This window comes from Trachurus japonicus, chromosome 21 (genome assembly GCF_045865225.1).
Source record: "Trachurus japonicus isolate A0001 chromosome 21, Traja_1.0".
NCBI lineage: Eukaryota > Metazoa > Chordata > Actinopteri > Carangiformes > Carangidae > Trachurus > Trachurus japonicus.
In genome coordinates this window covers 36,555,671-36,627,759 of record NC_140927.1, presented here as the reverse complement: position 1 = coordinate 36,627,759, position 72,089 = coordinate 36,555,671, and the positions used below count along the sequence as shown (strand labels likewise).

The 72,089-nt window shown below is 43.1% G+C and overlaps 3 protein-coding genes, 2 long non-coding RNA genes and 1 pseudogene across 6 annotated transcripts; 3 read left to right on the top strand and 3 right to left on the bottom strand.

Moving 5' to 3' along the window:
- The first annotated feature begins 9,825 nt into the window (after window positions 1-9,825).
- On the top strand, window positions 9,826-11,200 carry LOC146965748 (uncharacterized). Its single transcript, XR_015034672.1, has 3 exons — window positions 9,826-9,917; window positions 10,806-10,882; window positions 10,992-11,200. It is a non-coding gene; the product is annotated as an uncharacterized LOC146965748 (long non-coding RNA).
- Window positions 11,201-17,506: 6,306 nt separating this feature from the next.
- Window positions 17,507-20,885, bottom strand: LOC146965747 (uncharacterized). 2 transcript variants are annotated; one of them, XR_015034642.1, is made up of 4 exons: window positions 20,768-20,885; window positions 19,791-19,879; window positions 19,603-19,688; window positions 17,507-17,722 (listed from the first exon to the last, which is right to left on the bottom strand). It is a non-coding gene; the product is annotated as an uncharacterized LOC146965747 (long non-coding RNA). The 2 variants fall into 2 exon arrangements; XR_015034643.1 differs by having other exon boundaries at window positions 19,603-19,693; window positions 19,803-19,879.
- Window positions 20,886-40,214: 19,329 nt separating this feature from the next.
- Window positions 40,215-41,051, bottom strand: LOC146965746 (GTPase IMAP family member 4-like). The gene has a single exon (XM_085766399.1). The coding sequence runs from the start codon at window positions 41,049-41,051 to the stop codon at window positions 40,215-40,217; it is 837 nt and encodes a 278-aa protein (XP_085622525.1).
- A 7,198-nt stretch (window positions 41,052-48,249) lies between these two features.
- On the top strand, window positions 48,250-49,086 carry LOC146965745 (GTPase IMAP family member 9-like). Its single transcript, XM_085766398.1, has one exon. The coding sequence runs from the start codon at window positions 48,250-48,252 to the stop codon at window positions 49,084-49,086; it is 837 nt and encodes a 278-aa protein (XP_085622524.1).
- A 13,489-nt stretch (window positions 49,087-62,575) lies between these two features.
- LOC146965744 (GTPase IMAP family member 8-like) lies at window positions 62,576-65,764 on the bottom strand. Its single transcript, XM_085765117.1, has 3 exons — window positions 65,758-65,764; window positions 63,478-63,915; window positions 62,576-63,162 (listed from the first exon to the last, which is right to left on the bottom strand). The coding sequence occupies exons 1-3, from the start codon at window positions 65,762-65,764 to the stop codon at window positions 62,576-62,578; spliced, it is 1,032 nt and encodes a 343-aa protein (XP_085621243.1).
- Window positions 65,765-71,002: 5,238 nt separating this feature from the next.
- Window positions 71,003-71,838, top strand: LOC146965743 (GTPase IMAP family member 9-like; annotated as a pseudogene).
- Window positions 71,839-72,089: the final 251 nt, after the last annotated feature.

Here is a 72,089-nt window from a genome sequence, read left to right as displayed (position 1 = left end):
TCTGGAGATGGGGAAAGGGCCAATGAAGCGAGGTGCCAGCTTGCGGGATTCAACCCGAAGAGGCAGGTCCTTGGTCGATAGCCAGACTCTCTGGCCCGGCTGGTAGGCAGGAGCTGGTCTGCGATGGCGGTTGGCTTGGCGCTGGTAGAGTGTGGACGTCCGGAGAAGAACCGCTCTGGCCCTCCTCCACGCCAGATGACAGCGCCGAACGAGAGCGTGAGCCGAAGGGACTGCAACCTCGTGCTCCAACTCAGGAAAAATGGGAGGCTGGAAACCATACACACACTGGAACGGGGACAACCCTGTAGCAGAAACAGGCAGAGAATTATGGGCATATTCAATCCATAAGAGCTGCTTACTCCAGGAAGTCGGATGTTGAGAAGCCAGGCAGCGCAGTCCCGTCTCCATCTCCTGGTTGTATCGCTCCGTTTGACCATTGGACTGTGGGTGGTACCCTGAGGACAGACTGACTGTGGCACCAATGAGGGAACAGAACTCCTTCCAAAAACGGGACGTGAATTGCGGGCCTCTGTCTGACACCACATCCTGGGGAAGACCATGGAGACGAAAAACATTCGACAACACCACCTCTGCCATTTCCCTGGCAGAGGGTAACTTGGGCAAGGGAATATAGTGAGCCATCTTAGAGAAGCGATCGATGACTGTCAGAACAACAGAGTTACCTTCGGATACTGGTAATCCTGTGACAAAGTCCAGGGAGATATGGGACCAGGGGCGTTTGGGAACAGGCAGGGGCTGGAGAAGTCCTGCAGGCACCGCACGGGAGGGTTTCTTCTGTGAACAGACTGGACAGGCAGCAATAAACTCACTCACCTCCCTTCTCATAGTGGGCCACCAGAACCGCTGAGTGAGGAAGCTGATGGTCCTGCTCACTCCTGGGTGACAGGCAAGTTTGGAGGTGTGGGCCCACTGGACGACACGACCTCGGAGATGAGGCGGAACAAACAACCTTCCAACAGGACAATCCTCCGGGACCTCAACCCCATCCAGGGCCTGCCGCACCTCACTCTCCATCTCCCATGTGAGGGCACCCAGAAAACAGGCAGAAGGAAGGATGGTAGCTGGTGTCTGTGGAGCAGACTCGGGCTCAAACTGACGAGACAGGGAATCCGGCTTTGCATTCTTGGAACCTGGGCGGTAAGAGAGAGAAAAATTAAAGCGGTTGAAAAAGAGAGACCACCTCGCCTGTCTTGGGTTCAGCCGCTTGGCCGTCCGGATGTACTCGAGATTCTTGTGATCAGTCCACACAAGAAAAGGCTGTGGGGTCCCCTCCAGCCACTGTCTCCACTCCTCTAGCGCCAGTCTTATAGCCAACAGTTCACGATCCCCAATATTATAATTCCTCTCCGCCGGAGAGAGACGTCTGGAAAAGAAGGCACAAGGGTGAATCTTGTTGTCGACAGTGGAGCGTTGCGAAAGGACAGCCCCCACACCCACATCCGATGCATCGACCTCCACAACAAACTGCTGGTTAGGATCAGGGAGAGTCAGAATGGGAGCTGAACAAAACCTCTGTTTCAGGTGCTGGAAGGCCTCTTCAGCAGCAGGAGTCCAGCGGAAAGAGGTTCCTGGAGACGTGAGAACATGTAAAGGAGCGGCAACAGAACTGTAACTTCTTATAAAACGTCTATAGAAGTTTGCAAAACCCAAAAAACGTTGAAGTTGTTTCCTTGTCTCCAGCCTGGGCCACTCAGACACAGCTCTGACCTTAGAGGGATCCATCTGAAGACTACCCTCAGCCACAATGGACCCCAGGAAGGAAACCTTGGAGACGTGGAACTCGCACTTCTCCGCCTTCACGAAAAGCTGGTTCTCCAGAAGTCTCCGTAGAACCTGGCGTACATGTTTAACATGCTCCTGCTTAGACCTGGAGAAGATGAGGATATCATCGAGATACACAAAAACAAACGATCGAGCATGTCCCTTAGCACATCATTCACCAGAGCTTGAAAGACAGCAGGGGCATTGGTTAAACCAAAAGGCATCACCAAGTATTCATAGTGGCCACTTGGGGTGTTAAAAGCCGTCTTCCACTCGTCGCCCTCCCGTATCCTGACCAGGTGGTAGGCATTGCGCAGGTCCAGCTTGGAAAAGATGGTAGCCCCCTGTAATGATTCAAAGGCAGACGTGAGGAGAGGAAGGGGGTACCTGTTCTTAACAGTAATGTCGTTAAGGCCTCGATAGTCGATACAGGGGCGCAAGGTCTTATCCTTCTTCTGCACAAAAAAAAAACCCAGCACCAGCAGGAGAAGAAGATGGTCGAACGAGCCCAGCAGCTAAAGACTTCTGAATGTATTCATTCCTGACCTCCTTCTCAGGGGCAGAGAGGGAGTATAACCGACCCCTGGGAGGCGAGGATCCAGGAAGGAGCTCAATGGCGCAGTCATAGGGTCGGTGCGGCGGCAGGGAGGAGGCTCTGGCTTTATTAAAAACCTCCTTGAGATCCAAATACTCTGGGGGAACAGCAGAGAGGTCCGGGAACACAGAAGGCTTGGGAGAGTCAGTGAAAGGAACAGCAGCAGTTAAACATGAGACAGAACACTGCTCCCCCCAGCTAGAGATGAGACCCGTTTGCCAATCTACCAGGGGATTGTGCTTCTTCAACCACGGATAGCCCAGAATAAGTGCCATGTGAGGAGAATTGATCAGGTTGAAAAAAAGTGTCTCAGAGTGGTTACCTGACACTTGAAGCTTCACTGGTTGAGTACGGTGAGTGACTCGGCTTAGCAGATGTCCGTCCAGAGCATGAGCGACTAATGGTTGAGGCAACAGCTCTGTATCCAGCATGAGCTGTTTGGCCAGGTCAATGTCCATAAAATTGTCATCAGCTCCTGAATCAATGAGTACAGACAACTCAAGAGACACAGAAGGAGTAAACAGTTTAGCCATGGTAAGAGGTCGGTTAGGAGGACCAGCTAAGGTTCGGCTCACCAGTACCCTCCTTTCTACTGCTGAGCCCTGTCTTTTACTGGACAGCGGGCGAGAAAGTGTCCATGTTGCCCACAATAGATTGAATTTTTTAATTCAATTTTGTTTTTTTTGTTCTGTTTGTTTGTTTTATGTTTTTTAATTAATGTGACTATGTGTTGAAACTCTGCTGTCATTCTTGGCCAGGTCTCTCTTGCAAAAGAGATCTTGGATCTCAATGGGACAAACCTGGTTAAATAAAGGTTATAATAATAATAATAATAGATGCACCGCCCCTCAGACATCCTCTTCTGTCGTTCCTCAGGAGATAGACGAGTGCGTCCCAGCTGCATGGGTTCCTCCGGGGCAACAGGGGAACTGGAGGAACCAGAAACAGACAGTTCAGGAGATCTCTCACCCGCCCGTTGCTGCCTACTGTAGGTTGGGAGATGCGTAGCACGCTGGGATCTCTCCCTCTTCCTCTCCACCAGCCGGTTATCAATCTTGACAGCAAGGGAAATGAGAGCATTCAGGTCTGTAGGGATATCAAGGGGAGCCAGTAGATCCTTAATCTCCTCAGACAATCCACTCAGAAAGGCATCACAGAGGGAGGAGTTATTCCAATCACTATCAGCAGCCATTGTCCGAAATTCTATAGCATACTCAGAGACTCTGGATCTTCCCTGACGGATCTGTAGCAGTCCTCGGGCTGCCTCACGACCAGGTGTACAGTGCTCAAAAACCTGACGAAGTGCCATGGAAAACTCAGAAAAACTTTGACAAACCTCTGACTGCCTTGCCCACTCTGCCGTTGCCCACTCTCTAGCCTTGCCTGTGAGGTGAGTGATCACAGTGGCAACCTTAGCTCTCTCTGAGGAGTAGGAGGAAGCATTTAACTCAAAAAGAAGAGAGCAGTTTACCAGAAATGAGCGACAGGTGGCAGGATTACCCTCGTACTTCTCGATCTGAATCCCTCGTGGTTCAGGAGTATGAGGGCCCACGTGAGGAGGTGGGATTCCAGGGTTGGCCTCCACCACAGGAACCGGGAGTGTTGTCATGCTCTCCTGCATCACCTGCATCTGGTTAGCTAATGCACTCACCATTGATTCCAGGGAAGATTGCATGCCTCCTTGTTGTGTTTGGAGACGCTGCATGCTTACGGAGAGGGATTCCAAAACTTCCTCATGCTGGTGAAGACGCTGACCCTGGTTGCGTATGGCAGCGCTTATGGGGTCTGATCCTGCTGAGTAAGTCATTGGCCAGATTGTACTGTAAAGAACAGGCTTGGAGACTCAAGTGCAGAGATCAAACACACACTTTATTACAGGACGAGCAGAGGTCATTCACAAATAGGCAGTCCACGGGGTGAAAGTACAAGCAAGGGCTAGACAAAGGCAGAGTCAAAAAACTGTCAAAAAGGTCCAAAAACCACAGGCAAAAGTATCAAACAGGGCAAGGCAAGAGCAGGGTTAAAAATACTGGCAAGAGGTCAAACACGAGTATACATACACTTGAAGAACGTGCGAGAGCTGGGAACCGAGGAACCTTGACAATCTGGCAAGGTAGGTATGGAACACTAGGTGTATAAGTACTGAGTGGATGATTAGTGATGGCAAACAGGTGTGGCTGAAAACTGGCGGGAAACTTGACAGGAAGTGGGAGTGAAACAAGGATGAAACAGAGCTTAACAAAATAAAACAGGAAGTGAATAAAGTCCAGAACACATCTATACTCAGTGAGCATGACAATTTTAATCCATGGGTTTGTGTCTTTTAGTCAAGTAATCAACCCACTATCCCCAATAATTGCTTGTAATGGAATATCACTAGATATCTGACATACAGTCTTTTTTTTTTTTTTTTTTTTATTTAAGGAGGACAATGCACATTAATGAACATAATAAAATGTAAAGGTGCTAGTGTTAGCCAACGGCTAGTTTCAGACTGTCTTTCCACTTTGCTTTATAGGAAGGGTTGCAAATGTTAACCAAAATGTTTATCTGCACCGCTTGGTGATAATCTTTAATATTTGGAAGAGCAAGGCCTCCTTTGTCTTTTGCTAGTTGGAGAGTTTTATAGCGAATTCTTGGCCTCTTCCCCTGCCAAATGCAACGTGATATTAATGTGTCTAATTTCCCTTGGTCAGATAGAGTATGATATCCGGCTTCTGGTTAAAGTGCTTCTCCCCCCTGCGGCACCACAGCATCTCCTTAGTTCTCAAATAAAAGCCACGTCTCAAACAGACTCTGGTCTCCTGGACCGGGTGTGGTTCAGATAATCTGATCAGAGATGCTTTCATCCTGCATTATTTATTATTTATTTATTTGCCAACTGCATTATTGCATTTTGTCATCATGAGTCTTCTTAATGGGGATGAGAGCTTCCTCTGGCCTTTTAGAGACAGAGGTCTTTCACTTTCACATTTACAAACTGGGTTTCTGGGAAATGGTCTCATTTCTTGTGAAGGCATTCTCCTGATTGGACTCCTGTTTTTCAGCATTTTATTTCTCATCTGTATTTTTTTTATTAATGTTTTTATTCATTTGACAGGCAAAAGTACATACAATGAAAAATCAGGATTTTTCTTTTTTCAAAAACAACAACTTAGGCCCCGTCCAGACGAATACGCGGCTTCACCGAATCCGATCTTTTTCTTAATCGTTTTGAAAAAAATCTCCGTAAACACGGCATCGTTTTCAGAAATATCTGCGTCCACATGGATCACCTGAAAACGACCCAAAACGCTGTAGTACCTACATACTGCAGGCGTGTGTGTGGAGTGTGTGCGGCGCTGCAGCGCTGCCACACAACACTTAAGACAGAGAAGAAGACGGAAAGTCCCCGCTGTAATTCAATAGAAGAAGTCCCCCGTAGTGATGGGAATTCCGGCTCTTTTTGGAGAGCCAGTTCTTTCGGCTCGGCTCACTAAAAAGAGCCGGCTCTTTCGGCTCCCAAGTGGCTCCTCAGATTTTATGTTGCTATCACCAAAATAATGCAAAACTATGTGTAAAATTAATTACTAATGTAAAAAAACAAACATTATATCAAATATTTTCATTTATGCCTTTATTTACTGAACACACTCAACCTTGAATAGAGTGTTACAAAAATAAATTATAAAGTAGGCCTATAAAAAACAAAGTCCAGGGCTCCAGACTAACGTTTCTTTTGCACTTATGGATGAAAACTTCTCATGTCAAAAAAAAAAAATCAAAATCAAAATAAGCAATCAAAATTGTCAATGCTGTACATCCTGCATACAGATGTGCCTGTGCATGTGTTTGTGGAGCCTGCTCCATATGAGATTTTCACCTTGCACAATCTACACTCTGCCTTTGAACTGCTTACTGCTTATTTAAATGCCCAAATGCCCCCCCCCCCCTCCGTCGGACGGTCAGACTGTCAGATGGGGGGAGGATAGCAATTTGAACGCATTAGCGCGATTTAGCGCATTTGTTTATTACTGTCACTACCCTACCTGTCCATGTGCCTGCGTGAGTGCCCGCACCAGCTAGAGAGAGGGAGAGCCGGATCGTTCGCGACCGACACATCACTAGTCCCCCGCTGTATTCAAACTCAAACATGGATTAAATGTTGACAGGGAGTCGTGTCAGAGTAAATACGATGATCAGTGATGATTAAACAGGCGCAATACAGCTGCAGCGTCTGAGCGACCCGACGGTAGTCGGCCGAGACTGTCAGTGTGCAGCAGCTGCTGCAGCGGTGTGTGTGTGTGTGTGTGTGTGTGTGTGTGTGTGTCTCAGGTTACAGGTAGAGAGGCGGGGGGCATGACATCATCGTTTCTGAAAAAAGCCGTATTGGCCGTCCAGACGGATACGCTGGGGCGCCGTTTTCAAATTTTCCCACTCTGGGACCCGTTTTCAAAAAATACCATTTTCACCCCTGAAAACGGCGGATTCGTGTGGACGCGAGGCCGATCTGATAAAGTATTTATCCGGATTCGAAAAAAACGGATTAATCTGGTAGGGCTGGGTATTGTTGAGAATCTCACGATTCGATTCGATTTCGATTCATTAGGTCATGATTCGATTCGATATCGATTCGATTCGATATTGATTGAAATGCTTCGATATCGATTCAGTATCAAGCAGAAATACACAAATAAGAGTACCAGATTTTTTTTTTTTTAATAATTATTTGTTTAGTTTCATGCCTTATGAACAGCCATAGTATAACTCATAGCATAACAAAATATGACACTGCTTTAACACTGAACTACAGTGCAGCTAAATTTAAATTAGGCTATGTGATACTTTCCTCGAAAATAACTCATAACATTTTGAGTAATAAAACAATACAAAACAATGTTATTAATAATAGTTGACTGCACAACTGAAATAGCGACCCCGCAGTAATGTTCTTGTTATGATGTTTAAGTTCTGTGATTTCTGACTGACTGTCAATGTGTATGGTACGGGCAGGTGGGATGAGAAACTGAGGGGCTGGGGTGAGTGTGAGGAAGACAGAGTCCTATCTGTGTGTAGGTGAGTGAGTGAGGAGGAGCAGAGGAAGAAGTGAGAGCAGCTGTCAGATAAGTTTGTGTTATGTTGTTGACTTGTCGTCGGGTCTGACGCTACAATATCAATAACAACGTGTGCTTATCACAAGGGGGCAGTTGTCGGTCTGAGAAGTGAAGCTCACTTCCCCGTTCAAAAAACTGCAATCCCCTCAGCTGTCGCTGGTGGCTGGTACCAGAAAGCAGCATTCTTCATAGACCCCCATGTTAAAATCGCCGACTTTACGTCCTCAATAAACCGATAGTTTCTACCCCCGCACACAATTGCAATTGCGTCAGCTTTAGCTTTTTCGCGGCACGGAGAAATACGCATCTGGTGGCTCAACCTGGTCAGTGGGTGCTTGAGCACCGGAGCACCCACGGAATCGGCGCCTATAAATACAAAATGAATCCACACATCTGCTTTCAGGTTTGAAGGTGCTGGCTTAACGCTGCTGCTGCTACTCACTCCCATATTGTTATGGTTTGGTCTAGTGCGGCCCCCGTCTGTACAGCGCGAATCACACGAGGGTGTTGCTCGCAGCGCCCCCACTGGCCAGGGGCTTGAATCGATTCAGAAGATTGCTGAATCGATATTGAATTGCAGAGAAAAGAATTGCAATGCATTGCTGAATCGATATTTTTACCCAGCCCTATAATCTGGACGGGGCCTTATTCCCTCCCACCCCCAACTCCTCCCAGTCCTACATGATTTTGTTGCAGATTAGTAATATCACACATTCTTCCTTCTTAGTGTACACAGACATGCAAACATAAAAGTACACAGACAATTAACTCTTTCACTGCCAAAGACGAGTTATCTCGTCTTAGCGAATCCAAGCGTAGTCTGCCAAAGACGAGATAACTCGTCTTAGCGTTTTTTTAATGGCAACGCCATGTTGAATGTCTTGCCCTACTCCTCTGTGAAGATCAGACTTGTATCATCAAAATAAAGTGCAGAAAAACACATTTGGATTGAGAGATATAAAAAATATAGCGTGTTTTTCCCCCTCACGGAGCGGAGCGGGTGTCTGACTGCAGCGGGGGCCGCTCCGTGACACTCTGGCCGTCGGTGAGCAACACAGTCTCACTCCCAAGGCGTAATAAACGGACGTTTGGTCAGGGCCCTTTCGCGTTGTTTCCAGACGCTCAAGGTACCCCTCAGCGTGGGACCTGAACGCACAGGGATTTCAATTGATTTTAATGCAATCCCCTCCGCGGCGATATGTGACGCTCAGTGCAAGTGCTCCAGCCATCCATTCACTCCTATTCCGATCCGGCCGCGGTGCTGAAAGACGCCGTGAGCTCCCCTCCCATTGGATAACTGAACCTCGTACCATTTGCAGCTGAATTCGTATTCATACGAATAATACAATATTTATACAGTAATTTGGCCGCAAAAATAACATTTCAACATATTTTTTATGACATTTCTAACGAAAAATGTGTGTTTTACTTTCAAAATCTATGTTGAACGAATTCAAATTATGTTTTGTTTGGCAAATTGAACCTGTTAATATGTGTACAAAATTTTCATTCAGCTTTCTGGCCATAAAAACAACATTTCGGGATATATCTGGCATTGTTTGAGGACATTTCTAGCGAGAAATGTATGTTTTACTCTCTAAATATATGTTGAATGAAAGCAGATGTCGTGGTTGTTTTAAACGCTATTTTATGAATGTTTTTTTTTTTTTTCATTATTGTGTAGGCCAACGTTTGGTGCATTATTTTAATCATTAACGTTATATTTATTCAGTTAATGTGTATTTCGTTTGTTAGTTATTACGAAGATTGCTCAGATTTCCATCGTTGCTATGGTTACAGTGAACGATCAGCTGATTTCATTGTGACTGACGTAGCTTCCGGCAAGTCCGTCATCGTCTCACCGACAGGCAGCCCCCGTTCAGGTAACGTAAACAAACAACATGGAAAATTGTGATAAAATAATTAACAGTTAAAGCTATTTTACCTCCAAAAACCAGCCAGTGTCGTCAACCACAAACAAAGTTTGACAGATGTGGTTGATCAAAGTTGTTAAACTGGCTGACTTTACTAGCTGCACTGTTTGATGTAGATTTTAATGATTAGGCTAACGTTAACATAGCTAGGCTAACATTAATGCTACATGCCAGCCCTCACTGTACTTTTCTCACTGTTTTACAGGTAACAGATAATACCTACAATGGCTACAGCTGAAGCTGAGTTCAATGAGATGCTCAGTAAAACGAAGAGCCTGACATAAAGGTAATTTAAATATCTTATTCCATGCATGGGGATCAGATATTATGATGCATTTGTGCAGGAAGTCTGTGTGGTTAACTGCATTACTTTGATTATATTGTGGGGTTTTTTTAGGTCAAAAAAGAGGACAAAGGCATTAGACCTGCCACGATGGAGAAAACGTGATGATCATCTCTGTGTCCTTGAGGAGACCGGTGTGGAGATGCTTGATGAACAAGAGCCAGGATTTGGTATGTGATCATGATAATTTGTGCATCATTATTCTTATTTTGGTAGAAAAACATCATGTTAGGATTTCTATGCGGATGTACCAGTCCAAGAAGCTTTCTGAAGTCTGTAGTAGTTGTAGTCGTAGGCCTGCACACCTCAACATCACCATAATACTTCATTTAGAATGTGATTTTCACAGGGCCTGATTTAAGCCACAGTACCACCTTAAATTAGCTCAGTGCAGCATCACACCGGTGCTCTTACCAATCATATTTCCAACACACGCAACATAACACCACCTGAGAACTCTCGCCTAAACTTCATATGGATGCTGGCAGAAAATGGAGTATGCCAGGGTGGGCTGGCTTATGCAATATTTACAATTGCCACCTTTAATTCTACATATAAGTGTATTTTCAATTATTCTGTCAACAGACTGGCAAAGTGTGTTTGAACACCGTTTTACCAGAGTTTTATGGAGTGGGTGATAAGCTCTTTCAAGGTGGACAAGCTGTGCGCAGAATAGAGGATGATACTTGTTGGAAATTCCCACGGGTCACGTGATTCTCGCGGGATGGGAGTCAAAGTTTTATTAATCCTGTGATTGGGACGGGACGGGAATAAAAATCAACGGGAGCGGGCAGGAGCGGAAACTCCATTAATAGATGATGATTTTCAGCCGTGTTAAACAACCAAAAGGACAGATGCGTCCATTTTTGCCGTCATCTTTCAGTGAGCCAAAACTATTTTGGCTTGCGTTAGTTAGTTAAATGGGGAGTGGGTGCAGGAGACACACAATAATGACAAAATGCAACATTTTTGCAACATGTTTGGGTTCATTCAACTGAGATGGACATAAATGGACATGGTGTGACCAATGTACTGTTTTTATTTTTTATTTTCTCCAGCTCTGAGGAAGGGGGCTACTTTGACGGGTGCTTCTCTGCAATGATGATGACTTCCAAATGAGGGCCAAGCATGTACAGTAAGTGCTTTTGTGTATTTTCCACATAGATTCTCATTGAACTTCTTGTACTACTTGAAAGTTTATTTTTAAAATAACATTAGAAACTTTTTGTCTTTGTATGCACCAGGAAAGGGCATCTGTGGTCGGTCTCAGCTGAATGCAGCAAAGGCGAGGACAACGAGGAGGACTAGGGGAGTAGCTCCAGCCTTGATGAGCAGGTGTGTATCATATAAGAGTTATGCCATCATGGCATTATTCTTTGTGCTCTAAATATGTATGTATATCCACACATCAGCTGACCCACACTATAGGCCCAGTTCCAATCCGCCCCCTAAAGACTCAAGCCCTGAATGCTCACTGACTTAAGTGACGTCAGATCTAAGACAGAGTGTGAGAGTCTGTGAGGGTCCAGATGCTGTAAACATGACTGGAACAGCACTCTCACGACACGTTACCTTGACAACAAAATGTTGTTGACTCCGGTCATGAAATGATAATTCAATTTGCCTTGATGAGCAGGTGTGTATCATACAAGAGTTATGCCATCATGGCATTATTCTTTGTGCTCTAAATATGTACAGGCAAGTACCGTATAATAACATTCTTATTCTTGTTGATAGTCCTAACTATATTCTCCTAAATCTATGCAACCAACATGTTTCACTGTTTAAGCTGACACACTATACTCTTCTCTACAAGTCATTTTGCACTTCATCTATTCACAACCGTACTACACTTGAATAATTGATTAAGGTTTCACTAACTCACTTTCACAGACTAACAAAAACCCAGCAGTTGAATGAATCTATCTATTGGGCTCTTTTGGTTTTGTTTTGTTTGTTTGTTTTTTGAAAGAAGACAATAAGAGTTTAATTGCAATTTTACTTACTACTTTATGTGTGACTGTTAATATATTTTCACCATCAGTACAACAATTACTGCTATTAATGCTGTATGCAATCCTACAGGGGAGAGATCTTCGCATATCCCATGTTCTCAAGTCCTCCAGTCTTCTGTATGGACGTAGTTGGCAAGTACTGGTCCTACATAAGTGAAGCCTGCCCTGAATACAGCCACCTGACCACCATGACGTCCTTGTTGTCTGTGCTTTATGCCAAGGCATATGGCATCAAGTGAGAGGTAACTGTAACTGTTTCAGCACGTTCAGCTGACTGACACTATACTCTTCTCTCCAAGTTATTTAGTACTTTATCTGTTAACAACTGTACTACACTTGAATGAAAATCAGTGTTGATCAAGGGTCAAGATCTTGTATACAGGGATGCACATGTACAGGCAGGTGTATATGCATTCACACACATCCATTATGTAGATAGCATCACTAACATTAAGAATTGCTCAAATTATTAGTATTATAAGTATTAATATTTGTATTCATGTCATTCATGGATGTCTCTATCAAAACAAGTGTTTTAGTCATTTCAGTAATTTAGCTTTTTGTGCTTTTATGCTAAACTTACAAACTTTCACTCATTTCCAGACTGTGACGTCCACATAAACCTGTAGAGCTTCCCTTATTCCAAGATTGTGGGGCAAAGGATTACCAAAGTAAGTTGTTTCTGTTGTTTTTAGTTGAATACTGTTTACTAGTGTGCAGATATTACAAGGGCTTCTACCAACACTTCTCATCTTTTCAGGGTTTTATGTAGGCTACATGAACCATTTAATATACACATTCACCATGCAGAGGAGGATTGGGCAAGTTGAGCATAGGAGCATCTAAGTTGAGTCCCCCCCGACCCCCACCAGCTCCCACCTCCCCCTTTACTTCATATTCCACCTGTCCAGGTGGCAGGTGAACACAAACTGCAGTGACCTGCTGCTGAGCCACCAACTCACTGAGCTTTGGGGAGTTTTGTGATTACATTGCATCTTGGGAAGAATCCTTCATCTTTCTCTTTTAAAGTAATACATGGCTCACCATTAACAGCAGCTTGTTTTCAGCAGCGTACTTACTGTAATCATAAACATCCAGAATCCTGATTTAGTAATCAGGACAAGTAAAGACAAAGTACATTCATTTAGGAGCATCAAGTGAGCATATGTAGAGGCTACAGTCCTCACTGCAGGCGGCCCCGGTTCGAATCCTGCATCGGGCAGTCCTTTCCTGCATGTCACCCCCCCCCCCCCCCACTCTCTCTCTCTCTCCCCATTTCCTGTCTCTCTCAACTGAACTAAAAAAAGGAAAAATATAAAAATACATTCATGTAGTGTATGGGGCAGGTGGCACAACGTACCCCGCAGTTACCATATTGACTTTAATACTTCCCACAGCTAAAAAGGTTCAACTGATGCATACTACACATTTATAATAATCTCTTTTGGTCTAAACACAATTCTCATGAAACTTGTGATTGACAAAAATTCACTTTCGAGAGTAAAAATGTTTTTTCGGACATAGATGTTTAACTGTTTAACCCATGTGGTTCTTACGTCACAAATTCCATGAAATGATGCCTTCCTCTGTCCTCCTAAATATCTGGTCACATGCTCTATTTTTCTTAATGGTTCCCTAGCAACAAGGGGTGGCTCAGCTTGCCCAATGCTGCGTACCACAGTCTCCCCTACAGATTTACTGCAAACTTTCTATAATCACCATTTCACCACACACAGTTTAAAGTTAAGATCTTGTGTTATAATAGCCTGACAAGCCTGACAAGCCAGACTATATCATTAAAATGTCTAGTCTGGCAACGACCGGTAGACCTCGGCTCAATCCAGGGGGCGGGATGAAGGCTGTCTTTCAAACTGCCTCTGCACGTAATGGGGTAGTGCTTGAGCCTTACGACTAATCAGAGCAAAGAGCAGGATGACGTCAGCCTGACAAGCCAATTAAAATGTATGTCGTCATGGCGTTAAGCCCGCCCAACGACTCTCTAAACAGATAGAGCGCTTTGATTGGTGAACACAATATTTTTGCTGCCGCTAGGGTGCGTCTAGATTTCTAGGCTAATGTTATAATAGATATTATTATAGATTATTATTTCTGCTTATTTTTTGTATTAATTTTCAGTCATTTTGGTTATTGCTTGTTTTTCAGGGGTTTAAGGGAGGTGAAGGTGAAATGGCTACCCTGCTCGAAGAGGTACAGTATGTATGTTGTGTCATCATAGATGCATTACCACAAATGCAACATCTCAAATTCTGTGCACAACTTTGCCATGAAGCGTAGCTGTATGAGAGGCTTCTGGGTTACAGGGTGAACATTCATGCTGGAGTAACAGATATAGTTCAGGACACTGTAGTTACCAATCAACATTGAATGCAAGTAACACCATACAGTATTTCTAAAAGAAGTGTGTATGTCATGTTCAACATCATGTTTAATTCATGATTCATTGATACTAAAGCAACTGTTACTAAAAAGAATTTCTCTTTTTTCCATTTCTTCTTTCTCGTAGCAACATGATGGAGAGATTCCTGGGTGCCACACAAACAGCTTAAAACAATGTACAATTATGTGGTTAATGATTATAGTTATATTGTTATGAATGATTGAGTGGTGGATTAGTTGATAGATTGGTTAGTTATGCTTATCCAATTGTACAGTTTTTGTGTGTTTTTGTCCTTTTAATCATTTTTTAAACGGTAGTCCATGAGTTCATCAGTTGTATACTGTATTCATGTTTGAAAATCTCTTCCCACAGATAACAAAATAAAAGTATCTGCATTCATCAACCCGAATGGAAAATATGCATGCCTGTTAATTGAAGAAATGTAGTACATTTGAAACACTATGTTCTCCAGAGTACAGTTTACCTTGTAGTATGTGTTAAATAAAGGTTGCCTTAGACTGTCATCTTTCAGATTACGTTTTTATGAGCATTTGCATATAAGCCCATCTTGACAAGTCCATCAGTGGAAGAAGAGAAGACCAAGAAGGAACGGCTGATCTCACTCAACCAACACGATTGACTGCTTCATGGCCAGAGGATATTTCAACAGTGATCCAACTTCCCAAACACAGCCACTGCAATACTGACAATAACTATAGACAAAAACAATGGTTTCTGTGTGTGTGTGTGTGTGTGTGTGTGTGTGTGTGTGTGTGTGTGTGTGTGTGTGTTTTGTACAAATGAAACCGCAATCACTAATACCTTTCACTAATGCCTTGGAGAAAAGGAAGGTGGGCTTTCAGCCATTATAGAGTAAGGTGTTATAACAGATTTATAACGGAGTTATGTAATAATTTTTTATATACTTGGGGAGGAGGGGTATCCCATCCAACATACAGTGCACTTGTGATTGTAAGACTGTAACATATCCTAAATTTGGGGGAGGGGCTAACACAAATCAAAACTGCAGTATCAATTTGGTGTAGATTTATAAGAGAAATTTAGATTCATAGATAGATTTTTATCAGGGCAAGTGGGAAAATTGTATAGAATGATTGGTTAGGCTATTTAAAGTTTTATTCTCTGCTGCTGACCTCCTTTCTGGGCAGTCAGGGCATCCTAATTAGAGAGAGGACAGCTGGTCTTCCTTGTCTGACCTTTGTGTAGATGTAGATTATGAGGAAAATTAGTCTAAACTGGTCAAAATTTTAAAGTCTAACAGTGTATAAGTCAGACACCAACATCTTGAACAATTTTTGGCCACTCACTACCCCTGAAAACATGTTTGACTGATTTCATCCAGTTAGGCCCATAGATAGGGCTAGGAACGTATATCTCAAAGGGCCATAGTTTTCAAGCAAGATGAAAATTAAACTTTGTCGTAGGACAACAATGAAGACATCGTTGGAAAGGTCTTGACCTAGGGAGTAACATGTGTCAGTATGAAAACTTAGGTCAGCTCTTGCTCCCCACAAGTGACCTTTGAACCTTGATCCTGACACACTTTTAAAGGCTTCTAGAGCAGCAACAAAATGTGCTACAGACAAGTTATACACATTTTTGGAAAGCTCTTGACCTCTACTATCAGGTCCAATGGCAAACCAGCAGGAAGGGGTCAAGAATAGGGTCAAATATGGCACAAAACACATTTTCTCCCTTTTAACAGGAACACACATCAAATCTGACCAAACATATGTGCTCGGCACCCCAGAAAACCTATAAAAAGATTACAATGTTCCTGGTCTTAGATAAACATAATAGGGAAAACACATTAGAACTACAACCAATATGGCTGAGCGCACATACAGTCAACGTGTCACTATGGCAACATGTAGTTCTTGTGTCGTTCTCCTGGGTTGGGGTTGGGGTTGTCACACTAGGGTTCAGAAAGTGTCTATTCGCTCATTCTTTAACAAAAAACGCATAACCATGACATATATGTTTATATCGTGAGAGATTGTATGTTATAAAATATAAAAATAGTAATGTATTAGTGCTAGTTTAGACGTGATTTCTGCCACGCTGTTTCGCGGTCTGAACGGGATGCGTTCAAAGGCAATAGGATTAGGCAACGTTTCAAAACGGAACACCCAAGCATCATTCCTCGACACATTTTTGTTGCTATAAAGTGAGAGTGTTGTTTGAAGACTGTGTTCATAAAATGTGGCTTAAAAAATATGCAACCAGATGGGTTAATAGCCAGTTTAGCTTACATTAGAGCATTGAGCTACTGAACGCAGCCCAAGGTGTCCAAGGCACACAACAGAGAGGTTACAAGAAGTTGTCAGAGAGGAAATTTACTATATCAATTTTATCAATAAAAGATGGCTACATCTATCCAATGCAATATGGTGAAAAACTCAAAAGATTGCAGATTTCAGTGTAGCCTATTGAAATGAAATTATTATAATATATATTGGAATATGGTGATAGAAAGAAAATTGTGTTTTAAATACTAACGTTTCTGTACATTTGCAGGGTCAAGAAGTGAAGGAATCAAGGTCATTTGATTTGAATTCATTTAATTGTCATATTATAACACAGGGTGGTAAAAACAAAACTTAAAGAGTCATTTTCATACTACAGATAAAGAATACATACACAGATCATTACAACTAGAATAAAACATGGTTAAGTAAGACCATCTACACATATTTATACACACATACACATTTAGTGGTGGAAAATCTAACCACTTACGGCATTGCAAGTTTATCTGTATAGCCTGTTTTTACAAACACTTTGTCTCCAAGGTCATTACATAGCAACAACATCCTCTGCCCTTAGACCCTCACATCCACTGAGGAAAAACTTCAGAGAGAAAAAAACAGGAGAAACTTCAGGATGAGCAGCAGAGGGATCCCACACCCAGGACGGCCAGACGGGACATAGATGTTGGACATAGAGCATACAGGACATATAGTATACAGAGAAGAAAACAGTTCACAACAAGCAATAGGAAGTACTAAACTTTACAGTTTTGAGGAAAAACTTTTAATCTACTTTGTCGTTGACTACAACCCAACAATACTGTGGTGATGAAAAATGGTCACGAAATAAACAAAGCCCTATACACCTGGCCTGATCTGTTTCACAAGAATGTATTAATTTATCTCCTCCTTGTGGGTCTCTAGGCTTTGCCTTTGCCTGTGGAGATGCTGGTGTGTCTGGTGCAAAGAGAAGCTAAAGACTTTCATGAGCCCCTGTTGGTCACTTTTTGAGTCGGGTTTTAACTGTTTTAGTATCACGTTGTGCTCACTTACTGTAACTAACAACAATGTAGTCGGACTATTCCACTAAAATACCTGAAATACAATAGTCATGTAATGCTAAAATGTAGTGAAATGTAAATCATAACTCTATAACAATGTGTAACAGCCTAAAACAAACCTCCCTTACTCATGAGCTTAGTGATAATGGCAGTCCTGGAGAGGAAAGAGTTGCCCATTTCCTCCACCAACGTAGATCCAGCTCCATCCTGGTTGTCTGCTCCCCACTTTATCTGTCATTTAAAGAACAGTGCACTTCATTAGTCTGAGTCTGAGTGGAACATTCATCAGTTTGTTTGAGCGTTGTAATCCAGCACACAGCGCTCACTGGATTTGAAACTTTCCAATGACTGTCAGCATTTAACATGATGAGTTTCACCTTTAATAATGATAAACCATGTATTACCTTGTGTCTTATGGGTTGCAGAATTCAATACAATTATGTAAACATCATCAAATTATAGCTAATAAGAACTGTTAAATATCACTGTAATTGGCTATGAAACGAATAATAAATAAAATGATATTGCACTTGATGCCATATGCCTTGGGATAAAGCACAGACAACAAGGACTTCATGGCAGTCAGGTGGCTGCATTCCGGGCAGCCTTCACTTAGTATAGTTGCGTACACCCTTAATAGCAGTAATTGTTGTTGTACTGATGGCAAACATATTAACAGTCACACAAAAAAGATGAAGCTAATATTGTAGTTTCAAAAAAAGAGCCCAATAGATAAATTCATTCAACTGGGTTTTTGTTAGTCTGTGAAAGTTACACAGATTTTCATTCAAGTGTAGTACAGTTGTGAATAGATGAAGTGCAAAATAACTTGGAGAGAAGAGTATGGCCCAATTCCAATCCGAGCCCTTACGGACACACTGACTTAGGGTGCACTCACACTAGGCACACTAGACTAAAGTCCTGATTCTATTGCCAGTGTGAGTGCAAGTGTACCGTGCCTGAGCACGGTACACTTCCCTGGCCCGGCACGGTTGGTGAGGTGTGCACGGTGCGCTTGGCCAGGAATGCGTACAGTAATGCGTCGCGGGCTCGTTCTCCACCTCGTGTCTGCAACCGCGTGTAAACAACAGTCACGATTGCGTCGCGCCATAAACATAGCTAGTTGACATCGCTTTGATTAAACTTCAAGATGTTACCATGACAACCGGTCAAACAATTAAAAAGCGCTGTTCTTTCTGCAGTCAGAGCGCATCCGCCGTGTTGGTATATCAACGTGATGACGTATGTGTCGGAGGCAACCGTGCTTCAGCGCGCTTGGGTTGGAGGTAGTGTGAGTGCGGTCCAGCGGGGGACAGGGGAGGGGGGGCATTCGGGCTTCAGCACGGTACGGATCAACTGGCCCTAGTGTGAGTGCGTCCTTAGAGGCGCATTCACGGGAATTCCGTGAGAGTGTGAGGGCTGTTCCGTTGTCAGATCACCAAGTCAGTGAATGAGCCCTTACTGCCCCCTTACCGTAAGTTAGCACCGATGCTGACTTTGGGTAGGGGAATTACCCACAGTTCATAGCGTTGTGAAGTCAAACACATGAGATGCCGTCGGAACGCAAGTGTTCAAAAAAAAAGCAAAAAGCAAATAAACAAACGTAGTCAGAGAGAGCTCTGCCGCTCTCTTTATTGTTAATGGACAGGGGCAACAAAAAAATAAAAAAAGAAGTTTACCGTCAGTATTAACGTGTGCAGTTTGCACACGTTAATACTGACGGTAGTAGTACTGCAGAGTATTGATGATGATTTGATCAGATCTGATCCAGGAACATTTTGTTTTGAGTCCGTCCCCCTCACACACTTTGTGCGTGTTGAAATTACAGTAAATTATCATTTCATGACCGGAGTCAACAACATTTTGTTGTCAAGGTAACGTGTCGTGAGAGTGCTGTTCCAGTCATGTTTACAGCATCTGGACCCTCACAGACTCTCACACTCTGTCTTAGATCTGACGTCACTTAAGTCAGTGAGCATTCAGGGCTTGAGTCTTTAGGGGGCGGATTGGAACTGGGCCTATAGTGTGGGTCAGCTGATGTGTGGATATACATACATATTTAGAGCACAAAGAATAATGCCATGATGGCATAACTCTTATATGATACACACCTGCTCATCAAGGCTGGAGCTACTCCCCTAGTCCTCCTCGTTGTCCTCGCCTTTGCTGCATTCAGCTGAGACCGACCACAGATGCCCTTTCCTGGTGCATACAAAGACAAAAAGTTTCTAATGTTATTTTAAAAATAAACTTTCAAGTAGTACAAGAAGTTCAATGAGAATCTATGTGGAAAATACACAAAAGCACTTACTGTACATGCTTGGCCCTCATTTGGAAGTCATCATCATTGCAGAGAAGCACCCGTCAAAGTAGCCCCCTTCCTCAGAGCTGGAGAAAATAAAAAATAAAAACAGTACATTGGTCACACCATGTCCATTTATGTCCATCTCAGTTGAATGAACCCAAACATGTTGCAAAAATGTTGCATTTTGTCATTATTGTGTGTCTCCTGCACCCACTCCCCATTTAACTAACTAACGCAAGCCAAAATAGTTTTGGCTCACTGAAAGATGACGGCAAAAATGGACGCATCTGTCCTTTTGGTTGTTTAACACGGCTGAAAATCATCATCTATTAATGGAGTTTCCGCTCCTGCCCGCTCCCGTTGATTTTTATTCCCGTCCCGTCCCAATCACAGGATTAATAAAACTTTGACTCCCATCCCGCGAGAATCACGTGACCCGTGGGAATTTCCAACAAGTATCATCCTCTATTCTGCGCACAGCTTGTCCACCTTGAAAGAGCTTATCACCCACTCCATAAAACTCTGGTAAAACGGTGTTCAAACACACTTTGCCAGTCTGTTGACAGAATAATTGAAAATACACTTATATGTAGAATTAAAGGTGGCAATTGTAAATATTGCATAAGCCAGCCCACCCTGGCATACTCCATTTTCTGCCAGCATCCATATGAAGTTTAGGCGAGAGTTCTCAGGTGGTGTTATGTTGCGTGTGTTGGAAATATGATTGGTAAGAGCACCGGTGTGATGCTGCACTGAGCTAATTTAAGGTGGTACTGTGGCTTAAATCAGGCCCTGTGAAAATCACATTCTAAATGAAGTATTATGGTGATGTTGAGGTGTGCAGGCCTACGACTACAACTACTACAGACTTCAGAAAGCTTCTTGGACTGGTACATCCGCATAGAAATCCTAACATGATGTTTTTCTACCAAAATAAGAATAATGATGCACAAATTATCATGATCACATACCAAATCCTGGCTCTTGTTCATCAAGCATCTCCACACCGGTCTCCTCAAGGACACAGAGATGATCATCACGTTTTCTCCATCGTGGCAGGTCTGATGCCTTTGTCCTCTTTTTTGACCTAAAAAAACCCCACAATATAATCAAAGTAATGCAGTTAACCACACAGACTTCCTGCACAAATGCATCATAATATCTGATCCCCATGCATGGAATAAGATATTTAAATTACCTTTATGTCAGGCTCTTCGTTTTACTGAGCATCTCATTGAACTCAGCTTCAGCTGTAGCCATTGTAGGTATTATCTGTTACCTGTAAAACAGTGAGAAAAGTACAGTGAGGGCTGGCATGTAGCATTAATGTTAGCCTAGCTATGTTAACGTTAGCCTAATCATTAAAATCTACATCAAACAGTGCAGCTAGTAAAGTCAGCCAGTTTAACAACTTTGATCAACCACATCTGTCAAACTTTGTTTGTGGTTGACGACACTGGCTGGTTTTTGGAGGTAAAATAGCTTTAACTGTTAATTATTTTATCACAATTTTCCATGTTGTTTGTTTACGTTACCTGAACGGGGGCTGCCTGTCGGTGAGACGATGACGGACTTGCCGGAAGCTACGTCAGTCACAATGAAATCAGCTGATCGTTCACTGTAACCATAGCAACGATGGAAATCTGAGCAATCTTCGTAATAACTAACAAACGAAATACATATATAATGAATAAATATAACGTTTATGATTAAAATAATGCACCAAACGTTGGCCTACACAATAATGAAAAAAAAAAATACATTCATAAAATAGCGTTTAAAACAACCACGACATCTGCTTTCATTCAACATATATTTAGAGAGTAAAACATACATTTCTCGCTAGAAATGTCCTCAAACAATGCCAGATATATCCCGAAATGTTGTTTTTATGGCCAGAAAGCTGAATGAACATTTTGTACACATTTTAACAGGTTCAATTTGCCAAACAAAACATAATTTGAATTCGTTCAACATAGATTTTGAAAGTAAAACACACATTTTTCGTTAGAAATGTCATAAAAAATATGTTGAAATGTTATTTTTGCGGCCAAATTACTGTATAAATATTGTATTATTCGTATGAATACGAATTCAGCTGCAAATGGTACGAGGTTCAGTTATCCAATGGGAGGGGAGCTCACGGCGTCTTTCAGCACCGCGGCCGGATCGGAATAGGAGTGAATGGATGGCTGGAGCACTTGCACTGAGCGTCACATATCGCCGCGGAGGGGATTGCATTAAAATCAATTGAAATCCCTGTGCGTTCAGGTCCCACGCTGAGGGGTACCTTGAGCGTCTGGAAACAACGCGAAAGGGCCCTGACCAAACGTCCGTTTATTACGCCTTGGGAGTGAGACTGTGTTGCGGTGAGAGCTTAGGGGGCGGCGGCGGGGCTCATGGCGGCTCGGCAGCTCGTCGAAGCTCCGTGCAGCTCCGTGATACAAAGCACAAACGTTAGTAACAACAGCCCCGTTGATCGCTCGTCGTTAGTCGTCAAGAGCGTTTGGAAAGTCGCCAGATTTTGTGAGAAATCACTCAGATAGCAGCTTGAAAATCCCGTGATCTAGTGTGGATGAGGAGCGGACGGCGCCGGCGAACGTGACGAGGAGAGCTAAAGATGGTGGGAGTGTCTGTTGTGAGCGTAGACTTTCTGTGGCTGTGAGTTCAGGGGGCACGTCAGCCAGAGCTGTAGGCTGTGTGTGTGAGTGTGTGTCTGTGTGTGTGTGAGTGAGTGACCGCTGCCTGCTGACCAGAGGAAGCTGGAGCTGATCTAAAGCGCCGTGTTTCGGCTACAAAAACCTGTCGAACTGATCCGCGCGCGCACACACACACACACACACACACACACGTACATGCACATGCACACGTCACGTACGCACACACACTAAAAAAAAGGAAAGAAAAAGTTGTAACTCAAAGAAAAGAAGGAAAAAAGGCTGCAGTAGTGTGTGTCAGTAGCTAAATGTTTTGTCTTTTGTCATCAAAAGTCATTTGTCAGTGTTGATTTTGTTGTTGTTTACAAGAGAACAACTGTACAGATGCTGAGGCGTCACTAAAGCAAAATATAAAGGAGCCAATTGTACTGGTTCACCTGAAAATGACACCCGACACAAAAACCTCTTTTTCTCAAGATTTTGGTGCCAAAATGGCATTTTGGGCTAAAGTAACCGATATTCAACCGCCAATTTCACAAGACTGGAACAAGATAGAGACAAACAGTTTTTTTTGCTGGAAACTAGAGACCCTCATCTTTCCTTTGATGGGTTGAATACATGTAGTAACAGTACATAATATATGGTGGGTCTACGGAAATCAGTCAAAAAGCTGGAAAATGCCTGGCAAGCTGGAGGAAGCTGCTGTGAGAATGGCTGGCAGTCAAAGAGTTAAAGAGAGTAAAAATAAATAAATAAAAAATAAAAAAACACCACAAAACAAAACTGATAAGTAATAATTTCAATGGTTTGAGATGAGGCAAGGCGGAAAAGGAAATATAGTCAAAAGTCAGTTGTCAGAAGTGAACATTTCATTTGTCCTGTAGTGTCTTTAATTTAGCTATGGAACTAATCATGCAGCCACAAACCGAGGTGTCCCCCTCAGATCGTATTAAATTTTCTCCAGATCTAATCACAGCATGAGGTCCTGAAGCCACAGGGAAGCTTTGGGGGCAACAGGCGACTTCCATTCCAACAAAATTCTTCTACGTGCTAATAAAGAAGCAAAGGCGATACTATCCTTAAACTTTCTCCTAACTGTTTGACGGTCTGATAACACAGCAAAAATAGCCAATTCTGGACAAGGCGTCAACTTCATATTTAGTGCTTCTGCAAGCTGTTTAAAAACAGCCGTCCAGTCGCTTTCAGACGGGGACAAGACCAAAACATGTGGGTCATGTTTGCTAGTGACATGTGACACCAATTGACAGCTTTCATGTGACGTCACAGCCCGTATGGAACGCCCCCCTTTAGTTTAGTTTAGTTTATTTAGATCCCCATTAGCTTTTGCCACGCAGCAGCTATTCTTCCTGGGGTCTTTTCATCATAATAAATGACAAATACAAACCATTAACACATAAAATACATTAATACATAAAACACATACTCAATACAAGAAAAAAAAAAAAAAAAAAAAAAAAACAAACATCCAAGACAAACACTTAACATATGTTACCCGCTCCTACATTGAATCACTACACAACAAGAATACCAGGACCCAGTTTTACAAATAGGCTACTAATGGTCAAAATTGCGATCAAAATAATAATCTCTTAATTTCATTTTAAAACTAACCATGTTTCTTTGTTGTATAACATAATTCGGAAGGGCATTCCACTCCTTCATAGCTCGATATAATACTGTGCCTTGAGAGAGTGCCCTGGGTAAAATAAAATAACCTCCAGCAGCATGTCGAGTTGAATAATTATGTGTGTTTGAACTAAAAGATAATTTTCTATACAAAATGTATGGCATTTTAGTTGTTATTATATTTTTAAGAAAAACCATCATCAAATATGACAATCTGTGCTTAACATCCAGCCAACCAAGACTGGCATGCATTTGACAAATATTCGACCTTATTCCACACATAAGTGCAACACGTGCTGCTTTATTTTGTATAAGTTGCAGTTTTCTGATGTTGGCTAGTGAGGTATTGGACCAAACAACTGTACAATAATCCATATGCGACAAAACCAGTGCTTGAATGACTTGTTTAGTAATTTGTGTTGTTAAATATTTAGAGCATCTCCTAATCATTGAAAGAATGTTTCCAATTTTGGTTATTATCCTCTTTATATGCATGTCCCATGATAATGTATGATCTATGATGATTCCTAATAATTTTACCTCTTTCACATGTTTAATTAATTTGTTATTGATCATCACATTAAGCTCTGGGTTTGAACGCAGTGAATAGTTTGATCCAATAACCATACTAGTTGTTTTTGACACATTCAAAATTAATCCATTACAGTTAACCCACTCAGAAACCAACTTCATTTCTTCATTTAAATGTCTATTTAATCCATCAATAGTTCTTTCAGCTAAGTAAATTGTCGTATCATCGGCATACATTGTCATGCGAGCTGTTTTTAATGCCAAGGGAAAATCATTGGTGAAGATTGAGTACAAAAGAGGTCCAAGGCAACTTCCTTGGGGTACTCCCTGTCTTACTTGTTTTAAATCTGACTCACTTCCATTGAAATAAACCATTTGCCATCTCTCACTCAAATAACTTTTAATAATTAACAAAGCTGATGATGAAAACCCATAATGTTTCAGTTTTGCCAATAATAATTCATGATCTAGAATATCAAACGCTGCCGAAAAATCCAGGAAGACAGCTCCTATCATTTTCTTTTGCGAGATTTCATTACACCAGTCATCTAACATTTGTGTCATAGCTGTTGTTGTAGAATATTTTTCCCTGTAAGCATGCTGAAAATCTGTAAATAAATAATTATTAGAAAAATATGACTGAATTTGCTCATACACAATTTTTTCCATGATTTTACTCAAAATCGGCAATAAACTGATAGGTCGACTATTTGACTCAGAAAACTGCAACTTTTTGTTTTTGGGAATTGGTATTATTTTTGCAATTTTCCATCCTTGTAGCCATATATTTTTAGTCAAACATAAATTAATTATATGTGTTACCACTGGGGCCACAATACCAACAATAGGTTTCAATAACCTTCCATCAAGAAAATCAACCCCAGGTGACTTATTCTTACAATTCATTAATAATAACTCAACTTTAGAAACTGTAACAGTCTTGAAATCAAAAATACATTCTTTACCTTCCATAATTTGGTTAATTAGTCTATCTGCAAGGTCAGTATCATTATGCTGTACAGTACTTTTTAACTTATCGATTTTATTAATGAAATAATTATTCAAATGATTAGCAATGTCCTTGGGTTTGGTCAAGAACTCTCCTCCAGTTTCTAAGTAAGATGGTGAAGACTTGGTGTGGCCCTTAACTAAAACATTTAGTGTACTCCATAATCTTTTACTATCGTGCTTCATTTCCTGAACTATGTTATCATAATATTCTTTTTTTCTCCTCCTATTTAACTTTGTAACAAAATTTCTTAATTTACAATAAATTTGCCAGTCCGATTTAATACCAGATGATAAAGCAATCTGTTTTGCCTGATCTCTTTCAATCATATGTTCTTTTGTTTCTCTGTCCAACCATGGTGAGTTAACAGTCCTCACTGTGGCTTTTCTCACAGGTGCATGTTGATCTATAACACCTGTTAATGTATCATCAAAAACTTTAAAGGCAGCTTCAGGATCTTCAAGCAACAGAATATTTGATATCTTAGCATTTGAAACATCTCTTACATATTTTTCTTCATCAAATGCTTTAAATGACCTCTTCTGGCGGTCAAAACAATCCACTTCCCCGCTGTCTGCGGCTTAGGACAAGGCAGAAAAACACACACTGCTCCCTGCTGCTTCAAAAATACCGGTGTTATGGCCCAACTGGTGTCTGATTTAACTGGTTACCGTACCGAACAACAGCTGTGCTGCACTTCCGTCCGCAGATTTGTTACAAATTCACAAATCAAGCCGCAGTTCACATGTTACTGCAGCCATATGCTTCTGTGAGTGAACCTGTTCCTCCAATCTACAGTCAGTCAGCGCCACACTACTCTCACTCTGCACAACACTGCACAGTATGACAAAGCCTGTCATGTTAAAGTTACCAACTAATGGAAAACACTCTGAAAATACGCTAAACAATACCGGTCATCGTCCTCACCGCGCCGCGGTCGGTCCCGACCCCCGTTACCATGTCGCTGCCGCCGCGGGCGGTGCTGTTGCCGTGTCCGGTGGCGGCGGTCCCGCCGGGTTACCATCGCTGCCGCCGCCGGTCCCGCTGCTATCGGACCGCCGTCATCGTTGCCGTCGGTAGCGGTGCGTAGCAAAGCTCCGGGGGGTAAGGGGGGGGCAGCTGGTCACCGTGCAGCCCAACACAAGGCTGGTTTGTGGGTGAGAGCAGCAGGGAGCCTGGGCTCAGTGGGCTGGAGCTCAGAGCTCAGCGGAGCTGCGGTACCAGGACGGTGTTCCCACACAGGAAAGTTACAGGTACATTTCTACCACTTCAACGAGTTCAGAAACATTATTTTAAGATCAAAAAACTACAAAATGGGGCTTTTAATCAGAAACCAGTTGAGCCATAACACTGGAAATATTGGTTGCAAGCGGTGGAGGATGATGGATTCTCCACCAGGTAAATGTAAACATCGCCCAACTGGAGCTTCGGCAGGGAACTGGTCATCTTAGGGACTGTTCATTATTTATCATCAGTGCCACCGGAGGGATTCACAGGACTTTTTTTTTTTTTTACATGACCCCCCTGTCGGAGTCAGTAAATTTTAACATGACCCTGCATTAAGCCTTATCAAAAGATACATGACCCCCCCCCCCCCCCCAGCCATCGACACGTGACATCGCATCACGTAGCGTGTGACACTACATTATTTCATTTTGACAACCATGTGTGCAACACCTTCTCATCAATCCATGCCATTTATCAGCTGTTATTAAAACCCAACTCATCAATAACATAACCGCGATTTTGGACCAGCTCACATTACACAACAAGCCATTAACAATTAATCCACACTCAAACCGAAGCAACAATAATGTGAACTGCACTCAACAACGTATTATTACAAGGTTTACGACAGATGACAGACAACCTGGGCTGTGTGTGTGTGTGTGTGCCTGCGTGTGTAAGAAAGAGAGGGAGAGAAAAAGTAGATAAAACCAGCTAACTGTTAGCTACCTTAGCTCAGGTGTCGGTCTCCCGTCAGGTAAAAGCTGCTGTTTATTCCTCAAATGTAGTTCATGAAGTTGAGCCTCTCCGGTACAGTTATCCATCACTGCTGTTGAATTAGCCGCTAAACTGCTGGACGCTAAAACCGAGGGGGCGTCTGTTTGTTTACAATTCACGAAAGCAAGGTGAACGTACGTGCCGCTCACACTCAGTAGAGTTACGCAATGAGGCAGGCAGGCAGCGTAGCCTCTGTACAGTACTGAAGTTAAACTCACTCACCCTTAAAAGACGTGCTAACCCGCATGCAAACTCCTCATTTAGGTCTTGGCGAAGCGGTTAGCATCGTCGCCTGCGGTGCGGGAGACCCGGGTTCGAAACCCACTCAGGGCAGACCAGACCAATATAAAATAACGTTGTGATTTGGGGGCCGTTGCTCTGTGCTTGCAGCTTTGAAATGTCCCGTTTTTTTTTTTTTTTTAGATTAATTGCAGTGTCCTCCAGACAAAATGTTGAATGACCCCCCCTCGCTGACCTTTTTTTTTTAGTGGACCCACCCCTCAACAAAGAATATTATGACATGACCCCCCCCCATTTTCCTCCGGTGGCCCATTCCATAAATAACGAACGGTCCCTTAAACAGCTGGTATACAGCAGCTGGTGTTGAATATGGGTCACAAGTGACCAAAACTTCAAAGTTGTTTTTATATCTTTCTTTCTCAGCTGCTGGCAGATGATTTAAGTCATTACTCGGTTGTTTGTCCATAGAAAGTCTGTTGCGCTGCCATTTTGGAATGTTGCTTTTGACCGCCAGGTCCCTGGGAAGTCACGTGACTGAAAGCTATCAATTGCATGTGTCTGTGACATTGGGATAAATTTGGGAAAGTTTGGAATTGGTAAAATAAATACGATGGACAACCTTAAATTGTATCAAGTTAAGCTTGGAGCAGATGTACTGTATCACGAATTAATGCTGAGTCCCAGTCACCGTCATCGATAACCCTGCCAAGTTCTTGTTCCCAGTCTTTCTTGATTTTATCAAGAGATGTCTCTTTGAGATGGGATAATAAGGTGTACATTTTTGAAATAAGGCCTTTCTGATTTGTGGTTACAGTTACTAGTTAGTTAGTTAGTTAGTAGTTAGTTAAAGTTACAAGCCTGGAAGTATCGGAATAGGTGAGACTTCGAAAGTTTAATTGTTTTACATAATTCGCTGAAGCTAGCAAAGACATTGTTAACACTAGCACCGCCGTTGCACACTATATACCTATAACCGCCATGAGTCGTTCATTGGATGAACTGTAAGAAAGCGTTAATTAGAGCTGTATAGGTGTTACATTTGTCGTAGTCTTTTAACAACTACTCTGGGCCATGAAATAGGCTACACCCCGCAGCCTCCGCGAGGCGGGGGGGGGGGGGGGGGGGGGGGGGGCACCGTAGGAACCCGCCCCCGCCGGGTTTCCACCATATAAACGACCTTTTTTTTCTTTTCTTTTTTCTCTTTTACGGCAGCATCCATAGTCCTTAGTGATCTTTGTTTGATATGTCAGGTGGAGCTGCTGCCCATCATACCGACGCAGGATTGGATTGCCCCCCCCGTGTCCCCCCAGTTGGCGGTTCTAGTGTTAATATAGAGATCACCTGACAAGGCCAGAGCTCTGCCATAGAGAAAAGGCATTATCAATGCTGGGATGGAGGAAGAGATGATTGTTATTTATGGAGCTGTGATTAGACAATCCTTTGAGTCCAAAACTACATCTAAATTGGAACCAAATTTTAAGGGTGGAGACAACAATTGGGTTACATGTATATTGAGATGATTTAAACCAATGATTGGTTGGTTCCTAAGTTATTTACAGTAGCTACACACTGTTCCAGCTGCCTATTTGGTCGTAGGTTTATTTGACCATGTGTTTTCTTCATTCTTCATTAGGCTAATGTTGAGTTAATTTGGTGGTGGGGACACAATTGTTCATGACAAAAAGTGGTGGGGAGGACAGTGTATCCGACACAGCTGCACACACATGCGCAAGCGCACACACACACACACACACACACACACACACACACACACACACACACACCTGATCACGTGACACATGAAGACACACACACTCGTCAACACTACAGCTACAGACAGACACAGCTGCTCTGGTGATTATTGATCATCATCAATAACTCAGACAGATCAGCATGAACATCCTTCTATAAGACTGATCTCAGAGCAGCTTATGGAGGAAGAAGACAGGATTTTACTGTATTACAACATCTGCAAATGAAATGTACTGAGGCTAGAGTAAAGAGAACAAAAATCAGTATTTACAGCAGCCGTCGCCTACAAAAAGAAAAAAGAGCAGAAGAAATGACTCTTACTGTAAAAAGAAAAAACAAATCAGCTGTGATGATGTGTTTGCATGAGCTCAATCAACTGTTTTTCAAAAGCAATGAAACTAAATACAGGTCATAAATTAGTTTCGGTCTACAATGTGAACTGCTGCAAACCTCATGTTCACAGCCAAACCTAAAGGCCAAACAGTGTAAAAGCCATTGAAAATGTACCAGTTCACTTCCACTGTTTTGGTCTTAGTTGAGCTTGTGTGTAAAAGAAGTTCAAATGTTTAGTTTAAATGTGTTACTGCGCAGAACCATGGTGCAGCCGTGTCCTCTCGATCCAGTTTGAATGTGCTGTAGGCCCGTGCTGTAGGCCCATGCTTGGGAGGACATGAGTCAGCCTTTTCCCTGAGTCACAGTATAGAGCCAGTCAGCTCCACCGGGGCCCCAGACTGAGAAGATTTAGTGCCAGACTGCTGCTTTGCATGGGCTGATGTGCCATGCGGCCTGATTGAAGTTGCCAATTAATTATCAATTTCTGCGGATGTAAACCAGCTCATCCTTTTGTCTATTGTCCTGTAATTTAGCTGGGACTGCTTTTACTATGTCAACTGATAACCATGTCTGAACCAACCGAGTATTAATTTAGTATTTTCTTTAGTTTGTTTGTCAGGCAGAGGGAGGATCTGCGGGGAGGATCCCTGGTAAATGCACCCTTCTTTGCATGCAGTGTGGTAGGTTTGAAGAGTGGCGAGCACCCAAAAGTAGTTTAGAGTTATTTAAGTTGTTGCAGTGTCCGTTGCAGTGATTTGCTGTGGTCACGGTGTGCACGTGGTGGTTGCTATTGGGTCGTGCAATAGCATCTCCCCGTGGTGAGTACCCTGTCTGATGTTTTATTCATTAGCAGGTAGTGTTCCTTATACCCCTGCTTGGTTCTATTTACTACAACAAATTAAACAACAAATTCAGCTATTTTGTAGTTTTTAAATATTTATTGGTTTTGTAATATTAAAGGTAATATGTTAAACTAATTGTTGTTCTTTCTTTCTTTCTTTCTTTCTTTCTTTCTTTCTTTCATCATCAGGTCCACTATCATCAATTTAGTTTGCATAATAAATATAATTTTGATTTGAATGCACGTCTCTGGCTCTCCTTGTACCTGGGGATAACTTTGTTTGTGGGTTATATAGAGACCCTTACAGTGGGGGTGGTCACATATGTATTGTGTATTTGTGTCAAAAGAACAAGAAATGTGTTGTATAGTCCACACAGGCTGATGTTGTGCTAACTGTGTGAAGAGTTTTGAAAAAGTGTTTTAACTCATTGAGTGCCGCGCTCCTTTCCAAAGTTTTAGTCAAGTGTACCGGCAATTTAGACCATTTTTGACTTTTTATGTAGAGCCATAGTGTATTCTATATTATTGCCACCAACACATACTGTAGCTCAATTGAAAGGTGAAACTTTATGCTTCAAATGACCACAAACCGTTTGTTTCTACGTGCCTCTGTTCCTGAGAAAAGTCAAGCTAAACATGGCTGGGTTTCACCAAAATCCCTCCTTTTTTTCTAGAAAAGGAGATAGAGCGTCTTTTATGAAAGGTGCGCTGTTTGTGTCTGTCGCTCTTCTGACACTCGCATTTCTGGATCAAAGGGCTCGTGTAAGATAAATATATACAACAATTGTTGTTCTATTCACAAAACCACCATCGGGGGCGGGGGGGCGCCACTAAACAACAATAACACAGACGCACCGCGCCGTGTCACAGCCTCGCGCCGCGGAACGTGAGGCTCTGCCGGCCACAGCGGCTCAGGAACACCGGTCCCGCCGGTGGTCGCGGTCCGTCTGTGGTACGGGTCGGTGGTGCCGGTCTGCTTTGGCCCAGAGACCATCAGATTTTACCGCGGGAGGACTTTGGGGAGGACACGGTGTTGCTCCAGATGAAGACCGGGCGGGACTGTCGGCTGAGAGCTTCCTGTTTCAGCTCCGAGCTGCTGGAGCAGCAGCGCAGGTGAGAGCGGAGCAGCTGCTGCATCCACATGCAGAACTCCGTTTGCAGAAGCCGAGTTATGATAAAAAAAACTTCCAGATCATGAGCTGTCATGAGTCTTTGATCGTCATCTATTTCAGTTCTCCTCGTCGTAGAGTCCCCAAATTTACATATGATGTGTATTAAAGTGTCTATTTTCATAATTTAAAAAAAAAGCAAAAAACGAAAAATCTCGTTTTTGGCACTCAACGCATGGGAACGAAAAACGAGAAATTACGTGGTTGGCACTCAATGAGTTAAGTATTGAAAAACGGGCCGTAGCGATTGTAAAAAAAAAAAAAAACTGTAAAAGCTCAGACAGAAGCAGACGAGTCAGAGCAGAGAATCATCCTCCCTCTGCATTTTATTGTGAAGGGCAGGAAAGAGTTAATTCAGAGTTCTCTGTTTCCTTCTTGTTTTATTTTGAAAGGCAGCTGACAAACTTCCTGCTGGGAAAAGGCTTTTACACTGAAGCTGTGGAGGAAACACCAACGTGAACACACTTCTCCTTCCTTCTCCACTTCCTTCTCCTTCTGTGTTGACAGCTTGTCCTTTTCTCCACAATATCTAAAAGAAAAACCGTCTTTGACATGTCTGTGATGTATCATACAACATAGGTTCACACAACAACCGACCAACATGCTTCTTCTGTTATTAAAGCAGATGATAAACACCACATAGTGGAGTCTTATTCAATGATATCATGTCAAAATTACAGGAATTTGAGAGAAAAATAAAAAAAGATAACTGTAACCAGCATGAAAAATCAGGTGAGTAACCCTGTATTCATTCATTCATTTTGATTTATTCCATTCATGGTTTACATTCTACACATGGTTGCACATATTTACATAATGTAGCTACACACATTGTCACCATGAATGAAAAGAAAACTTATAGTAGCTACCTGCCCCTCTCTGTTGTTATAATTACACTGGCTTACTTCAACACCAGTATTATACTCTGTCTCAAAATATTAAAGATGATGAAACATAGTAGTGACAAGAAAACAAACAAAATAGCAGTGGACATCGCTCGTCTATCTATCTTTTCTTTCATCCCCCTCTTTTTCTCTTTCTCCTTCTTCTTTTTTGTAGACACTTATCTTTATTTTTTTAACAGTGTCATTTAGACAGTTCGAGTAAACCTGCAGTAGATGGCAGTGTTCCCCTGGTAGTGTTTTTATTCTCCGTGATGAACCTAGTCAGGTACATGGATGTATATTATCTTATAATAGATCCATGGTCAGGTGTTGGTGAAGTCTGCACCTGAGAGCAGACGCCATTTTCCTCTCAGACACGAGGCAGACAGCAGCAGAGCAGAGCAGACCGAGAGAGTCGGTGGTAAAAACAAAGCAAAGAGAAGCAGAAAGCTGCAGACAGACCCGGTAGTCACCGGAGAATCCAGGTTCAACCTGATAAACCGTGAACCGAGGAGAAAAAAAACCCTTGTAAGAGTAAATGCAGGAAACTCCGGTAAGTTAAGTTAGCACACAGTTAGCTTGCAGTTCGGTAGCCGTTCAGGAAAAAAATGCATTTATTGTGCCATTAACTTGGTTTAAGGTGGTCTATATCGCTTAAAATAAACCATATGATGACCTTCAATGTTTTTCTGTGACTTTTGTGCACTTTCTACCGTAGTTTATCGTCTGAAAAAAGAGAGAGAGAGACGGTTGAGATGGCGAGCCCAGCCCAGCGGTTCTGAGAGAGAGAGCCTTGCGTCCTGGTATTCAAAATTTTTCCCATACTTTGCTACAGTTGTTGCCCCAATGCGTGAGTGTGCCAAAGAGACTGAAGAAATCATTCACATGGACTGAAGCTGCTCAAAGCAGTTTTGAGGAGGTTAAAAAAGCTCCTGGTAGCTAGTCCGGCCCTGGCCCTCTACGACCCCACACCGCTCAGTTTTCTCCACAGATGCAAGTGGCTACGGTCTGGGTGCGGTGTTTGCTCAAATACAGCCTGACGGCACCGAGAAACCTGTGTACTCAAGTACTCAGTAGTTGAAAAGGAGGCATTAGCATGTGTGTGGGCCACAGAAAAATGGCGGACATACTTATGGGGCCATCGTTTCACCCTGCGCACGGACCACCAGGCACTTACCACTTTGCTGACCACCACGGGGATAGGCAGAGCTGGGATGCGTGTGGCACGCTGGTCAGCACGCCTACTCTGCTTTGACTACGACATGGTGTATCGCCCAGTGTCTCAAAACTACACTGCTGATTGTCTTTCTCGTCTCCCCTTGCCGCTTCCTGCCAAGCCATCTGCTGATGTGGAGATTTACATAGTGGCTCTGATCTCCTCCACACTGCGAGCTCTTCCAGTGGCTGATTTCGAAGCTGCCTGCTCTTCATGCCCTGAAATGACAGCTCTGCGTGAACAGATTCACCGTGGCTGGCCGGGTCCATGGCACCGGTCCGACCTCCCATTAGTCCGACCTCCCATTAGTCCGACCTCCCATTGGTCCGACCTCCCATTAGTCCGACCTCCCATTAGTTCGACCTCCCATTGGTCCGACCTCCCATTGGTCCGACCTCCCATTGGTCCGACCTCCCATTGGTCCGACCTCCCATTAGTCCGACCTCCCATTAGTCCGACCTCCCATTGGTCCGACCTCCCATTAGTCCGACCTCCCATTAGTCCGACCTCCCATTGGTCCGACAATCAGAGTAATGAGAGTTTGAACTAATGGGAGGTCCTCATTAGATCGAACTGGACTAGTTATTAGTCAAACTCTCCATTCTTACCGTTCACTATGCATTTATATCATTATTCATATAGGCTCCACCTGTCAATAAGACACACGTGGAAGAAGAGGTGCAGTTTATTGTGTTTCACCAACGAGGAGCTGTCATTACGCACAACTTTTACGCACTGCTGCGCGCTCATTAGTGTCCGTAATTAAACCTTGACACTCATATCAAATCAAACTTACATTACAGACAGGTGGATTGGGTTCTCTGTCTCTCTCTCCCACTCCGAACAGACAGACGGACGCAATCAGAAAGGAAACGGAGGCTGAGCATTGATCCTTTTTTCCTTTCTGGGATCAAACGGATCATGTGCATAATTAACTGCAAAACAAGCACTTCATATTAATAACATATAAGGCTCATTATGCTTCCAGCCTGTCTAGCCTCTACCTGCTGTTTTTACTAAACTTAACCAACTCCTTTCTTCATTGCCTGAACCTAACCAAAGCCAAATTTACTTTTTTTTCTCTCTCTCTCTCAGTCTGCTGTCAGCAGCAGCGGCGGCTGCAGCAGCCTCGCGCCCGTGAAGTGAGCTCAAGCCGGCCAGGTTCAGCCACGCTCGAGCGGAGGGGGGGAGAGAAAAAAAAGTGTATTTCTTTTACTCTGTACTCTGGGAGGGGGGGCTTTGATTATCAGTTTACACATCTTGATCAGCATTTATGATGGTTGTGCGCGATCTGACATGATCTGGCTCTCTGACTGAATATGGTGATATTCTGGGCCGCGCGTGTATGTGTGTGATGTGCGTAGAGAGAGAGAGAGAGAGAGAAAGCTGCATGCTCCTATCAATGGAAGAGCTTGTCACAAAGTAGCGATGACAGTTCGAACTAACGGGACCACCCACTGGTTCGACCTCCTATTGGTCCGACTTGTGGTTGATTTTGTCGGAGTAACGGGGGGTCGAACCAATGGGAGGTCGGACCAATGGGCAGTTCCCGGCTGGCCTCCTTCCATCAGAACGGTGAACCAGGACATGAGCCAACAAAAACACAAAGTGAGAGAGGAGCTCTCAGTGAAAGAATGTTTCATTTTCAGAGGCTCGAGACTCTTGGTGCCATCACCTTGATAGCTTTGGCTCATGAGTGTGTAACAGTTCGTGAGTGAGAGTCGGTCGTGTGAGCAGGAAAAACAGTAATGTCCACAAAAATAGTTCACTTGGGACTTCACTCTTGCCCTTTTATTGAGCCGAACACTTCATACTATCATACATGACAAAGAAGGTCTCACTTTACTCACTGTTAGCTGAGTTAAGAAGAAGAAAAAGGAGAAACCATAGGGAGAAACCAGCTCAGGAAGCTAATGGCGTCCACTCATCGGGTAGCCTTCTTCTCAACTGAAAACAAAACAACGCGGCGCGACGCTCAATGACGTCCCAGCGCCGCCACGCTTATGTTCTTAAAGGAACATTTACAACTGTTACAACGTCAACTGGTAAATAACGGCAAGAAATCTTAGCTAATGTAGCAGGACGCAGTCTTTGGTCCTGTGACGTCACTTGGGAGCAGGGTTGATCTGGCGTGTGTCACACGCTTTTAGGTCCTGTCTCACGCTCTCACGCCACTCAAACTATTCTCACGCCAAAATCAAGCGATTCGGCAAAAAAAAAAAAAAAAAAATTAAAGCAAGCTTTGGCACTCATCAATAGGCTCTCTGATTGGTGCGCGATGCTTATCCGCGTGTCGATTGGACGGCTGCTCAAGCCTGTGATCACAGCACAGTAGGACGGGGAGTTGTTGATCCGCTACCCCCTCCCCCAACAGCGGCACGGTGCTGAAGCCTGGACCCGACTTGGTCCGAATCCGATGGCCAAAAAAAAGAGGGAGAGAGCGAAGCCCGAGACACAACCTGACCTGACCGAGTTATGTTTTCAGACTGAACGCGGCTCGAACTGACGCCTGCGGTCGGGCTGGTTGGGCCAGTCCGTTGAAAACTATAAAATCAAGATGCAGACTGGGTAGCACAAAAGTACAGCCAGGCAGCTCAGTCCAGAGAGCAGAGGAGAGAGAGACAGCGCAGCAACAGGTGTGTGTGTGTGTGTGTGTGTGTGTGTGTGTGTGTGTGTGTGTGTGTGTGTGCGCAACTGCGCATGCATGCACGTGGGCCATACCTGCAAACTCTGAATGGGTATGTAGAATGTTTATTACAGAAGAGAAACACACATTTCAGGACCTGACTTGTATCATCAGGCTGTAGTAGAAGACTGAAAATCACAGGACGTGTCTGTTCTGTCCTTTCATATATTAATAGGCTCAATAGGCTGGTCCAGGCCAAAAGCCACAGCTCCCCACTAGACCAGTTTCATACACTCCAGCCAGACAATGATAGGAACCACAGATCTGCTTTTTTCCCTCTTATCTGGAGCAAATGTTGTGTTTTCCCTTTATTTTCTTCTCAGAGTACACCAGAATGCTTCAAATACATGTTAAAATCACATTTTTTTCCCCTAGAGGGATATATTTTGTCACCTATTCCACCTCTACTCAGTTTGCGGTATTGTGTGTGTGTGTGTGTGTGTGTGTGTGTGTGTGTGTGTGTGTGTGTGTGTGTGTGAGAGAGAGAAAATATCTACATTAAACATTACTATTATTATTATAGACAGCCCCCCCCCCCCGCCAACAGAATCTCACTGCAGCCCAGGACCAAAAGTTGGCAACCCTGTAAATGCTATTGCATGGGGTTATAATGACAAAACAGTCTTAAAATAGCCTACAATGAAATGAATGGAATGAAATGGTTTCAGATGTTTTATTGCACAGGCTTTCACAAATAGTCTTTATATCATGGCAGTGCTCCTTCTTTCCTCATCTGCCCTTCCATCCTCCTGCAGAACTCGTCCACTTCACTGAAAACAGACACAAAATGATAAATACTGGAATAGAAGAACCATCAGTTTACATTGTTGACTGATGCCTGCAGTGCGTACACTTTCACAAGAAACCTTACCATGAGAAAAAAAATCCCACAGTCGTTCCCACATGTCTGGCGAGGCAAGCCCTAAAATGAATAAAATAAAATGAAATGAATGAATAAAAGTGGACATTACAGGCAATAGTCCATTTTTTTCTACACAAATCATGAATTTCATGTCCTGTCCCCTCTGTCCAGAGACCAGGATCAATTTGCTGAGCGTTTGTCTAGAGAAACATCAATAAAAACAACATGTTGTAGCATAAAGTGGGTTAGGGTTAGACCAACGACCTACACACAGGCTAGCCTACTTAGTTTTATTTTTGTTTAATTTAATGCACACGGGATTAACAGTTTCTGTTTCATTACTGTACAGTTTTTCTCAGTTGCTAAAACACTAAACCCTGTTGTCTGAACCAAATGCTCAGTTGCCTGAACCACTGACTGAATCAGTCTCTTTTGGCAAAACCATCAGCACTTTTCACCTGTTTAGACACAACTTACCAACACATTTTCATTGTGATGCAGCTGTGTTGCATAATGCTGAGCACAGGTGGCAAAAGTCAAACACAAGTAAAGCACAAGTTTCACCGGTTGAACACAACAACTCAATCTGATCACACTTGTGTCCAATGATATCAGGGAACATACATAATCCAGTTGAGGATGAAGTCCTGTGGCCTGACCCAGTACAGAACAGAGAAACGATGCTGTGGCTGAGTTACTGCATGCACTTCTCATTTCTATATTTTTCTACTTTATTTTTACCAAGAGAGCTTCTAGCAGAAAAATGCTAAGCTTGGTTAGCATTTGACGTGCATAAGGTTAATTGTAAACGTATTATAAGTCAAACGTTCGTTACGCTGCAGATGCATTTTCAACAAAAACTTCTAGACATGAAACGATGTGATTAACGTTCAATACTAGGGATGTCACGATTATACATTTTCTTTGTACGATTATTGTCAGAGAAATAATCACCGTATTATTACGATTATCAAGATTATTCTGCATTAATTAATTTCACAACACTATGAATGTGTAAAATCAAATATAGTCAAAATATAATTACATTACTCACTGTTTACACAAAATATTTCAAGTATCTATTAATATATGACCAATTATTAACCCCCAGGGGAAGTGTTTGAAATATTCAGGTCATGAATTGTCATCTAAATGTTTTGTTTTTTGTTTTGTTTTGCTTTTTTTTTAAATTAAAAATGACACTCTAACATTTAAATTCCTACAAATTCAATGTTATGTTAGTTAAATGGACCAGTATCTGAGCATTTACCTTTATTTTTGCGCCACATCTGTTGATACGGTTCCAACATCGAATTTTTGTGAAAGTAACGGTATTTAGGAATCTTTACGATTAAATAATTGTGGCGTTTAATACCACGATTAATTGTGAAAACAAGTAATGGTGACATCCCTACTCAATACCTTTTTTCATGCTCCTCATAATCAGCAGAGCAGCTGTGTCTGTCTGTAGCTGTAGTGGTGACGAGTGTCCAGCAGAGGGCAGAGCGTCACCATGGAAACCACCTCCATCAGACCCACTTCACTGTTAGAAACATGTTTCACTTTACTTCCTGTCACGTGAAGGGGGGGTTTAGTGATGATGTCACAGCTGCTGTCCGTCAGCATCCACACAAACTCTCAGAACTTTTTAATTTCATCCACAGATAAAATAAATAAACATAAAACATTTTTTTCAAAGTGTGAAATGAACTTTGTCTTTGATCTCCACCCTGTTACCTGGACTGGATTTATTCATTTACACATCAATCATTCTGTCATTGATAGTTTTATATTTCTATTCTAGTTGATTCTGTTGTATTCTACTGTGGGCTGCTTTAGTTTGTTTTTGAACAGTGAAGCTTCAGGTGTAACCTGGACAGAGGAGCAGTGCTGCCGTTCGGGGCTCTGGATGTGTTTCAAATACACTGCTCAGAAAAATAAAGGGTTAAAACACTTAAACAACACATCTTTGATCTCAATTAATGAAATATTGCAGTTGAAAATCTTTATTCACTATATAGTAGAGTGCATTGAGAACAAAATAACATAAAAATGTCAGGACCAAAAAAGAGAGGAATTGTCTGGAGGGGGGGGGGGCTGCTCACCATTAACAAATAATTTAAAGGTTAACAATTACAATGGGCCAATTTGCCAAAATGTTGAACTATCCCTTTACGAGCAACACATCAAACCACCATTTTGAAGTGGTTTAGCATTCAATCTATGAGTGCAGATGAGGTTGGCTCTATGCAGGGGCAAGAGGGGCAACATCAATGTTCTGCCCCCTCAAATCTAAATTTCTGAAGTTGAGAAAGTGGAACAATCATGTTCTGGAGACGCAGCTGATTTGAAACATTTGTGTTTATTAACATGTTGAACACAGATACATCACATGTTTGATTGCAGTCAGTCTGTTACAGCTCTGAAACAGTTAGAGAGGATTTTAATGACATAATAAAGGATCAGTGCTGAGGAATGAAAATGTTCATAATGAATGAAAACTAGAACACGTGATCAAAAAGATGAATCTGTTAACATGAAACTCTCCAGTTGTGACCAGAACGTAATGGATATTTAACATTAAATATCACTGAATGGAACAGATACTTGACACAACTCCCACTATAGCTCCCACTGCAACTCCTATTGGACCTGCAACTGCGCCTCCAGCAACAGCTGCTGCCACACCAACAAGAAATGCATTCCTTCCCTCTGCTCTTCTTCTTGCTTCTTTACGATCCATAGCTGGATTTCTTCCCAGTAGACGTTTCTGTTCTTCTCTGATGGCTCTCTCAGCTTCTTGGAACATCTCATTGGTGTAGCAGCTTCCTCCATTTCTCTGAACCAGCATGTTGATCTTCTTCCGCAGTTCAGTGACTTGGTCATGATTCTTCTTGTCTCTGTTGTTGAACACGTGGTATCCTCCATCACACTGGCTGACGAAGCCACAGAGATATTGATCCTTACAGATAATTTTTTCTATATCGGTATCTTCCGCCTCTAGGTCGTCTCCACGGGTGAACAGGATCATGCTGTACTTTTTTGTTTCTTTTCCAAACAGCTTCTGAAGGATCTTCACTGTTTCTTTTTCTTCTTCAGTGAATCTGGTTGGTTGGATCACGATGAGGAACACATGAGGACCAGGAGCAGCAAATGAGACGGATCTAGCGATCTCGTTCTTCACCTTATCATGATCTTTACTGGTGTCAAACAGACCTGGAGTATCAACAACAGCCACTGTTTGACCATCAACATCTCCTGTTTCCTTCTGACACTCTGGCGTCACTGAGGATGCAGACAACTTAGATTCAAAGGCTTTCCTTCCTAAGATGGTGTTTCCACAGGCGCTCTTTCCAGTTCCAGTTTTCCCCACAAGTACAATCCTGAGTTCTGTGGGAGAATAGTAAAACTCATTATTGACCATTGTTGTTAACAGACAGAGTGTAAACTGAAATGACAGCAGTGTGTCACCAGAGAGAAACAACAACTGTCTTTAGAGTCCTGAAGGTCTAACTGAAGGTCTAAACAGCCATTAGATACTGGGTCCAGAAAACAAACTCACTTCATCACAGTCACATGAACTCATTTTTACCCATAGACTGTAAAAAGAATGGACGTAGCGTCCGTGACGTCACCCATTGGTTTTGGGGAGTCGTTTTTGTGACTCAAATATGGCGGCCTGAACAGCGCCATGTTGGATTGGCCGGCCGAGAACCCGCCCACTGGCCTCGAAGCAGCTGTCCACGGAGCTGCTCGGACCTGTCACTCAACGTTTCCGCGCCCTAATTGGCCAGAATTTTAACCTAATAACAGTAAAACGGTAGAGTTAAAAAAAAGTTCACCCCCCTCAGAGTGTGTGCGGGGGTAGAAACTATCGATTGAGACGAAAAAACGTTCTGACACCAGGCTTTTAACATGTTTACTGAGGATGTAAAATCGGCGATTTTAACATGGGGCTCTATGGGGAATGCTCCCTTCTGACACCAGCCCCCAGAGGAAGAAGAGGGGATTGCAGTTTTTTGAACGCGGAAGTGAGCTTCACTTCTCAGACCGACAACTGCCCCCTTGGTTTTACCACAGGCCCTGAAGGTTGCTGTGACGCTAACAGGTGGCGCTAATGTGGAACAAGGAACAGGATGCAGTTTGGGTTTAATGGAAGGTCTAAACAAGGTTCACGGTGTCTCCTCCCCTCTCCTCTCCTCTCCTCTCCTCTCCTCTCCTCTCCTTTCCTCTCCTCTCCTTTCCTCTCCTCTCCTCCCCTCTTCTCTTCTCTCCTCTCCTCTCCTCCCCTCTCCTCTCCTCCCCCCTCCCTCCCTCACACATGGTGTGATGTAATCGTCCCTGTCTGGAGTCAAACCTACAATCTCCTGCCTGTGTGGGGCATGCTCTCTGACCACAGGACTTTAGAGGTATGATTGTTACTTTATCGTTTGCAAATGTGTATTCAGAATCTGTGTGCGAAATCAATTTGTAAATGTGTAAAAAAAGAAAAAGAAAAAAAAGAAAGAAAGAATACAACACATTTGTATTCAGATTTGCAAGTGAAGACAAATCTGCAAATGTGTGCAAAGATCTGTAGGTGTACATAAATCTGTACATCTGTAAACAGATCTATAATAGATGTGTAAATGTCTGTCACCGGTTCCAAGTCAGGCAGGAGCTCTGATTGGTTGTCTTTTTACACGTCATTTCTGCAACATCTGCTGAGGCAGATCCGCAAATGCTCGCGGCGATCCGTGAAAAAGATTTGTGCGTAACCTCTCTTTTGCCCTGAGCTAATAAAGTAACAACAATAGCTCCATAGAGGAGCCCATGCTGCTCATTCTAACATCACATCTAACATACACTGCAAAAACTCAATATCTTACCAAGAATATTTGTTTTATTTCTAGTCAAAATGTCATTTCTAGTCAAAACAAATCTCATTCTACTTAAAATAAGACTCATCACATTAAAAAGCAGCTTGTTTTTAGACACTTTTTACTCCTTTCAAGTCTATTTTCATTTGAAATAAGTAGAAAAATCTGACAATGGAGTAAGTTTTTCTTCCTTATTACAAGCTCAAAAAACTTGCTTTCACTGGCAGATTTTTCTCCTTATTTCAAGTGAAAATTTGTTTGAAACAAGTGAAATTATCTAAAAACAAGATCATTTTTAGGTGATGAGTCTTATTTTAAGTGAAAAGAGATTCGTTTTGAATAGAAATTGGACATTTTGACTAGAAATAAGACAAATATTCTTGGAAAGATTTTGAGTTTTTGCAGTGTAGTAGCAACTCTAAAGTGCTCACACACTCATCATCTGCTTAATGAGTGGCTCAACTTTAGAATTCTCCTAAAGTCACTGTAAATGAAACAAATCCCAATCCTACAAGTAACTTTGAATAGTAAAAAACCTTACCAGCCATGTTTGTCTTTTCCAGGTGGAGGATGTGTTGAGTCTCTGCTGCTGAAGAGCAGTGAATACATTCAGTTCACTTTGCTCTCTGTTTTATAATGCTGCCCCCCCCCTCCAACACACACACCCCACCACTCTCAGAAACATGTCAGGTTGTCACTGATAAAGAATATAGTCAGAGGACGGAGACGCTGCCCTGTGATTAAAGACAGCGTCAGCTTTGATGGAATCAACAGTGTCTCTGTCCACTATTGACTGTGTCCTCAAACACATCAGACTCAGGTTAGACAACAAGTTACAGAGCCCTTTGAACGCAACTCTGCAAGAGTCAAAGGTCAAGTCAAAGCCTTGGAGAAGTCTTCATCCCTCTGACCTTTTCCACCTTTTGTCACATTACACCAGCAAACTTAAAAGTATTTTATTTGGATTTCATGTGATTGACCAACACAAAGTAGCACATAATTGTGAAGTGGAAGGAAAATGATACATGAGATTACAAGATACAAGATCCTTTTTTTTTTTTTGTTTTACAAATCAAAGAAAGTGATGTGGATGAGGTATTGTGGCCAGATCCACATTCAGGAAGAAGGATCCTTAGCCATCCTCCATCTAAACAACAATATTCCCTGTTTCCCAGGAATCATTTTTGTTGTGTTAACAGTAAAACAAATGTACGGTGATTGTTTTGTACCATATTGTTAACTGATACTGTATCAGTGTTGTTTTTGGCAGGCATTTTAGATTTAGTCTTAGTCTTTTTGATACTTATTAGTTTTAGTCAATTTTAGTCATTTCTATATGTGATAGTTTTAGTCGACGAAAACTCAACAAGGTTTTCGTCTAGTTTTAGTCAGTTTTAATTTAAAAAAAAGAAAGTCTTTTAACAAATTAATTCAATAAAGGAATGGTTTTACACATAATGTTTCCACCCAATGGTTTATGGTCTAAGGATTATGCATTAGCCCACACACAGATAAAGTGGTAACAGTAGCCTGGTGCATTCAGTTTTTTCTCTGCTGGATTATATTTAAAATACGTCCATGTATCTTCTGGTCGAGTGACGGCAGCTGTGTTGAGCAGAATGTGCTGCATGTCAGGTGGTGGACGTGACCACACAAGGATGAGATGCAGCAGCGTTGCAGATACTTGTTGATTTTTAATTGACAGGTTATACGCACAATAAGCAGAAATGTCGTGCATTTTGACCATGTGACCATCCCCCCGTCAGCGCCGCGGAGCCGCTGCACCGTGCCGACCGCGGTCACCGGAGCAGCTGATCACTGCCTGCTGCTCTCTGCCGCTCTGATCACCAGCACCAGGCGGCGGCGCACCGTGGGCCCGCGGCTCGTCTCAGCAGCGTCGTTCTACTTTTAACGGAGCCGTTGCTAAATCATGTGAAGCTTGAGTAATGACGATCCATTATGGGATTTAGAGGCGATCGCAGCCCGACCACTAACATTTACGTCCGTTCTCGTCTCCTCAACGAAAACTCACACACGTCTCGTCATGTTTTCCTCATCAGAGAGCCATGTTTATCTCGTCACCGTCTCGTTGTCGTCATGAAAAAAGGTGCTTGTTCTCTTTAATTGAAAAAAAAAAGAAAAAAAGCTAGTTGTTTACTATACAAGTGCACTATGTTAAATGTTTCCTGTGTTGAACATTGACAATAGATATGAAAATGCACTTTGTTGATTTTATTTATTTAAAAAACAAAGAAAAACACGCACTCTCCAACAAAACTCTCAGGAACAAACTAAAGAGGTGCACGGCCAAAAGATCAACTTAACGAACCAAAAGAAAGGCCACAACTGACCACAACTGACTGAGGAAGACGTTGTGGAAACCGGTTTGTGCATGCTAAGCACCGACGCAGTATGTAATAAAAGACAATGAGAAGGACACGAGTGCTGCTGGCCTTTCTTTTGTTTCTTTGATTTGATTTATTTGACATAGGGGTAGGCTATAAGACACCATTTGGACTTTATAAGGTTCGGACCTTTCACTTGGATGAAAGTTTAGTAACTGGACCTCAATGAATTTTAATTGAATACCCCTGCTGTACAGTTTATTCCATCTGTCTTACCATATTTGTTGTAAGACATTTCTATTTCCATGCAGGGTCGTTGTCTAGGGGAGAAAGGTGATGATAACTCTAGGGGCCCAGCGCCCAGTGGGGCCCACAAAAGACCCCAGTAGTCTAATCTTTGTACAACTGATTTATTCTGCATAAGACCCTGACTAATATTTAATGTTTATATGGATGACCTATCTGGGAAAATGTAAAACAGGATGTGTGGTAGGAAATGTTATTGTCAATCATCTTATGTATGCCGATGATTTGGCAATCATTTCTCCCTCTAGTGCTGGCTTTCAAGAGCAGCTTAACATATGTTCAGAATATGGTGCAAGATTTAACGTGAGTTATAATGCCAAAAAGAGTTCTGTTATGGTGTGCAGACCTAAGGGTGTTAAGGACCTGGTGTTCCCAGTATTTCATTTGTCTGGGTCATTGTTACCTTTTTGTAATAAGGTTAAATATTTGGGACATGTGATCACTGATGATCTGTGTGATCTGATCTGTACAGTATCAGTTAACAATATGGTACAAAACAATCACCGTACATTTGTTTTACTGTTAACACAACAAAAATGATTCCTGGGAAACAGGGAATATTGTTGTTTAGATGGAGGATGGCTAAGGATCCTTCTTCCTGTATGTGGATCTGGCCACAATACCTCATCCACATCACTTTCTTTGATTTGTAAAAAAAAAAAAAGAAAAAAAGGATCTTGTATCTTGTAATCTCATGTATCATTTTCCTTCCACTTCACAATTATGTGCTACTTTGTGTTGGTCAATCACATGAAATCCAAATAAAATACTTTTAAGTTTGCTGGTGTAATGTGACAAAAGGTGGAAAAGGTCAGAGGGATGAAGACTTCTCCAAGGCTTTGACTTGACCTTTGACTCTTGCAGAGTTGCGTTCAAAGGGCTCTGTAACTTGTTGTCTAACCTGAGTCTGATGTGTTTGAGGACACAGTCAATAGTGGACAGAGACACTGTTGATTCCATCAAAGCTGACGCTGTCTTTAATCACAGGGCAGCGTCTCCGTCCTCTGACTATATTCTTTATCAGTGACAACCTGACATGTTTCTGAGAGTGGTGGGGTGTGTGTGTTGGAGGGGGGGGGCAGCATTATAAAACAGAGAGCAAAGTGAACTGAATGTATTCACTGCTCTTCAGCAGCAGAGACTCAACACATCCTCCACCTGGAAAAGACAAACATGGCTGGTAAGGTTTTTTACTATTCAAAGTTACTTGTAGGATTGGGATTTGTTTCATTTACAGTGACTTTAGGAGAATTCTAAAGTTGAGCCACTCATTAAGCAGATGATGAGTGTGTGAGCACTTTAGAGTTGCTACTACACTGCAAAAACTCAAAATCTTTCCAAGAATATTTGTCTTATTTCTAGTCAAAATGTCCAATTTCTATTCAAAACGAATCTCTTTTCACTTAAAATAAGACTCATCACCTAAAAATGATCTTGTTTTTAGATCATTTCACTTGTTTCAAACAAATTTTCACTTGAAATAAGGAGAAAAATCTGCCAGTGAAAGCAAGTTTTTTGAGCTTGTAAACTTACTCCATTGTCAGATTTTTCTACTTATTTCAAATGAAAATAGACTTGAAAGGAGTAAAAAGTGTCTAAAAACAAGCTGCTTTTTAATGTGATGAGTCTTATTTTAAGTAGAATGAGATTTGTTTTGACTAGAAATAAGACAAATATTCTTGGTAAGATATTGAGTTTTTGCAGTGTATGTTAGATGTGATGTTAGAATGAGCAGCATGGGCTCCTCTATGGAGCTATTGTTGTTACTTTATTAGCTCAGGGCAAAAGAGAGGTTACGCACAAATCTTTTTCACGGATCGCCGCGAGCATTTGCGGATCTGCCTCAGCAGATGTTGCAGAAATGACGTGTAAAAAGACAACCAATCAGAGCTCCTGCCTGACTTGGAACCGGTGACAGACATTTACACATCTATTATAGATCTGTTTACAGATGTACAGATTTATGTACACCTACAGATCTTTGCACACATTTGCAGATTTGTCTTCACTTGCAAATCTGAATACAAATGTGTTGTATTCTTTCTTTCTTTTTTTTCTTTTTCTTTTTTTACACATTTACAAATTGATTTCGCACACAGATTCTGAATACACATTTGCAAACGATAAAGTAACAATCATACCTCTAAAGTCCTGTGGTCAGAGAGCATGCCCCACACAGGCAGGAGATTGTAGGTTTGACTCCAGACAGGGACGATTACATCACACCATGTGTGAGGGAGGGAGGGGGGAGGAGAGGAGAGGAGAGGAGAGGAGAGGAGAGGAGAGGAGAGGAGAGGAGAGGGGAGGGGAGGGGAGGGGAGAGGAGAGGAGAGGAGAGGAGAGGGGAGGGGAGGAGACACCGTGAACCTTGTTTAGACCTTCCATTAAACCCAAACTGCATCCTGTTCCTTGTTCCACATTAGCGCCACCTGTTAGCGTCACAGCAACCTTCAGGGCCTGTGGTAAAAACAAGGGGGCAGTTGTCGGTCTGAGAAGTGAAGTCACTTCCGCGTTCAAAAAACTGCAATCCCCTCTTCTTCCTCTGGGGGCTGGTGTCAGAAGGGAGCATTCCCCATAGACCCCCAAGTTAAAATCGCCGACTTTACATCCTCAGTAAACATGTTAAAAGCCTGGTGTCAGAACGTTTTTTCGTCTCAATCGATAGTTTCTACCCCCGCACACACTCTGAGGGGGGTGAACTTTTTTTTAACTCTACCGTTTTACTGTTATTAGGTTAAAATTCTGGCCAATTAGGGCGCGGAAACGTTGAGTGACAGGTCCGAGCAGCTCCGTGGACAGCTGCTTCGAGGCCAGTGGGCGGGTTCTCGGCCGGCCAATCCAACATGGCGCTGTTCAGGCCGCCATATTTGAGTCACAAAAACGACTCCCCAAAACCAATGGGTGACGTCACGGACGCTACGGCCATTCTTTTTACAGTCTATGGGTAAAAATGAGTTCATGTGACTGTGATGAAGTGAGTTTGTTTTCTGGACCCAGTATCTAATGGCTGTTTAGACCTTCAGTTAGACCTTCAGGACTCTGAAGACAGTTGTTGTTTCTCTCTGGTGACACACTGCTGTCATTTTAGTTTACACTCTGTCTGTTAACAACAATGGTCAATAATGAGTTTTACTATTCTCCCACAGATCTCAGGATTGTACTTGTGGGGAAAACTGGAACTGGAAAGAGCGCCTGTGGAAACACCATCTTAGGAAGGAAAGCCTTTGAATCTAAGTTGTCTGCATCCTCAGTGACGCCAGAGTGTCAGAAGGAAACAGGAGATGTTGATGGTCAAACAGTGGCTGTTGTTGATACTCCAGGTCTGTTTGACACCACTAAAGATCACGATGAGGTGAAGAACGAGATCGCTAGATCCGTCTCCTTTGCTGCTCCTGGTCCTCATGTGTTCCTCATCGTGATCCAACCAGGCAGATTCACTGAAGAAGAACGAGAAACAGTGAAGATCCTTCAGAAGCTGTTTGGAAAACAAACAAAAAACTACAGCATGATCCTGTTCACCCATGGAGACGACCTAGAGGCGGAAGGTACCGATATAGAACAAATGATCTGTAAGAATCAAGATCTCTGTGGCTTCGTCAGCCAGTGTGATGGAGGATACCACGTGTTCAACAACAGAGACAAGAGGAATCATGACCAAGTCACTAAGCTGATGAAGGAGATCAACAGCCTGGTTCAGAGAAATGGAGGAAGCTGCTACACCAATGAGATGTTCCAAGAAGCTGAGAGAGCCATCAGAGAAGAACAGGAACGTCTACTGGGAAGAAATCCAGCTATGGGTCGTAAAGAAGCAAGAAGAAGAGCAGAGGGAAGGAATCCATTTCTTGCTGGTGTGGCAGCAGCTGTTGCTGGAGGCGCAGTTGCAGGTCCAATAGGAGCTGCAGTGGGAGCTATAGTGGGAGTTGTGTCAAGTATCTGTTCCATTCAGTGATATTTAATGTTAAATATCCATTACGTTCTGGTCACAACTGGAGAGTTTCATGTTAACAGATTCATCTTTTTGATCACGTGTTCTAGTTTTCATTCATTATGAACATTTTCATTCCTCAGCACTGATCCTTTATTATGTCATTAATATCCTCTCTAACTGTGTCAGAGCTGTAACAGACTGACTGCAATCAAACATGTGATGTATCTGTGTTCAACATGTTAATAAACACAAATGTTTCAAATCAGCTGTGTCTCCAGAACATGATTGTTCCACTTTCTCAACTTCAGAAATTTAGATTTGAGGAGGCAGAACATTGATGTTGCCCCTCTTGCCCCTGCATAGAGCCAACCTCATCTGCACTCATAGATTGAATGCTAAACCACTTCAAAATGGTGGTTTGATGTGTTGCTCGTAAAGGGATAGTTCAACATTTTGGCAAATCGGCCCATTGTAATTGTTAACCTTTAAATTATTTGTTAATGGTGAGCAGCCCCCCCCCCCCCCCCCCCCTCCAGACAATTCCTCTCTTTTTTGGTCCTGACATTTTTATGTTATTTTGTTCTCAATGCACTCTACTTTATAGTGAATAAAGATTTTCAACTGCAATATTTCATTAATTGAGATCAAAGATGTGTTGTTTAAGTGTTTTAACCCTTTATTTTTTGGAGCAGTGTATTTGAAACACATCCAGAGCCCCGAACGGCAGCACTGCTCCTCTGTCCAGGTTACACCTGAAGCTTCACTGTTCAAAAACAAACTAAAGCAGCCCACAGTAGAATACAACAGAATCAACTAGAATAGAAATATAAAACTATACATGACAGAATGATTGATGTGTAAATAAATAAATCCAGTCCAGGTCACAGGGTGGAGATCAAAGACAAAGTTCATTTTACACTTTGAAAAAAATGTTTTATGTTTATTTATTTTATCTGTGGATGAAATTAAAAAGTTCTGAGAGTTTGTGTGGATGCTGACGGACAGCAGCTGTGACATCATCACTAAACCCCCCCCCTTCACGTGACAGGAAGTAAAGTGAAACATGTTTCTAACAGTGAAGTGGGTCTGATGGAGGTGGTTTCCATGGTGACGCTCTGCCCTCTGCTGGACACTCGTCACCACTACAGCTACAGACAGACACAGCTGCTCTGGTGATTATGAGGAGCATGAAAAAAGGTATTGAATAGGGATGTCACCATTACTTGTTTTCACAATTAATCGTGGTATTAAACGCCACAATTATTTAATCGTAAAGATTCCTAAATACCGTTACTTTCACAAAAATTCGATGTTGGAACCGTATCAACAGATGTGGCGCAAAAATAAAGGTAAATGCTCAGATACTGGTCCATTTAACTAACATAACATTGAATTTGTAGGAATTTAAATGTTAGAGTGTCATTTTTAATTTAAAAAAAAAGCAAAACAAAACAAAAAACAAAACATTTAGATGACAATTCATGACCTGAATATTTCAAACACTTCCCCTGGGGGTTAATAATTGGTCATATATTAATAGATACTTGAAATATTTTGTGTAAACAGTGAGTAATGTAATTATATTTTGACTATATTTGATTTTACACATTCATAGTGTTGTGAAATTAATTAATGCAGAATAATCTTGATAATCGTAATAATATGGTGATTATTTCTCTGACAATAATCGTACAAAGAAAATGTATAATCGTGACGTCCCTAGTATTGAACGTTAATCACATCGTTTCATGTCATAAAAGTTTTTGTTGAAAATGCATCTGCAGCGTAACGAACGTTTGACTTATAATACGTTTACAATTAACCTTATGCACGTCAAATGCTAACCAAGCTTAGCATTTTTCTGCTAGAAGCTCTCTTGGTAAAATAAAGTAGAAAAATATAGAAATGAGAAGTGCATGCAGTAACTCAGCCACAGCATCGTTTCTCTGTTCTGTACTGGGTCAGGCCACAGGACTTCATCCTCAACTGGATTATGTATGTTCCCTGATATCATTAGACACAAGTGTGATCAATTTTGAGTTGTTGTGTTCAACCGGTGAAACTTGTGCTTTACTTGTGTTTGACTTTTGCCACCTGTGCTCAGCATTTTGCAACACAGGTGCATCACAATGAAAATGTGTTGGTAAGTTGTGTCTAAACAGGTGAAAAGTGCTGATGGTTTTGCCAAAAGAGACTGATTCAGTCAGTGGTTCAGGCAACTGAGCATTTGGTTCAGACAACAGGGTTTAGTGTTTTAGCAACTGAGAAAAACTGTACAGTAATGAAACAGAAACTGTTAATCCCGTGTGCATTAAATTAAACAAAAATAAAACTAAGTAGGCTAGCCTGTGTGTAGGTCGTTGGTCTAACCCTAACCCACTTTATGCTACAACATGTTGTTTTTATTGATGTTTCTCTAGACAAACGCTCAGCAAATTGATCCTGGTCTCTGGACAGAGGGGACAGGACATGATATTCATGATTTGTGTAGAAAAAAATGGACTATTGCCTGTAATGTCCACTTTTATTCATTCATTTCATTTTATTTTATTCATTTTAGGGCTTGCCTCGCCAGACATGTGGGAACGACTGTGGGATTTTTTTTCTCATGGTAAGGTTTCTTGTGAAAGTGTACGCACTGCAGGCATCAGTCAACAATGTAAACTGATGGTTCTTCTATTCCAGTATTTATCATTCTGTCTGTTTTCAGTGAAGTGGACGAGTTCTGCAGGAGGATGGAAGGGCAGATGAGGAAAGAAGGAGCACTGCCATGATATAAAGACTATTTGTGAAAGCCTGTGCAATAAAACATCTGAAACCATTTCATTCCATTCATTTCATTGTAGGCTATTTTAAGACTGTTTTGTCATTATAACCCCATGCAATAGCATTTACAGGGTTGCCAACTTTTGGTCCTGGGCTGGAGTGAGATTCTGTTGGCGGGGGGGGGGGGGGGCTGTCTATAATAATAATAGTAATGTTTAATGTAGATATTTTCTCTCTCTCACACACACACACACACACACACACAATACCGCAAACTGAGTAGAGGTGGAATAGGTGACAAAATATATCCCTCTAGGGGAAAAAAATGTGATTTTAACATGTATTTGAAGCATTCTGGTGTACTCTGAGAAGAAAATAAAGGGAAAACACAACATTTGCTCCAGATAAGAGGGAAAAAAGCAGATCTGTGGTTCCTATCATTGTCTGGCTGGAGTGTATGAAACTGGTCTAGTGGGGAGCTGTGGCTTTTGCCTGGACCAGCCTATTGAGCCTATTAATATATGAAAGGACAGAACAGACACGTCCTGTGATTTTCAGTCTTCTACTACAGCCTGATGATACAAGTCAGGTCCTGAAATGTGTGTTTCTCTTCTGTAATAAACATTCTACATACCCATTCGGAGTTTGCAGGTATGGCCCACGTGCATGCATGCGCAGTTGCGCACACACACACACACACACACACACACACACACACACACACAGCTGTTGCTGCGCTGTCTCTCTCTCCTCTGCTCTCTGGACTGAGCTGCCTGGCGGTACTTTTGTGCTACCCAGTCTGCATCTTGATTTTATAGTTTTCAACGGACTGGCCCAACCAGCCCGACCGCAGGCGTCAGTTCGAGCCGCGTTCAGTCTGAAAACATAACTCGGTCAGGTCAGGTTGTGTCTCGGGCTTCGCTCTCTCCCTCTTTTTTTTGGCCATTGGATTCGGACCAAGTCGGGTCCAGGCTTCAGCACCGTGCCGCTGTTGGTGGGGGTGGGGGGGGGTCGCGGATCGACAACTCCCCGTCCTACTGTGCTGTGATCACAGGCTTGAGCAGCCGTCCAATCGACACGCGGATAAGCACACGCACACCAATCAGAGAGCCTATTGATGAGTGCCAAAGCTTGCTTTAATTTTTTTTTTTTTTTTTTTGCCGAATCGCTTGATTTTGGCGTGAGAATAGTTTGAATGGCGTGAGAGCGTGAGACAGGACCTAAAAGCGTGTGACACACGCCAGATCAACCCTGCTCCCAAGTGACGTCACAGGACCAAAGACTGCGTCCTGCTACATTAGCTAAGATTTCTTGCCGTTATTTACCAGTTGACGTTGTAACAGTTGTAAATGTTCCTTTAAGAACATAAGTGTGGCGGCGCTGGGACGTCATTGAGCGTCGCGCCGCGTTGTTTTGTTTTCAGTTGAGAAGAAGGCTACCTGATGAGTGGACGCCATTAGCTTCCTGAGCTGGTTTCTCCCTATGGTTTCTCCTTTTTCTTCTTCTTAACTCAGCTAACAGTGAGTAAAGTGAGACCTTCTTTGTCATGTATGATAGTATGAAGTGTTCGGCTCAATAAAAGGGCAAGAGTGAAGTCCCAAGTGAACTATTTTTGTGGACATTTACTGTTTTTCCTGCTCACACGACCGACTCTCACTCACGAACTGTTACAAGTGGCGCCCGAACATTTTTTCTTTTTCCTTGGACCTTTCCTCAACAAGCTCTCCGAGACCGAGCTGGAGGTTGTTGTTTTTTCTTCGTCGTTTTCTCATCGTGATGGACTGAGTTGTGCTTCACCGCGTGCGGCGGCAACATCACAGGCAACTGGCGGGTGTAGCGGCGGTGCTAACTCCGGCGGAGAGGCTTCTTCTTCATGCTCCACCATCTCCGGACCTGTTGGTGCGGGCAGCGGCGCGCTGCGGAGGTTCCTGCCGGCGGCTGGCGAGCGGCTCCCGTTGGACGGCGCGGTACGGCTTCGCGGAGCTCCGGGAGATTCTCTTCTCGTCCTTCCCCTGCTGCCTGTTAGACTGCCGGTCACCCGACCCCACGGACTCGTCGGTTGAAGCCACAGGTTTGAACCGGTAAAGTACACGAACTGTGAAACATTCTGAGCGAGCTGAAATTAAAGAACGGAGGAACGAGGATTAATGTGAGCTGTGACTACCACCACCAACTGCAACTTCATATAAAGACTGCAAACAGAGTGATTTGTGAAGAAAACTCACCTTGCTTTAATAATAATCTACACTTAATAGTGTTCTCATTCATACAGTGAAGGGTTGATGTTTAATACTGTCTTTCATTCTCTTTTTGCATTTCCTAGTGAGCGTTTTCAGTTTTTCCCTCATTAGGGTGATTTTAAAGGAGCGCTGTGGTGTTTAAAAAAAAAAAAAAAAAGTTTTTTGCCTTTTCATTTATCAATTCTATGCTGTGTGGTATGGGGTATTGTGAATTTTAAGTGCAGTAATTGATAGTTGCATCATACTAAAGACTAACTATTTAACCCTTGACAAAAAAAAAAAAATGGCAACTAATCCTGATGATACAGACTCTGACATTGAAACTGACTTCATACCCCTCCCACCCCGAGCTGTCCCATGTCAACCTAATGCTGAGCTTGAGTCGAAGGTGAAGAGTTTGCAAGCTGAAGTGGAGATGCTTCAGCTATGTCTGCATGACTCCCTCGACCTGCAGAGAAGTATACTACAGCACTGGGACCTAAACAATAAGGTAGGCTCTAGAACCCCCCCTGCCAGACCCAATAATCCTGCCCCGGTGGCCACGTCAACACCCTATGCACCCCACCCTTCCAGTTGGAGACCTCATGAACCCAACACAGTGACACTAGGTTACACGCCACCCCCACCTGCTTCCCACCTTCAGCCAGATCCTCGTGAACTGAGCAATACGAGCAGAGTTCTCGCAGCTGCACTGCACCAAGCTAAACTTGAGCCCCCCGTGTTCACTGGTGACGGTGGGATTCATCCAGAAGAGTGGTTACAGTCTGTAAATACCTATAGGTCCTCCCTTAACCTTTCAGATGCTCAGGTCCTTAGAGAGCTCCCTCGCTTCCTAGCTAAAGAACCAAAAAAATGGTTCAGCGTGCTCGATACTCATGTTGTTTCTTGGGCTGACTTTTGTGAATTATTTAAAATGGTCTTCCTCCCTGCTGACAATCAGGAGCGTGTGATGAGAGGCATCCTTGACCGCATCCAGAGGCCAGAGGAGCCCCTGCCCACTTTTGTTGCCCACATGCTCAGTGAATTCAAAAAGCTGAGAAGCCCACCATCAGACCAGGAGCAAATAGAGCTCATCTGTAAGCACGCTCTTGAAAAATACAGAGTTGCTCTTTATGGCACACCAGTCAGATCAGTCATTGACCTAGTACTTAGAGCACATGAGCTTCACTCTGTCCTTGGCCCCAACACCCCACAGCCACCTCATGTACAGTTAAAAAGTAAACATGAGAGAGAGACTTACTGTTTCAGGTGCTCCATGCCTGGGTTCACATCCCGTACGTGCCCCAACTGTTCTGCAGCCCCCCGGGTACTCCCACATCCACCCGAGCCCACTGCTGAGTCACAACGAGCCCCACCCCCAGACAGCGGTCCAGACCCCCAGAGAACTGGGGACGACAATGCAGTGGCAGACCCACGGCTGTTCAGTAGGAGGCCGGGAAACTTCCAGGGGGGGAGAAAATTTCGGAGAGGCGACCCTCCCCCCAGACACTGACTCCGCCTCCCTCACTCTCTTCCACCCTAGCCGAGCAGCCCATGCTCGGCCATGTTGAAGATAAGTCATCAGATTCTTTTTGGAATACACCACTTACAGCAAAAGTGAACTTTGAAGGGACTGCACTGGACGCCACACTTGACACAGGTGCCTCAATCTCAGCTGTGAGAGCAGATATCCAAAGTAGATCGTCAGCTAAATCATGGTCAGGTCCCCCAATCCGGCTGGCAAATAATGCACCCTGCAAACCGATTAGGGGTCACATGGTTAACCATTGGGTTTATGGGCGAACGTTTCTATCATAGGTTTGTTTGTAATCCCTGACCTCTCCACTCCTATAGTTCTGGGAATGGACTTTATGAAACGTGCTTCACTCACAATACATGTACCCACCAGAACTGTGCTCTTGGGTGACGACCCGACCTACCTTGATGAGCCTGCTGACAGCCTCGATGCTTCTTACTTGGCAAGTGAGAGCATGATGTTCCTCGACACTTCACCACCTTCTCTTTATGATAAGGCAGAGCAAGCTAACCTGGCAGGGGAGGAAAAAACAAGGCTGTTAGAGCTGCTTGAAAGTTACGGTGATTTGTTTGATGGTCACCTTGGCCGCACCTCCCTTGCTGAACATGCTATTGTCGTTGGAGATGCGAAACCTGTCAACCTCCCCCCATATCGCACCTCTCCTGTCAAGAAAAAGATCATTGAGGACCAAGTAAAAAAAATGCTTCAGGATGGCATCATCGAGCCAGCATCAGGTCCTGGGCCGCCCCTGTCGTCATCGTAAACAAGCCCCCTCGTGAGCCACGGTTCTGTGTTGACTATCGGGTCTCAATCAGCTGACCGTTAAAAGACTCCTATCCTTTGCCGCGAGTGGATGAGTCCCTTGATTTCCTAGCAAGGGGGAAGTTTCTCACCACTCTTGACCTCGCTCGGGGTTATTGGCAAGTGGCTGTCGCTGAGGAGTCCAGACAAAAAACTGCTTTCGTCTCGCACTGTGGCCTGTTCCAGTTCAGAGTCCTCCCGTTTGGCCTTTGTAATGCGCCAGCGACTTTTCAGAGGCTCATGAACTCAGTCCTCGCTGGTCTCATATACAAGTCGTGTGCAGTGTACCTTGACGACATAGTTGTAGCCTCACCAACCTTTGAACAACATCTGGCGGATCTGGAGGAGGTCCTAGCCAGGTTGAGATCAGCCGGCTTGTCCTTGAAACTAAGTAAATGTCAGTTCTGCCTCAGTGACTTGGCCTTTCTTGGTTACCGTGTCTCACCATCTGGCGTACACCCCGACCCTGACAAAGTGAGGGCAGTGATTGATTTCAAAGTGCCATCCACAGTGAAACACGTGCGCCAGTTTCTTGGCCTGACGGGTTATTACCGTCGCTTTGTGCAAGATTATGCCAAACACGCTGAGCCTCTCTTTGCACTGACCAAAAAAGATGTCCCGTTCAATTGGGACAGTAAATGCCAAACTGCCATGGATCTTTTGAAGAGCAGCGTAACGACAGCGCCTGTCCTGAGATTTCCTGATTTTTCACGTCCTTTTTTTGTCCATGCAGATGCTTGTGATGCGGGCCTTGGAGCAGCGCTAATGCAGAGAGATGATGAGGGCAGAGATGTTGCAGTGGCATACGCTAGCCGTGCTCTGCATAAGGCTGAGAAACCATTTTCGACTCCGGAGAAGGAGTGTTTGGCCGTCATATGGGCGTTGGAGCATTTCAGGCCGTACATAGAAGGCCTCCATGTGACTGTGTTTTCTGATCACAGCAGCCTCAAGTGGTTAATGTCCCGTCCCAACCCCTCTGGCAGGCTAGCCCGTTGGTCCCTCCGTCTGCAGGACTTCGACTTCAGCATAGTCCATAAGCCTGGTGAACGAAACAAAGTGCCAGACGCCCTGTCCCGAAACCCGCTCCCTGCACAAGACTCCCCCATGGACTCCTTGCCCCCATATGCTGTGATAGGGGGCCTTGATCTCCGTGCACTGCCCCCAGTGATGCTGGCAGACCGCTCACATCTGCGGCAGTTGCAGCTGGAGGACCAAGTCACTGGCGAATTGCTCCGTCAGTTAGAGGATGGCCAACATAATGACAGTCAAAACGGTCATGACCCCCCACACTATGCAGTGCTAGATGGTCTCCTCTACTTTCAGGACCCAAAAACAAAATGTGGTTTACACCCACTAAAACAAATGAAACTCTATGCCCCACTGCCATTCGCGGGTGTTTGCTCAGGTACTATCACGATCACCCCACAGCTGGTCACCTGGGCACTGCAAAGACACTGGCACGCCTGCGCCTCAGGTTCTTTTGGCCGAACATGGCATCTGATGTAAAGAACTATGTGGTTTCTTGTGCGGTGTGTCAAACCACTAAGCCAAGCCAAAGAAAGCCAGCTGGACTTATGGTCCCCATTCACCCACAGAAGCCCTGGGAATATACTGGTGTTGACTATGTTGGCCCTCTGCCTCGCACACAAAACGGAAATGCTTACATCCTGGTCTTTGTGGACTACTTTTCAAAATGGATTGAAGTGAGTGCAGTGAGAGAGGCGACAGCTCAAGTTGCAGCTAACAAGTTCATTAGTGATATTTTTGCCCGTCATGGTGCTCCTACTTACCTCATATCAGACAGGGGGACACCATTTGTGAGTGACCTCTTCGAACATGTTGTGTCAACACTCGGGACTGAACACAGACTCACTACGGCTTACCACCCGCAGACAAACGCCACAGAGCGTGTCAATCGCACCCTCAAGACAGCCATTCGTGCATATGTGGGAGACAAACACACGTCTTGGGACAAGTTCATCCCACAAATCTGTTTTGCTTTGCGAACTGCAACTCACGAGAGCACGGGTCTTAGCCCGTCTATGATGTTGTATGGGCGGGAAATGGATACCCCGCTTGACCTTGTCACCCAGCCCACATGTGATGGAGTAGATGAGCCGGGAATCCCCTACCCCGAGTGCTTGAGAGCCTCACTTCGAGAAGCGCATGATCATGCCCGTGCAGTGCTTTCTGAGAGTCATGATCGCCAGAAACGTTATTATGACCTGCGACGGCGTCAAGTCTCCTATGGGATTGGAGATCTCGTCAGGGTCAAGACTCACCCACGGTCAGATGCTCTGACCAACTTCACAGCCAAGCTGGCTCAACTGTACACTGGCCCATATCACATTTCCCGGAGACTGTCTGATGTGAACTACAGCCTAACTAGAGTCGACACTGGGGAAGAGGCTGGAGTTTTTCATGTGGCAAACCTGCAGCCGTTCCATACATGGGCCACGGCATCGTCCAACAAGAGGAAGAGACAAGCCCCTCAGACTCAGACCCCTGACTTACCTGAGAACGATGTTGTGCCTGCTGACGACCTTCACACTGACTCTGACCCCTTCCTCCCTTCCCAGACCGCTGTTCAGGAGACTGATGAAGGGACTCATGACGTTGACATGTCTGACTCACCTCTGTCCACTGACCCTGTTAGGCCCTACAGCCTGAGACCCAGACGGAACCCCAGAGTGACCTCTGGATGGACTGACAGTAGGTGGACTAATCCATATCATACTGACAGACTTGACTTGAGGTGAATGTTTGGGTTCATGTGAATGTGTTAATGTGTAATGTGTGTTCTATACTTGTGGTTTAAGTTTTCTATCCTGCCTACCTGAGTGGTAGTGACAGTGTTTTTCCATTGAAAACTGTTTACGTAGTGATAACTATTTCAAGATGTTCTCATAACAGAAGAGTAAGAATAATGTTCATAACGTGGGACTTCATATTTGCTGCAGTAGGATGTGTTGTGTTTTTCATTTCAATATGCCATTGAGGACGTTTCATTCGCTTGGTACTGACATGTATGCCAGCTGCCTGCATGATACACTGTATATTTTTGCCCTGTTTAGTTATGACAGCTTAAATGCTTTTCATGTATGAGAGTATGTTAAGTATAGCCTGTTTCTCGGATGCGTACGGCTGGGGACAGCCTTTGTCTTACTGGGGGGAATATGTAACAGTTGTAAATGTTCCTTTAAGAATGTAAGCGTGGCGGCGCCGGGACGTCATTGAGCGTCGCGCCGCGTTGTTTTGTTTTCAGTTGAGAAGAAGGCTACCCGATGAGTGGACGCCATTAGCTTACTGAGCTGGTTTCTCCCTATGGTTTCTCCTTTTTCTTCTTCTTAACTCAGCTAACAGTGAGTAAAGTGAGACCGCTTCTTTGTCATGTATGATAGTATGAAGTGTTCAGCTCAATAAAAGGGCAAGAGTGAAGTCCCAAGTGAACTATTTTTGTGGACATTTACTGTTTTTCCTGCTCACACGACCGACTCTCACTCACGAACTGTTACAACGTCAGCGAATCAACAAATAGTGCCTTAAACGCCTAAGATGCTGTTGCCTTCGTCCTCGTCGATGCCTGAGAAGCAGGCAGGGCCGGTTCTAGGCAGGCATATATTAGGGGGCAGTCAGAAATGTGAAGGGGGCATCATGTGAACACATCATGCTGAATTGGGTTGTTGGCTGTGTCCAACCCCAACCTGGAGAAGTGGATTTCACTTTGTCAGGCCTCTACCTTCAGACCTGTCCAACTCGGGGCTGGGGGGGCCAACCAGGGTCTTAGAGCCCAAATTTGTTACTGTCATAATGCAAAGAGCCACATTATATGGGGGGGGGGGGGGGGTGCATATACCTGAAGATGCATTGCAAACCCAGAGGGGGTGAAAAAGCTGAGTAGCTAAACACTTGTAGGGGGTCTGGGGGCATCCCCCTCCCTGAAAATTTTGTAATTTTAAAATGTGAGTGAAGCATTCTGGTGTACTCTGAGAAGAGGGGGGTGGGGGGGGGGGGGGGGTCTACTATGGTCAAGATTTACAAAACTGAAAGATAGTCTTATGAATACTAAAGAAATAAGAACAGAACATTTTAGAAAAGAACACTGTCCCTTTTTTGGCGGATTTTTGTGCTACTGCAGATAATTTTGTCAACTTGTAAAATACACATTTTTTGAGTATATTAAAATGTGCTTTCTCAACTTCTAACATTTGGATTTGAGGGGGCAAGACATTTATTTGAGGGGGCGCTGCCCCCTCTTGTCCCTGCGTAGAGCCGGCCCTGGAAGCAGGAGTTGGGCGAGCAGCATCCACACAACAGCGGGTACCATTTTTCATCAAGTAACAACAACTGTGAGACAAATGAAGCTTAGCGAAAGTTCAGACAGGAAGACTATCTCTTTAAGCACGCCTCAAAGCCCTTTCCCTGTTTTCCCGCTATCCTCTCGCTCCACCCTTATTCTCATAATTCAACCAATCACAGTCTCAAGGTCAGATAGAAGAAGAAGAGCCATTTAAGACAGTACATTGTGAGTGTCTCTTTCATGAGTAAAAGTAAGATATTTTCAATTAAAATGTCATTTTTCAATGTGGTTCTTTTTTGTGTCATTGGTGTTACTTTGATTTGCGCTATAATTAAATATTATATGGGGGGGAAAAAACAGTTTAATGAATATAATTTTTGGATTTTAAGATGCTGACTCCATGCTTGACACCATTTTGTGTAATTAGCCTCTTATAGATATTTGTCATTGGTGTTACTGTGAAAACTAAATACATATGATAGGTGGAAAAAAAGAAAAATATTCTAGTTGTCCATTATAGTTGGTAACATGGTCAACATGCTAATAAATAGTTCCCACTAAATTAAATGTGTGAAAACTGAATTAAAATGTTTAACTTTTTTGACTCGGACAATCACCATATTTTGATATGATGTAGTGCACTACATCATATACACGATGTAGTGGATAGGGAGTGAGTGAGTGGATGATTGCGAACACAGCTATAGACTGATGCTTGCTGGCTGCGTGACATTCTTGATTTGCATGTTTTGTATTGAAATAATCCAAAGTAACTAAAGTAATCCGGTACATTACTTTAATTTTGTGACACTTTGTGTAAGTTACTGATTACATTTTTTAACAGGTAACTTGTAATTGTACTGGATTACGTTTTTAAAGTAGCCCTCCCAACCCCGACCACGCTAGGAGCTTCATCATCAGAGCTCTAGAAGAACTTAGACCCAGTCATTTTCAAACTTTTATTCATCTTCAGACGCTGAAACAACTGAAACATTGAAATGACCACATTATACATCTTTCAGGTTATAGACAGAGACCCTCGACATGTCTGTGCAGGTCTATGACCTCATGAATAGGATTAGTGATTGATCACATTTTTAGGAGATTAATCTGATACTTCCCTCTGTGTTCATCTATCAGTGTTGCCTCACTTCTTTTGTCCCTACCTTAAAGGGATAGTTCAGCATTTTGGCAAATTGGCCCATTGCCATAATCCCTATAGTCATAGCAGTAGGTTCGTTACCTTTAATTGTTGGTGCAAGCTGTTTTTAGAACGGCGGAGCAGAGCCGCGAGCTGCTCAGAGCTACGCTATGGAGGCTAAGGGAATTTCTTGGTTTCCCTCATTAAACTCATCAAATTCAACATCCCAAAACTCCACAGCGCTTTTGTAGACAAGTTGTGAGCTGCACAACCACCACGCTATGAGATAATGACGGAACAATACGAAACGGAGCCGTTTCCGAGGTAAATGCAGGGTAAATACAGAGTCTGCTTGCTGAAAAACTGTCCCTGAACGCAACGCGCATCAGCGGTTTTGCATGAATTTACCTCTAAAACGGCTCCGTCTCGTAACGTTCCATTATTATCTCATAGCGTGGTGATTGTGCAGCTCACAACTTGTCCACGACAGCCTTTTGGAGATGTTGGGTTGTGTATTTGATGAGTTTGATGAGGGAAACCAAGAAATTCCCTTAGCCTCCATAGCGTAGCTCTGAGCAGCCAGCTGCTCCGCTCCTCTGTTCTAAAAATAGCTTACACCGACAAATAAAGGTAACGAACCTACTGCTATGACTATAGCGATTATGGCAATGGGCCAATTTGCCAAAATGTTGAACTATGCCTTTAAGAAGTTAGTGAACTGACTCCACTAAGGTTGGCTACCCCTCCTACCATCTCCTGACTCCCTGTGTGGACGGACGTCTGACCTCATAAACCCGACGTCCTCCCTCAGAGACTGAATCTATCTTGTGCAGCAGCTGTTGGACCTGATCTCTGTCCTCCATCCTTCTGTTGTTGAACACCTGGTACCGACCGCTACACTTCTTCAGAAGCTTCTGCAGGTTCTCGTCTTCTCTGATGAACTGGTCCAGGTCGATGCCGTCCTCTTCCAGTTCGTCTCCGTAGGTGAACAGCACCATGGTGTGTTTAGGGGCATCAGGACTCAGCATGTTCTCCAGAGCCTTCAGACTTTCCTGCTCCACTTCAGTGAATCTTCCCAGCTGGATGGTGAGGAGGAAGACGTGAGGACCTGGAGAGCTCAGCTTCAGAGCTTCCTCCAGCTGAGCCTTCACCTGGTTCTGGTCCTTCAGCACAGAGCTGAAGAGACCGGGGGTGTCCACCACAGAGACTCTACGACCACCAACCTCACCTCCTCTCTCCACACAGCTCAGTGTCACAGGTGAAGCACTGAACCTACAGTCGAACTCCTTCCTCCCCAGGATGGTGTTTCCTGCTGAGCTCTTCCCACTCTCTCCTGACCCACCAGCACCACCCTCAGGTCAGAGCTACACCCTGGAAACACCTGAGCTCCAGGACTCAGTGCTGTCAACACATCAGAGTGACACAAAAATCAGTTTTTAATCTGAACTGTTGTGAACCAGAATGTGGATAAAACAATGGTCTGATCTTAATGATTTTATTTTGTAAGTGTTAGAAGTCAAAGTTAAAAGGAAACTACAGTGATGAACTGCACGATCACACGGAGATGGAAATAATGATTCCCTCTTTATGAGCTGCAGCTAATCAATCATCAATATTAAGTATCACAGAATGACACAGGCTTGCCTACCCGACTCAGATACAGCTCTTCCTGGACCTCCCACACTTCTGTAGCAGCTTCCTCCATTTCTCTGAACCAGCATGTTGATCTTCTTCAGCAGCTCAGTGACTTGGTTGTGATTCTTCTTGTCTCTGTTGTTGAACACGTGGTATCCTCCATCATACTGAGTGATGAGGTCACTGAGTGGTTGAATCATATTAATCAGTGTCTCTATGGTAACATCTTCTGCTTCTAGGTCGTCTCCATGGGTGAACAGGACCATGCTGTACTTTCTTGCTTCTTCTCCAAACATCTCCTGAAGGATCTTCACTGTTTTTTTTTCTTCTTCAGTGAATCTGCCTGGTTGCATCACGATGAGGAACACATGAGGACCAGGAGCAGCAAATGAGACGGATCTAGCGATCTCGTTCTTCACCTCATCGTGATCTTTACTGGTGTCAAACAGACCTGGAGTATCAACAACAGTCACTGTTTGACCATCAACAGCTCCTGTTTCCTTCTGACACAACAATGTTGATTCAAAGACTCGTCTTCCGAAGATGGTGTTTCCTGCTGCGCTCTTTCCAGCTCCAGTTTTCCCAACGAGTACAATCCTGAGTTCTGTGGGAGAAAAATAAAACTCATTACTGACCATTGTTGTTAACAGACAGTGGAATCTGTGTAAACACATCTATAATAGATCTGTAAATGTCTGTCAGCGGTTCCAAGTCAGGCAGATCCGCAAATGCTCGCGGCGATCGGTAAAAAAGATTTGTGCATAACCTCTCTTTTGTCCTGAGCTAATTAAGCAATATCACACGAGAGGTCGTGCTGTTGTACTGTATATCAGCACGGGTGTGATTCTGTCGTAGGCACGCAACTGGAAGGGAGACGAGGCTGTTGCCAGGCAACACATGAACATTTCCTACTAGCTATCTTACTAGTGGCCCCTTTTCCACCGAGCTGGTTCCAGTGTTGGATCGGAGCCAGTGTCGGATTAGCAGCGGAGCAACAGGACCAGCGTGAAGACATACAGAGACGTTATCGATACCGTATTACATTTGTTTATCTGTAATCAATATAAACACAGTTGAAGCTAAGTAGCTGAGCTACGTGGCTATCGCCGTCAAAACGTAGTTGCCGCCGCAACGATTTACGGATTAGACGGACCAGGTCAGGTCCAGGTTTTAATGTTCAGGTCCGTTTCTAACTGTAGCAGCAGCAGAGAGATGGGGCAGCTCCTGTATGGGGAGCCTGGCTCTGACTTAGCTCCTGTCCAGATGAACAGCGGAGTGATATGTCTGTAAAAAGTCCCAGTGCTGTTATCCACCACTTTATTTTCCCATGATCCATTGCGTCACACCACAACGGAAGTGGGTTTTAGTAGCATTCTAGCGAGCGTCTAACTGGTAGCGTTAGCCACCAGTGTAGGTACCAAATGTGGGGGCTCCGGGCTGCCAAAACCGTTTGGACTAAATCTGATGTTTGTGAAGTCTATAAAATGAATTATTGAACAAACATTAGGCTACTATTTCTGTGTGCACGTTTTTGTAATTAGTCATGGTTATCGTAGTTGTTAGCTTAGCTGCTGCTAACAGCTAACAGCAGCACCTAAGCTAACATCAGGACGTCAGCTGTCAAAACCCTCCCGTTGTGGGACACGACATGAAACTACTCCAGTTAGCTCAGTCATGTTGGAACTAGGATATCCACTGGAAAAAATATTTTTTTCCTGGGCCGTTTATTGAATTATAATTATTTATTGAATTATAGGCCTGCTAATCTAAAATGTTTGTTCAACAATTAGTTTTATAGACTTCATAAACATCAGAGTAGTGGCAACGGTGATATAGCCTAGTGACGTGAAAATGTGAAATAAAGCTAAAACCTCGTCTGTATTGTTCTCATTAAAATGACGTGATGATTATAAATAAAGTCATCACGGCCAATGTTTATCAACCAGTCTATGCTATCAACAATACAGTAACGTTGGAATGGAGTGTCATGGCGACACCCAGCGTCATTCTCCAGAAAGTGGTGGATACTGTATATCAGCACTCATGAAATGTCTCTTGTCCAATCAAATTACTCGGTCGGAACTAACTATTGTATAATAAATAACAACAATAGCTCCATAGAGGAGCCCATGCTGCTCATTCTAACATCACATCTAACATAGTAGCAACTCTAAAGTGCTCACACACTCATCATCTGCTTAATGAGTGGCTCAACGTTAGAATTCTCCTAAAGTCACTGTAAATGAAACAAATCCCAATCCTACAAGTAACTTTGAATAGTAAAAAACCTTACCAGCCATGTTTGTCTTTTCCAGGTGGAGGATGTGTTGAGTCTCTGCTGCTGAAGAGCAGTGAATACATTCAGTTCACTTTGCTCTCTGTTTTATAATGCTGCCCCCCCCTCCAACACACACACCCCACCACTCTCAGAAACATGTCAGGTTGTCACTGATAAAGAATATAGTCAGAGGACGGAGACGCTGCCCTGTGATTAAAGACAGCGTCAGCTTTGATGGAATCAACAGTGTCTCTGTCCACTATTGACTGTGTCCTCAAACACATCAGACTCAGGTTAGACAACAAGTTACAGAGCCCTTTGAACGCAACTCTGCAAGAGTCAAAGGTCAAGTCAAAGCCTTGGAGAAGTCTTCATCCCTCTGACCTTTTCCACCTTTTGTCACATTACACCAGCAAACTTAAAAGTATTTTATTTGGATTTCATGTGATTGACCAACACAAAGTAGCACATAATTGTGAAGTGGAAGGAAAATGATACATGAGATTACAAGATACAAGATCCTTTTTTTTTTCTTTTTTTACAAATCAAAGAAAGTGATGTGGATGAGGTATTGTGGCCAGATCCACATACAGGAAGAAGGATCCTTAGCCATCCTCCATCTAAACAACAATATTCCCTGTTTCCCAGGAATCATTTTTGTTGTGTTAACAGTAAAACAAATGTACGGTGATTGTTTTGTACCATATTGTTAACTGATACTGTATCAGTGTTGTTTTTGGCAGGCATTTTAGATTTAGTCTTAGTCTTAGTCTTTTTGATACTTATTAGTTTTAGTCAATTTTAGTCATTTCTATATGTGATAGTTTTAGTCGACGAAAACTCAACAAGGTTTTCGTCTAGTTTTAGTCAGTTTTAATTTAAAAAAAAGAAAGTCTTTTAACAAATTAATTCAATAAAGGAATGGTTTTACACATAATGTTTCCACCCAATGGTTTATGGTCTAAGGATTATGCATTAGCCCACACACAGATAAAGTGGTAACAGTAGCCTGGTGCATTCAGTTTTTTTTCCGCTGGATTATATTTAAAATACGTCCATGTATCTTCTGGTGGAGTGACGGCAGGTGAGTTGAGCAGAATGCGCTGCATGCCAGGTGGTGGACGTGACCACACAAGGATGAGATGCAGCAGCGTTGCAGATACTTGTTGATTTTTAATTGACAGGTTATACGCACAATAAGCAGAAATGTCGTGCATTTTGAACATGTGACCATCCCCCCGTCAGCGCCGCGGAGCCGCTGCACCGTGCCGACCGCGGTCACCGGAGCAGCTGTAGTCGTTGCTAAATCATGTGAAGCTTGAGTAATGACGATCCATTATGGGATTTAGAGGCGATCGCAGCCCGACCACTAACATTTACGTCCGTTCTCGTCTCCTCAACGAAAACTCACACACGTCTCGTCATGTTTTCCTCATCAGAGAGCCGTGTTTATCTCGTCACCGTCTCGTTATCGTCATGAAAAAAAGGTGCTTGTTCTCTTTAATTGAAAAAAAAAAAAAAAAAAAGCTAGTTGTTTACTATACAAGTGCACTATGTTAAATGTTTCCTGTGTTGAACATTGACAATAGATATGAAAATGCACTTTGTTGATTTTATTTATTTAAAAAACAAAGAAAAACACGCACTCTCCAACAAAACTCTCAGGAACAAACTAAAGAGGTGCACGGCCAAAAGATCAACTTAAAGAAACAAAAGAAAGGCCAGCAGCACTCGTGTCCTTCTCATTGTCTTTTATTACATACTGCGTCGGTGCTTAGCATGCACAAACCGGTTTCCACAACTGACTGAGGAAGACGTTGTGGAAACCGGTTTGTGCATGCTAAGCGCCGACGCAGTATGTAATAAAAGACAATGAGAAGGACACGAGTGCTGCTGGCCTTTCTTTTGTTTCTTTGATTTGATTTATTTGACATAGGGGTAGGCTATAAAACACCATTTGGACTTTATAAGGTTCGGACCTTTCACTTGGATGAAAGTTTAGTAACTGGACCTCAATGAATTTTAATTGAATACCCCTGCTGTACAGTTTATTCTATCTGTCTTACCATATTTGTTGTAAGACATTTCTATTTCCATGCAGGGCCGTTGTATAGGGGAGAAAGGTGATAATAAACTCTAGGGGCCCAGCGCCCAGTGGGGCCCACAAAAGACCCCAGTAGTCTAATCTTTGTACAACTGATTTATTCTGCATAAGACCCTGACTAATATTTAATGTTTATATGGATGACCTATCTGGGAAAATGTAAAACAGGATGTGTGGTAGGAAATGTTATTGTCAATCATCTTATGTATGCCGATGATTTGGCAATCATTTCTCCCTCTAGTGCTGGCTTTCAAGAGCTGCTTAACATATGTTCAGAATATGGTGCAAGATTTAACGTGAGTTATAATGCCAAAAAGAGTTCTGTTATGGTGTGCAGACCTAAGGGTGTTAAGGACCTGGTGTTCCCAGTATTTCATTTGTCTGGGTCATTGTTACCTTTTTGTAATAAGGTTAAATATTTGGGACATGTGATCACTGATGATCTGTGTGATCTGATCTGTACAGTATCAGTTAACAATATGGTACAAAACAATCACCGTACATTTGTTTTACTGTTAACACAACAAAAATGATTCCTGGGAAACAGGGAATATTGTTGTTTAGATGGAGGATGGCTAAGGATCCTTCTACCTGTATGTGGATCTGGCCACAATACCTCATCCACATCACTTTCTTTGATTTGTAAAAAAAGAAAAAAAGGATCTTGTATCTTGTAATCTCATGTATCATTTTCCTTCCACTTCACAATTATGTGCTACTTTGTGTTGGTCAATCACATGAAATCCAAATAAAATACTTTTAAGTTTGCTGGTGTAATGTGACAAAAGGTGGAAAAGGTCAGAGGGATGAAGACTTCTCCAAGGCTTTGACTTGACCTTTGACTCTTGCAGAGTTGCGTTCAAAGGGCTCTGTAACTTGTTGTCTAACCTGAGTCTGATGTGTTTGAGGACACAGTCAATAGTGGACAGAGACACTGTTGATTCCATCAAAGCTGACGCTGTCTTTAATCACAGGGCAGCGTCTCCGTCCTCTGACTATATTCTTTATCAGTGACAACCTGACATGTTTCTGAGAGTGGTGGGGTGTGTGTGTTGGAGGGGGGGAGCAGCATTATAAAACAGAGAGCAAAGTGAACTGAATGTATTCACTGCTCTTCAGCAGCAGAGACTCAACACATCCTCCACCTGGAAAAGACAAACATGGCTGGTAAGGTTTTTTACTATTCAAAGTATACTTGTAGGATTGGGATTTGTTTCATTTACAGTGACTTTAGGAGAATTCTAAAGTTGAGCCACTCATTAAGCAGATGATGAGTGTGTGAGCACTTTAGAGTTGCTACTACACTGCAAAAACTCAAAATCTTTCCAAGAATATTTGTCTTATTTCTAGTCAAAATGTCCAATTTCTATTCAAAACGAATCTCTTTTCACTTAAAATAAGACTCATCACCTAAAAATGAACTTGTTTTTAGATAATTTCACTTGTTTCAAACAAATTTTCACTTGAAATAAGGAGAAAAATCTGCCAGTGAAAGCAAGTTTTTTGAGCTTGTAATAAGGAAGAAAAACTTACTCCATTGTCAGATTTTTCTACTTATTTCAAATGAAAATAGACTTGAAAGGAGTAAAAAGTGTCTAAAAACAAGCTGCTTTTTAATGTGATGAGTCTTATTTTAAGTAGAATGAGATTTGTTTTGACTAGAAATGACATTTTGACTAGAAATAAAACAAATATTCTTGGTAAGATATTGAGTTTTTGCAGTGTTAGATGTGATGTTAGAATGAGCAGCATGGGCTCCTCTATGGAGCTATTGTTGTTACTTTATTAGCTCAGGGCAAAAGAGAGGTTACGCACAAATCTTTTTCACGGATCGCCGCGAGCATTTGCGGATCTGCCTCAGCAGATGTTGCAGAAATGACGTGTAAAAAGACAACCAATCAGAGCTCCTGCCTGACTTGGAACCGGTGACAGACATTTACACATCTATTATAGATCTGTTTACAGATGTACAGATTTATGTACACCTACAGATCTTTGCACACATTTGCAGATTTGTCTTCACTTGCAAATCTGAATACAAATGTGTTGTATTCTTTCTTTCTTTTTTTTCTTTTTCTTTTTTTACACATTTACAAATTGATTTCGCACACAGATTCTGAATACACATTTGCAAACGATAAAGTAACAATCATACCTCTAAAGTCCTGTGGTCAGAGAGCATGCCCCACACAGGCAGGAGATTGTAGGTTTGACTCCAGACAGGGACGATTACATCACACCATGTGTGAGGGAGGGAGGGGGGAGGAGAGGAGAGGGGAGGAGAGGAGAGGAGAGGAGAGGAGAGGAGAGGAGAGGAGAGGAGAGGAGAGGAGAGGAGAGGAGAGAAGAGGGGAAGGGAGGAGAGGAGAGGGGAGGGGAGGAGAGGAGAGGAGAGGAGACACCGTGAACCTTGTTTAGACCTTCCATTAAACCCAAACTGCATCCTGTTCCTTGTTCCACATTAGCGCCACCTGTTAGCGTCACAGCAACCTTCAGGGCCTGTGGTAAAAACAAGGGGGCAGTTGTCGGTCTGAGAAGTGAAGCTCACTTCCGCGTTCAAAAAACTGCAATCCCCTCGGATTCCTCTGGGGGCTGGTGTCAGAAGGGAGCATTCCCCATAGAGCCCCATGTTAAAATCACCGACTTTACATCCTCAGTAAACATGTTAAAAGCCTGGTGTCAGAACGTTTTTTCGTCTCAATCGATAGTTTCTACCCCCGCACACACTCTGAGGGGGGTGAACTTTTTTTTAACTCTACCGTTTTACTGTTATTAGGTTAAAATTCTGGCCAATCAGGGCGCAGAAACGTTGAGTGACAGGTCCGAGCAGCTCCGTGGACAGCTGCTTCGAGGCCAGTGGGCGGGTTCTCGGCCGGCCAATCCAACATGGCGCTGTTCAGGCCGCCATATTTGAGTCACAAAAACGACTCCCCAAAACCAATGGGTGACGTCACGGACGCTACGGCCATTCTTTTTACAGTCTATGGGTAAAAATGAGTTTCATGTGACTGTGATGAAGTGAGTTTGTTTTCTGGACCCAGTATCTAATGGCTGTTTAGACCTTCAGTTAGACCTTCAGGACTCTAAAGACAGTTGTTGTTTCTCTCTGGTGACACACTGCTGTCATTTTAGTTTACACTCTGTCTGTTAACAACAATGGTCAATAATGAGTTTTACTATTCTCCCACAGAACTCAGGATTGTACTTGTGGGGAAAACTGGAACTGGAAAGAGCGCCTGTGGAAACACCATCTTAGGAAGGAAAGCCTTTGAATCTAAGTTGTCTGCATCCTCAGTGACGCCAGAGTGTCAGAAGGAAACAGGAGATGTTGATGGTCAAACAGTGGCTGTTGTTGATACTCCAGGTCTGTTTGACACCACTAAAGATCACGATGAGGTGAAGAACGAGATCGCTAGGTCGTCTCCTTTGCTGCTCCTGGTCCTCATGTGTTCCTCATCGTGATCCAACCAGGCAGATTCACTGAAGAAGAACGAGAAACAGTGAAGATCCTTCAGAAGCTGTTTGGAAAAAAAACAAAAAAACTACAGCATGATCCTGTTCACCATGGAGACGACCTAGAGGCGGAAGGTACCGATATAGAACAAATGATCTGTAAGAATCAAGATCTCTGTGGCTTCGTCAGCCAGTGTGATGGAGGATTCCACGTGTTCAACAACAGAGACAAGAGGAATCATGACCAAGTCACTGACCTGATGGAGGAGATCAACAGGCTGGTTCAGAGAAATGGAGGAAGCTGCTACACCAATGAGATGTTCCAAGAAGCTGAGAGAGCCATCAGAGAAGAACAGGAACGTCTGCTGGGAAGAAATCCAGCTATGGGTCGTAAAGAAGCAAGAAGAAGAGCAGAGGGAAGGAATCCATTTCTTGCTGGTGTGGCAGCAGCTGTTGCTGGAGGCGCAGTTGCAGGTCCAATAGGAGCTGCAGTGGGAGCTATAGTGGGAGTTGTGTCAAGTATCTGTTCCATTCAGTGATATTTAATGTTAAATATCCATTACGTTCTGGTCACAACTGGAGAGTTTCATGTTAACAGATTCATCTTTTTGATCACGTGTTCTAGTTTTCATTCATTATGAACATTTTCATTCCTCAGCACTGATCCTTTATTATGTCATTAAAATCCTCTCTAACTGTGTCAGAGCTGTAACAGACTGACTGCAATCAAACATGTGATGTATCTGTGTTCAACATGTTAATAAACACAAATGTTTCAAATCAGCTGTGT

Coding starts and splice junctions, on each gene's coding strand:
- LOC146965746 (XM_085766399.1), bottom strand. CDS start 41,051: ATGGTCAATAATGAGTTTTACTATTCTCCCACAGAACTCAGGATTGTA.
- LOC146965745 (XM_085766398.1), top strand. CDS start 48,250: ATGGTCAATAATGAGTTTTACTATTCTCCCACAGATCTCAGGATTGTA.
- LOC146965744 (XM_085765117.1), bottom strand. Junction 63,163..63,477: donor AAGAGCTGTATCTGAGTCGG/GTAGGCAAGCCT, acceptor CTGGTGGGTCAG/GAGAGAGTGGGAAGAGCTCA.